The sequence below is a fragment of the Paroedura picta genome, chromosome 2 (assembly GCF_049243985.1).
Source record: "Paroedura picta isolate Pp20150507F chromosome 2, Ppicta_v3.0, whole genome shotgun sequence".
Taxonomy (NCBI): Eukaryota; Metazoa; Chordata; class Lepidosauria; order Squamata; family Gekkonidae; genus Paroedura; species Paroedura picta.
The window spans coordinates 45,071,982-45,144,070 of NC_135370.1; the positions used below are offsets into that span (position 1 = coordinate 45,071,982).

A 72,089-nucleotide genomic window follows, 5' to 3' on the forward strand; every position below is an offset into this window, starting at 1 on the left:
TGGCCGTCGTCATTTTCAGGCTCATTCTCTACAACATCTGGAACTGATGAGCACTCTCAAGCCCGATTGACTTCTTTGGGAATTGAATGCACTTATTCCCAGAAACTGATGAGTACCTTGAGAGGTCCCATTGCTGCACTGACACTGTCAGCATCATGCCACACAACCTGTTCATTGACATGCTGAACTTGGTCCACCAGCCATGTATGGTGGTCCTTCTAGGACTTAATAAACCTCACCCTTTTGCTGCCTGACAGAGAAGTTAGAAATTGAAAGAGGGGGTACATGTGGGAAGCTTTAATACATGGCTGGTACACCCTGATGTAGCAGTTTGGGGGTCAACTAGAATCAGGGTTCAATTCCCCGCTCTGCCGTGATGCATGCTGGGTGATCTTGGTCCAATGGCTCACTGTCAGCCTAAGCTGTCTCCCAGGGTGGATGTGAGAATAAAACGAAGGAGGAGAGAATGATGTATACCTTGAATGATGGTGAGTTTCTTGGAATAAGGGTGGGATTAAAATGTACTAAACAAATAAATAAATGCATTAAACAAACAAAGGTTCTACAGGGCCTGTAAGACAGAGCTCTTCTGCCAGCTGTTTGGTTGAGGCCAGGATAGCAACAAATGCCATATAGGTCCTTGATGCCTCATACCGTCAGATGATCTCAGCTGGAACTAATTGTGATTAACATTTTATTTTAATCCTGTATGATGATGCTGTTGGGCTCTTTTATGGGCTGTTTTAATATTAAGGTTAAGGTATAGACAGACAGACAGATAGAGGGGTGGATTGCAGTTGTGCTGGATGATTTTGTACCTATTTTGTAGCATCGCATGTTTTCTTTCACATGGTGGGATACCAGTGTTTTGTGTTTTTTTCTCTTGGCTATTCCCAAATGATGTGTCTTATCCTTTTGTCTCCTTTTTAATTAGAGGAACTGCCAATGATTCCAAAAGAGGCATGAATGAACTTCCTGCATTCTGCAAAGCCTGACTTCCTACGAGGCAAACGGGCCGATAGTGGAGTATGTTGTTTCAGGATTGCGTCAGAGAGGCAATATTTGTGAAAAGTATTTTAGATTACATTTCGCCCAGAAGCTTCTATAGATGATTTTTATGCAGCTTCACACATCCCGCGGAAATACACCATTTCATGAGATGCGTAATCCTTAACTGTGTATTTAATGAGTTTCATACAATGAACACTTAATATTATTTTAGTTTTGTGTCAACACCAAGCACATTGGCTTGTTTTCACAGGATATAAAATCTTACAGTCCTTCCATATCAGATCTTCCTGCAAGATAATTGACCACAATGTGAGTTACAGTCAGAATCCTAAAATCAACGTTGAGGGCAAATAATGAAAAGAAATGTCAAATATTTCACAATAGTCCTCTCATATAGCAGGAATGCTCATAAAAGGCCCAAGCCTGTTGAATTATTAGGATCTTCTGTGCTGACTTCAGTGAGCTTTTTTGTTGGCCTCAAGAAGGAAAATGAGTTATGTTAGCTCAGCTACTCGTCTTGGCCAGAATCCAAACGAGTCTAAAGAGGTAGCACAGGCCCAGCCATTAGGCATTTCCCCCCACTTTGTTTTCATTTCTGCTATCCTTTATGGCAAAATACAAGCCATTTTTTAGCAGGCCGCTTCAGCCGACTAGCCCTTTTAGTAGTTCAGTCAAGAAGGTGATCCAAATGTGTGGACCAAAGAGAGAGGAGAGCAAAGGGGTTGGATCCAATGGAAGGCTTATGTAGATGGAAAGAGGGCAGTATATGCCCCTCCTGTGGCTGTTCTCAAACTCCTCCCTCCTTGGGGAGCAGTATGGGAAAGATGGGACGATGGAAGTGTTGCTCTACAGATCTCCATCTCTGGAGATTACCCAAATGAATTTTGTTCATTGTTGTCGATGAATAAATTCTCAGTTCACGACTAGCATTAGCATACTTGCCATTATTTATTTATGTATTTTATTTTGATTTTGATAGCGCCCTTCCGTACGGCTCTGGGAGGTTTGCAGAAAACATTGTAGAACGTTTACACAGAACATGTAACAATACAACAGATAACAATCATGATATAACATGCCAACCAGAACAGCATTTTAACAGAACAATAAGATTGACAATCCCTGGGTAGGTTCGACCTCTCAGTCTGACGGGTGGAGGCAGGATCTGTAGATGTTCTGAGTCGGTCAGCCTCAAGCAAATGGCTGGTGGAGGAGCTCCCTTTTGCAGGCCCTGTGGAATTCTGGAAGTTCAGGGAAGGCCCTGATCTCTTCAGGGAACTTGTTCCACCAGGTGGGGTCCAGGACCGAAAAGGCTTGCACAGTATACAGATTTTATCTCCTTGGCATAATGGTGTAATGAAAATTTTCTGTAACCATGTATCAAGGCCAAATAATGTATGGCCAGGTTGGCAGGGGCTCATGGGAATTGTAGTCTATGGACTTCTGGAGAGCCACTGTTCAGCCACCCCTTCTATCCAGCAATCATGATGGTTAATGCTCCACCAAATTTACACTAGGGAAATTGGCTAGGTTCCTATGCTACCCTAAAGCAATGTGAAAAGGGACAGTCATAGCAATAGACAACAGAGTAATAACAAGACCCATTCCCACAGCATCCCTGGCATCTTTGCCCCTTCACAGATGACACTGACTAATAAACCAGGGGTTGCTAGGAGGGGCTAGGGTTAGGGAGTTACAGAACTCCTGCAGTCTGGGTTGATCCAGGAGAACTGGGAACCCAATCTGCCTTATTTGGACTTCATATTCTCACCTGGTATAATGTCTGTAATTTCTGGTCATCAGCAACACCTAGTGGCCTTCCCAGGAATCCGTATTTTCATATTTCAACCCTTTGCTTGACTTGTCGCAAGGAAGCACTTGCTATGTTATTGAGTTAGGTCAAGGATCAAACTGAGCAATTATGGGATCCGAGGAAGGTTTTAGTTCCCTAAAGCAGGGGTAGTCAACCTGTGGTCCTCCAGATGTCCATGGACTATAATTCCCATGAGCCCCTGCCAGCATTTGCATTTGTAGTCCATGGACATCTGGAGGACCACAGGTTGACTACCCCTGCCCTAAAGGATTCCATCCCCCCACTTAGTTGTGTGTAGGGACAAAGGGGATCTTCTTCCCATGGTAGGATCTATGTGGCCCCTAGTAACTCTGATTTCCTCCACATTCCTTGTATATAGAAGGCATCCGTGAATCCTCAGTACTGGTAAGAACACCAAGAAAATGGCATGTAAACCACCCCACACTATTTCTCCTACACAGTATAAAATTGACTTGACTCAGTCAGGACCCTGGCTCTCCTGGCAGTTCATGTAGAGCTAGAAGTTGGCAAGACTCCCTTTTGCCAGGCCCACTGCACCTTTACTCACAAAGACAGCCAATGCTATGGCTCCTGGCTAGACATGAGAGAGCTGATAGGGAACAGACTCCCTCTTCCTCCTGCTGCTGCTGCTCTGGAGAATCGATTGTCCTCCTGCTGTACTTAGTATTCTACACACAAGAGAGACATGGGGCCAGTGATGAATAATGCAAGAGTCATAATCTGTGAGAAGATGCTAATTGAAAATGAGGGCTTGAGAAAGACTGCCTCCACCTCTGTGTTTTTCGGCTGTACGTGTCTTAGCCAGGCTCCATGCCCTCCAAGTGAGTGTGCAGTTCCCTCATAACCCACTGCATTGGAGGACTCTCTTCCCTGGGGGGGGGGGGGATGATGCTAACAGGAAGACAATATGCTCCTGTTCAACTTGGCCATTGTACTTAAATACTCATCCTGTAAGAACTACTTTGTGACAATTTGGATAGCACTAGCAATGAGTAGAGTGGACTGCTTGACATTTATTGGCTTGCCCAGTGCATGATGGGAGCACAGAGGTGGGGCTCTTCCTGCACAGTGTCTGTTGAGAGAGATACTACAGCTACTTGATGTTTTCTCATATTGTGGGGGTTGGAGGGGATGGGCCTATGTGTATTCTTTACACCTGCATTATTTCTTAGTGGTAATGCATGGGAGGTCTTCAGGAAGAAGAAGAAGACGAAGAAGAAGATGACAACAAGTTGGTTCTTATATGCCGCTTTTCTCTACCCGAAGGAGTCTCAAAGCGGCTTACAATTGCCTTCCTTTTCCTCTCCCCACAACAGACACCCTGTGAGGTGGGTGAGGCTGAGAGAGCCCTGATATTACTGCTCGGTGAGAGCAGTTTTATCAGTGCCATGGCGACCCCAAGGTCACCCAGCTGGCTGCATGTGGGGAGCGCAGATTCAAACCCGCTCACCAGATTAGAAGTCCGCACTCCTAACCACTACACCAAACTGGCTCTCAGAGTCCTGCTCTGAGGTGTACACTTCCCTTTTGGTACTTACATACTTATGAGAGGGGGGGGGATATTCTTGTACTGGAATGGGATTGATGGTTCAGATTATGCCTGGATTAATTATTGCCACAGTACCTGTAAAGGATCTGCGAGGATGACTGTGATTCATTTGTTCTTCCCACTTTGCAGCTAGCCACAGTTGGTTGTGATTTGTGAAAAATGTTCTTTCATCAAAAATCCCCAGGATCAAAGTGTGTCCACTTTTAATGCCTTCTGTTCTCTCCACAAGAGGGTTTTGTTGATATTGATAACATGAGCAGTGATCCTTTGCTGAAGTTCTTAGGGTCTTCAGGGTGAGGCCTGACTGGCTATGAAGTAATTAGTCCAAGAGTGATTCAGGTGGGTCTGAAGCAGCAGAACAAAGTTTGAATCCAGTGACTCTTCTAAGACCAAAACAATTTTATTTGTGTGCATACTTATACCTTGAATAAAACCAGTTTGTTCTTAAATTGCCACGGGATTCAAATTTTGCCCAAGAGTAGATAGGGTGACAGATGAAGAAGTTTATGAATGACCCATTATTTTGGAATTACCACTGATGCCAGTGGGCATGCATTAAGCTTTGCTGATGATTAGTCCTGGGGTAAGAATAGGATCCTCCACCTCTCCTCCAATATGCCCCTAATATAATGAATAAATAAAGTTACAGTGGCACAATGACATTGCTAGACCGTTATACGCTGGAGCTGATGGGACTCCATGCCCAACTCTACATGCAAGGGCTCATTCTTATACTCTGCATGTTATACCATTAAGTCCAAGTATGCTGCAGCCAGGACTTACCCCGATGCCACCTTTCCAGGGATGGGGGATTGTCAAGCAGAAACCCTGCGGCTGAAGGCTGGCTGCATGGCCCACTGTGGGGTGGGGTCCTGTAGCGGCAGTTGGTGGCTCCTTGCATCCAAGTGCTGACATCAGGTTTGGCAGGTAGTTCCACAGGCTTGGCCAACCCTCCCTGTATTGCCACCAGAACCTCATCATTGATTTTTTTTTTTTCAGCTTTCCCTCCCATCTTCACTGTGTTTTGCTCGTTACAGGCTTTGTTCCAATCTCTTTCTTACTTTCATTGTCACAGCTTTAGGCAGTTTGGGCACTGAGATGATTCCTTTTGGCTAGGGAGGCAGTGCCTTCATGCCCACAGTCCGAGTTCCAGGGACTTCTGTAAGAGGCACTGTGGTGGTCCATTCCGCACAACTTAGATATAGCAGAAGTCTTACCTTTGGTAAACGCTACAAATTCAAGGTTCTGCATGATGTCGCACATAATCTGCAACACTCCTGCAACACTCCCGCAAAAAGCGCTTTGTTGTAGCGCTTAAAGGGAAATCGGGAAAAGTGGATTCCCCCTGAAAAAACCGCTACACTTCTGCGCATAAGCTGCAACAAACCAGCGAAAGACATGTGCATTCTCAATGTAGTGGTAGAAAGAAAGTCCCTCCCCCGCTCTTGCCCCAAGAGAAGCGAAGGCCATTTTTTTCCCCTTAGACCTGCAAAAGCAACGAATGAGCGAGGCTTCTCTGGCTAAAGTCCCTCCACAGAAGTGATTTAAAGTCAAACAAAGCTCCCTAAGTTCCCAAGCACGACACAGCCCCCTGTTCAGTACTGCCTGTAATTTTGGCCACAAATCACGCCCGTGGGGGGGGGGATTTTTTTTTCTACTTGAGGAGTGTGTAAATGATTAAGCAGTCAGTTTCCGCAGAATTCTATGTACTTTTTTGTTATACTGTTCATGTACATTGCCCCGAGATGTCACAGTGAGGGGCGGTATATAAATTAAATTAATAAATGTATTAATAAATAAGATAATCCTTCTCCAACGACTTTTTAAAAAATTATGTTAAAAATTAATGTTCAAAGATGCACAAGTTTCAAAAGTGTGCATAAAATGTGCATTATAAGAGAATTTCAGTTTAGAATATAACACACATTGTTTAAATAGTGGCAGTTCATGTTAAATAAATTAACTTAAATTTGCAGAATCAGTATTCCTGTGAGATAGCCATCTCACAGAAATGCTGATTCTATAAATGTAGGCAGATTGTGAGTGGGTGGGCCGGAAGGGTTGTATTAGTGCTTGAATCTTGTGTCCCTTTCTTGCATGCCCAGGGAAATGCCAATCACCACTTTGGGGTCGGGAGGCGAATTTCCTCCAGGCCAGACTGGCCAGGGATTCTGGTTTTTGGGGGGAGGGAGAATCATCTGGGCATGGAATTGGGGTCACTATGGGTGGGCAGATAATTGTAAATTTCTTGCATTCTGCAGAGGTTGGATTAGATGACCCTGGAGGTACCTTCCAACTCTCTGGTTCTGTGATTCTATGAAATTCATGGGATATGCATTCTGATCCGTTTACCCATCTAAAATAGCACCTCTTTCATTCAACCTTTGTAACACTTGGAATGTATTGAACATACTGTTCACTGTTTGGATGCAAAAGGCTGAAATTATACGGATTGGGCTTCCGGTGATGTGGTAAGACCAAAACAGAAATGTCACAAGTTGGAAAAGGAAACAGTCCTTGAGTCTCGTTCGCACGCACCATGCAGATTCAAAGAGGAGACATTTGTTTGGTAAATAAACAGAAACTCCTTGGTGGAATCCCAATGCTGAGTTCTTCCTTCAAACCGGTGCTTGGGCGGCATTCGTTTTGTCATACGCATTAATTCAGTCGGCACATTACAATGTTAAACTAAATGACATTATTACAAAGCTGTGCTAAGAAGTGTTGACAGGTCCATATGGTAATTTTACAATGTATAATGAACACAGACTCCTTTCTTGCAGAAATTTATAGTTCAAATCTATACCCAGGATATCCAGTTTTATTTCCAGAAACTTAAATTGACTTATTACTATGTAGTGAATGTATAAATTAGTTCCAGTAGTTAAACTGAAACATTTCCCTACAGACTCAATTAGATTCATTAATCTACTGTGTAGACCTGTAAACGGTCCATTGTTCTTTCCCCCTCCCCAAAATGTCAAAAACTATTTCCCCAAGTATAAAATATTTTCTACAAAAAATTATTTTAAATGGGAAGAATTAAGAAATACTTTAAAACCACCGATCCTCAATTGTTTTAATTGCATAACAGTTTTCAGCGAGGGGAGAAAAAAAACAGGGGTTAGCTCTTGCCTGCTAAATGAGTGGGATTGCTGGCTTGTTTCAGTATTCTGTTCAATGGGAGATGTGCTGAAATTAAAAAAAAAACGATCATTTTCGGCATGCGCTGTGAGAAATAAATCAGCTGAGAAAGACTCCCCCTGTGTTTTTGTAATCAACAGCAGATATTGTTCCAAAATATTGGTATCAAATTGAATTCAGGCAATAGAAAGGGGGGGGGGAGGAATAGTCAATTGCAATTCTGGGCAGAATCTGAGGAAGCTAGTTAATACATTTTTAAAATAAATAAATATATTTTATTTCTGTATTATCCTTTCATGGTGGGCTCAGGGCAATTGACAACAAAGTTTAAAACAACCATGATAAAACATTTTTACACCAAAGACAAAATTTAAAAAAAAAGTATCCTTATAAGGTGTGTGCAGAGCTTGTAGGGGGTTGTCTAACTGGGGGTGGCTTTCTGGCAGGGGGGTCCAGCTATTATTCTTCTGGTCTCAGCCATAGGTCTGGTGGAACAGTTCCATTTTGCAAGCCCTCTGGAATTGTTTAAGGGCCCTGAGGGCTCTGAGCTCTTCAGGTAAAGGTAAAGGTAAAGGTATCCCCTGTGCAAGCACCGGGTCATGTCTGACCCTTGAGATGACACCCTCTAGCGTTTTCATGGCAGACTCAATACGGGGTGGTTTGCCAGTGCCTTCCCCAGTCATGACCGTTTACCCCCCAGCAAGCTGGGTACTCATTTTACCGACCTTGGAAGGATGAGTCAACCTTGAGCCGGCTGCTGGGATTGAACTCCCAGCCTCATGGGCAGACAGCTTCAGACAGCATTTCTGCTGCCTTACCACCCTGCGCCACAAGAGGCTCTTCATGTGGCATGTTCTAATCTACCACGCTGGGGACAGACTGAATAGGCCTTTGGACCTGGTCGAAGTCATTTTTATCTCCTTGGGGCAATGGGCTTTGACAAGATTTAGGCTAAATATTAATGCACTTTGGGAGGTATGGGGGGGGGGAGCTTTTGAAAGCTTTTCACTTCAAAAAATATAGGCAGAAAGAGAAAGAGCTTTTCCCCAAAAAAAATATTTAGTAGCAAGATAGGTGAGAACTGTTTTTTTCCCCCTTCCACAACAACTCAGGCTTAGTTTTTAACTACTAGTGGTGACTAGTTACCCAGACTTTCTCCATGCCTAGAATAAAGTATTTTAGAAATCACTTTGTACTTTGTTTACTACATTCATTGGTAATTAAGGAGTAGGGTAACCGGATGCCCTCTTTTTAGACTTGTCTTTTTTTTTTTTTTTTTTGATGTCTACCTTCTTTTAGGCTCTTTAAAAAATGATTAAAACGTCCTTTTTAAAAATTAGGAGGATGAGACTATTTTGCCCTTCAGTCCTCCAGTGGAGAGAAGCTCCAGTTTTGCTACCAGCACTACTTCCTAGTATGCATTTTAAGGAGAACTTCCTGTTTTATTGTTGTATATCAGGCTTTTCTTATATCTCTGGACCACTTAGCTCCAAGTCCTTCTTCTTCTTTCTTTTTATCTTTTAGCTAGCAATTGGTGGAGCAGGTTGTCCTCTCAGCCAATATGCTGCTGTAGGTGCTGCTGGATTGTTTGCCTTGTTTATAATATATTTCCACTCTCAGTAATTGGTGGCAGTAGTTTTGGCCATATGGATTGTCAATCACTGGTTTCTAAGTTCTTCCTCAACCTCTTTAAGCCATGTTTTCTTTGGCTTTGATCTTCCATTCAGTTGGTCATTCTCGCCAGAGGAATTTATGAGGCAGTCTGCCGGCGTTCATTCTGCAGACATGACCAAACCATTGCAGTCTGTGATTTTGAATTTGTTCTTTAATTTGTGGCTGATTGTCACATTTTGTCCAATTATCTCATTTAAATCATGATCACATAGAGAGATACTCAGAATCTGCGACAGGCATCACATTTGGAAGGTCTTGAGTTTGTTTATGTCAGGCTTTAGTAAAGTCCATGTTTCTGATCCATATAGGTGGATTGGCAGGATCAGTGTCTGGAAGAGACAAACTTTGGCCTTGAGAGAGATGTTTGTCATCTTCCAGAAGCACTATTTGAGTGTGGCAAATGCTGATGTTGTTTGGCCAATCCTATTGTGGGCTTCACTTACTTTTCTTGCACCAATGACCCTAAGTATTTAAATTTGTTGACTTACTCAATTTGGGCTCCATTGTCGGTAATCCATCTATGGTTATGACTTTGGTTTTGTCCACATCTATTTTTAAGCTGTAAGATTGGGTGATGCAGGTGACGTTAGTAGCCTCTGCGCCTGTGTCGGCAAATATGGCACTATCATCTGCAAACGTTAGATCTGTCAAAAAGTTGTTTTGGCCATATTAAACTCCACACTTATTCTTGAACACTTTTCTCATAATGGTATCAACTAGAATGTTAAAAATTAGGGGAGAGGCCACATCTCCTTGGCCTCTAGTCTGGATGGTGAACTCCTCTGATACCTCATTTCGAATTTGCACTTGGCTTGTTGAACCATCATATGCTGTTTGGAGGAGTGTGACTATTTGGGGCACATTTTCAATTTCTAGTACCTTCCAAAGGCCAGTGGACACAGTCAAAAGCGGATTTGAAGTCAATAAAGACGATGACAATTATCTTTCAACACCTAATTCTTTCCTCTGCTGGTTGATGGATGGTGAACATTTGATCAGTACAGCCCCAGTGTGGTCTAAATCCTGCGTGCTCTTCTCTACTAATTTGTTTACTATGTTCCCATAGCCTTGACTGTATAATCTTCATGAACACTTTGCTAATAACTGACAACAGGCTGATGCCATGGTTATCTTTGTATTCTCGGTTGTCACTTTTTAGGATTGGCACTATTATGGCTTTCTTCCATGTTGATGGAATACATTCTGAGCGCCATATGAGTGTTAAGAGGGTGTGGAGGTGCTATAGCAAAATGTCTCCCCCAGTTTTAATCATTTCAACAGTAACTTGGTCTGCTCCAGGTGCCTTTCCATTCTTTAATAATTTTATTATGTTTTTAGTTAATTGATGAATATATTTTCTAGCAAGTCAATAAGTGGTGTGTCAGGAATTAGGCTGAGCCCAGCCTGCAGAGTCCGTGATAAAGACACATCTGAGATCCAACAGCCAGTTGAAGATCCAAAGAGAGCTTTATTAGACAGAGTTCACAGAACGCTAAGGCAAACCAAGATCTTCCTAAGCAAAGATCTTGATAATAACAAAGTACAAAGGGACACGCAGGGCAGATATATAGCCCACCACATAAGGGAGGGGGGGTACATAGGCATTTTGGCAGGAGAGTGAGAGGGCAGCAAAGGTGGGTTGATTCCCAGGTGACCAGATGACCCGGAATCTTATCTAAGCCGTTGGCACTTTGTTGAGACTTTGAGTTGTCTCCGCAAGGACACTTACAGTAAGATTGATACATCAGCAGCGGAGCCTCTCCCGCTGGGAAAAGGAAGGGAGGCTGGGAGTTAGCTGACAGGTTTATTGCTGTATGGCCTTGGCTGGGGCCAGCTGGTGAGAGACCAAAAGGTATGTGAGAAAGCAAAACTTAGATGGCATGAATCGGGGTTCATGACATGGTGGTTCTGATGGTGGTCCATGAGGTACATCATGATTGTTTAGCTGGTTAAAGAATTATTTCCATCGCTGCAGGTGTTTGGTAGTAGATCTCACAAAAATACCATCTTCTTTCTTAATATTAACTTCTGTTGATTTACTTTTACCACTTAGTCATCTGAGGGTCTGATATAGGATCCACTGTCATTTATCTTCCCATTACCAAATTTGCCCATTATTTCCTCCCAGCTTGACCTGTCAATACCAATATGGGCATTGAAATCTCCAGCCAGGATAGTCAGATCTGTCTGTGGTATTGAATCTAGCACATCTTGGAGCTGGATGTAAAAGTTGTCCTTAGCTGCATCTGTGCACTAGGAGCATAGTTGGGCAGGAAGCAGATCTTGAGAGAGCCTTTTGTCATACATAGGAATTGTCATGAACCCCTAGTTCCTCACCTGCGTTTTTCGTCTTCTTTGAGGTTGCTTTATTTAAATAAATAAAAATAAATTCTGGTAAGACCTCACTTGGAGTACTGTGTTCAACTGAAGAAAGGTATAGAGAATTTGGAACATGTCCAGAGGAGGGCTACCAAGATGGTGAAGGATTTGGAGACCAAGTCATATGAGGAAAGGTTGAGGGAGCTTGGTCTGTTTCACCAGGAGAGAAGATGACTAAAAGGTGATATGATAACCATATTCAAATACTTGAAGGGAGAGTGAACCATATACATATCATCACAGGATTAAGTCTATAAGAATTCATTTTAAGAGGATTGATAGATAAAAAAGAGTATCTTATATCACTGATGAAGATACCAAAAACGAAAAATACACAGGAGTTCGTTTTGATGATTTGGAAGTTTGAGAAATTTTTTTACAGTGGAATAAACTGTTATTTGCCATTATCAGCTTGAAAATCACTATTTTGATTTTATTAACTTATGCAATAGTGAGTGGGCGGGCTGGAAGAGATGTGTCAGTGTTTGCCTCTTGTGGCCCATCCTTGCATACCCAGGGAATTGCTGATCATCACTGTGAATTTCCTCCTGGCCAGGCTGGATTCTGGAGGGTTTTTTTTTGGGGGGGGGGGATCATTTGGGCATGATCTTGGTGTCACTGAGGGTATGCAGGTAGTTGTGAGTTCCAGCATTGTGCAGGGGGTTGGACTAGATGACCCTGGAGGTACCTTCCAACTCTATGATTCTATTCTATGATTCTATGATCCTGAGTTAATGAAAACCTAGATCACCCACTTTGCCACTTCTTGCAACGTATTACAGGAACCCCAAGATGTTTAGCTGGAGTAGCTTTAAGACTAGAACTGGGGCATGGTTCTGTTGAAGCTAAAGCATGGTTACAAGCATATAAACACAAGCTAAAGGTAATATTTTCCACAAGAAAGGATGGACAGCTATATGAGCTTGACCATGATCAATCATATTCCTGCTGCATGCAAGAAATGGACAAGAAACTATCTTGTCTTGACATAGCATTGAACAATGTATTGAGAACTGGGGAAAGCAAATCCTTACTAATGATCAAGAATCGCATAAGGGACCTAAATTACCTCAGCTCACTTATACAAGCTCGGAGAGTATGTTACACCCAGTTTTTGCAGCCTTTGATCTCCAACCATCCCAGCCTATTCCAAATACCTGAAAGTCCCTTATTATTACTATGGAGCATTCATTTGAACTCAGCCCCATCAGTAATCTACATGGCAAATATTGTAATTTACCTTATTCAGAATGCCCTTATTACAATGTTTACAGTGAATTATGGATTGCTCCTATTTTGACTAAACTACCTGCTACTGTAATAAAAGACAACAAAATCCCCTATGCTGGTATCTCTGCACCATATTTTTCTTAAAGAAATAATGACTCCTTACTTGTTGCTGAAGATCACTGGATCAAAGGAGCTTAAAATGTAAAAGGAATGTTAATGTTCCATACAAGAAAAACAGAAAATAGAAAGTGGGGGAGATTCAGTTTTGGAATATTGATAGGAATTCTTTTAATAAATTTGACTGTTTTCATTGGATGACTTTAACAGATACTCTTTCATTTTATTATGTTCTATATACCATTAAATTACTGAGAGATCAGTACATGATAGTGAAGAAAATAAAATGTTCAGTTCTGTAACCTAAAGACTTTTGTGGAAAGCACTCCGAATAGAAGAAGAAGAAGAGTTGGTTCTTATATGCCGCTTTTCTCTACCCAAAGGAGTCTCATAATGGCTTACACTTGCCTTCCCTTTCCTCTCCCCACAACAGACACCCTGTGAGGTGGGTGAGGCTGAGAGAGCCCTGATATTACTGCTCAGTCAGATCAGCTTTATCAGTGCTGTGGCGAGCCCAAAGTCACCCAGCTGGCTGCATGTGGGGGAGCGCATAATAGAGCCTGGCTCGCCAGATTAGAAGTCCGTGTTCCTAACCAATACACCAAACTGGCTCTCTGAAGACTTGAAAAGTGCACCAGTTAGTGACAAGTGGGTTAAATATTTTCAGCCTTGCTACAACACAGACTGCCATTCCGAGTTGCCTGAAATAGCATGATTTTTCTTCTGCATTCTAGGACATATTTCAAAAAACACGTCTGTTTTTCTTTCTTTATCTTTTTGAGTTCTACTGAACTACCCTGTCTCCTAAAAGGTGAGTACTCTTTCCTTGTACTACCACTTCCTCCCTTCCTAGATGAGCCAGTATCCCACTGCCTACTTAGTGTGAAGCCCTTTATCACACACAAAAATCTGATGAAATACCCACACCAGATTTCCCCTTTCAAACTAGGCGGGAATCCTCCTTCTCCCCCTAGAAGAATTCCCCTTCCAATTTGTCCTGATTTAGGAGTTAACACCGTACTCCCCAAATTACCACTGTCAGATATCTGCCCTAGATGTCCACACATTGTGTGGAGTAGTGGTTCATTAATAAACTCAGTTCTCTAACTAGAGTTTCTCCTCAGAGTAGATCATCAGTTAATGTTTTGTTGCAGCCAGAATGAATCTTTCTCCTGTGCACAGCCATATGACAGTTCCCTCTCAGCTGTTGCTTAGTGAGGATTTTTAATCTTTTGCTCTCTTGTTACGTTTACTTCACTTGGAACATATTTTAGTGGTCTCCATCACAGGGGATGTATACAGGGTGAATAGCAAATGCTAGATAGAGAAGTTTCAGAGAAAGAAGAATTATATTTGTTGAGAAAGGGGAGTTGTGGGCCAAAGAAGGGGGTAGATTGAACTTCAATGCAATCCTAAACACAGTTACACCCTTCTCTATTTTCTTTTTCTTTTAACTTTGAAGAGTATATCTCTCCTTAGGATTGCACTGTGGGACTGAGAGTCCAGACCATGATTATTTTAGTTAATTATTAATTTAAGTACATATTTCCAGCCTTTTAAAACTGTTCAAACTGCCAATAAAATTCCTCATTACTAATAGAAGAAGAAGAAGAGTTGGTTCTTATATGCCGCTTTTCCCTACCCGAAGGAGGCTCAAAGCGGCTTACAGTCGCCTTCCCATTCCTCTCCCCACCACAGACACCCTGTGAGGTGGGTGAGGCTGAGAGAGCCCTGATATCACTGCTCGGTCAGAACAGCTTTATCAGTGCCGTGGCAAGCCCAAGGTCACCCAGCTGGCTGCATGTGGGGGAGTGCAGAATCGAACCCGGCATGCCAGATTAGAAGTCCGCACTCCTAACCACTACACCAAGCTGGCTCTCAGTAATACTGAGATGGCTGAGCTTTGAGTTTTCTGGATAACTTTAAAGTACCTTTGCATCTGCTTATCCTGTTTTATCTGTGCAAAAGCACAACCTATAATAGGCAGCAATGGAAGAATCTGGATATCACAGCAGTTCAATTAGATTTAGAAAGAGGCAGCATATAATAAAACACTTTGCTCTACAACAGCAGCCTCCCTCCAGAACTGAGTATGTACAGTTCTGCTGCTTTAAAATGTACATATGTGTGGAGTATATGAAAAAAATCAAAGCAGATTTTTGAACAAAGCAATTTCTTTATCTTGAATGCAACTTAAGGTGCTTAGAATTTTCACTTTGGCAACTACAAGCAGAATCTCCAGTAGGATCAAACTGCATCAAATTCCATGTCTGGTTGTTTTATGCCTATAAGTGGGGCAGGTATCAGAAGAACAAATTCATTTTCACTTTGAGCTAAGCTGGGATTTGAATCGTACTAATTTTCTATGTATCGCTGTATTGTTTCTTCCCTTCCCAAAGCTCTCACCCTGAATATAAACTACTGCTAAGCAATCACACTCCGATTCATCTCATTAACCTACATTTTATTAAATTTGAGATGCAGAATTCATATTACTCTTTCTCAAGATTTTGTGCTCCGTGGTGGTCACTCAGAGAATTCACCGAGCTTTTCTGGCCCCGTTGGCATTTTCTCACGACTTACTTTATGTCGCCATTAAGTGAGATGATTAGCAAGATCTCTGTGGCAGGACCTTCATTGCTGCCCTGTTTTGTACCACATTTTCCTGTTACGTAACCATGCGTTAGTACTGAGAGAGCAACAGCAGTAGTAAAGTAGTAACAGCAGCATGAGTAACTGTGGGGACCACCAATCTTCTACTATTTAATGTGGCTAAATAAAGACATTCTCTTAGCTACCCAACAATTTCTAAGGCACAAGAACCTTCATTCTGTGCATTTTGACTAGCGTTATCATCATCGTCCTACCTCCAACAGAATCTCTTCCTTTTTATTCTTAAAATGTAGTTCTGGCTGCAGCCACTAGGGGTGCAAGGAAGTCTGAGCTTAGTAAAAACCTCTCGGTTCGGCTAAGCTTCCTGTTTCTCCAAGAGTCAAGCAAACGAAGTAAAAAAAAGTAAGGGGGAAGGTTGTGCGTTAAAAAAAATCACCTACCCTGTGCACCAAATAGGCTAGGTACACCACTGGACTTGCAGGAATTGAGTCACAGTCTCAGTAATATCAGAGCTCTGTCAGCCTCTGCTACTTCACAGGGTGCCTGTTGAGGGGAGAGGAAAGGGAAGCCATTGTAAGTAGCTTTGAGACTCCTTCGGGTAGTGAAAAGTGGGGTTCCAAAAGCCAGCTCTTCTCACGCTTCTCTTCTATTGGCACCTTTTTTCAGAGCTCTGCCAAGTCCTGATCCTTGTGTGCAGGCCTTCCCCACACAGCCGGAGAAAGAGAGCATGGATCCTCATGAACAGCCTGGTGCAGATCCGCAGAGGGAGTGGTGGAAATCAGCACCATGTGATATAATACCATTGGCACTTAAAAACAATAACAACACTGGTTATTGTCAATATTACATTTTGTCCAGGTCACATGATTCTCCATCGTAATTATCTCAGGTCATGTGATACAAAATGAATCAATCTACCCTTGAGATTCACAGATTTGTGAAATGCCTAACTGTACAGTGTGCTTGACCTATAAAGAACACCACCTCCCCCCTTTTTTTACTATCATTAATTTTTTTGATTATTGCAGTAATATGATAGATTTACTTTCCCGTAATCTGATGGTAGGAATTTGTCCCTTCTGTTCACATGTCCCCCTCCAACAACCACCTCATCTATCTGTGCCAATGATACTTAGTGATGTTTCTGGTATTTCCCCCTCACATCCTCCCTCTGACATTATTTCTTTCAATTGAAAGTTCGAACCCCCTTACAGCCAAGGGAAGCAATGTCTTTGCCAGCGTCTCTTCTGTGTTAGCCAACTGATCAAATACTCCTAATATCTGTCATAAAGACATTCTGTGTGGTCATGATCACATTTGCGATAGTATATTTGATACAGTTGTAAAGTCTGAAAGAAGAAGACATTTCCCCCTCACCTTAGCGTTTATACACATTACAGTCATGAGTATAAATCACTTGTCAGTCTATGGCGAATGTAACACTGTTATAATCTGAGTTGGGGGGGGGGAGAGAAAAGAAATAAAGTACAGATAATCTTTTTGGCCATATTCCTGGTACCATCATACATTGGAGACTGACAGGTCCTTCAGATGAGTGACAGGTGTCCTTTGAAATGCCTGTGAATCTGTATCTGTACAGACTGTTGAAATGCATATTTCCATCCTTATCATAAAAGAATGGATGGGCAAGATAGGTGCTGTTAACATTGCAAATAGCGCCAGAATTATTCATTGTCAGCTCCGGGCAAAGAATAGGGGGGAAAGTTTTATTATTCACCACGCACAATAGCAGGATGCTTAATGATTCTCAGTTACCCTGGCAGAATTGTCTGTCGACTTCAGGCACTAGCAATGGGTGACACAGGTCTGGCCAAGTGTTAGAGCAAGATCATACGTTCTGGTCCCATTTTAATTTCTAATACATTAATCTTTCCCTCACAGATGCACAATGAATATTCCACAGTCTCTTGTTTGTCAGAAGCTGTCTGGCTTTCATCTATTCAGGTGGTTTCATTGACTGTGAAAGCTTGCTTAAAAGGCCTGATCAGTCAATGACAACTGTCTCACAATAGCAGTGCGTAATGCTTCCCTTTTTTCTTTTCAGGCATCTGATAGACAACTTTGACACCTGATCTCTGGGGACCTCGCGGAGTCACTCAGAGTTCTTAAGAGACTTCCCTTACTTTATCATTCCGGAAAGAATTGTCACAGGTGAATGTATCGCACTTTCTCAGGAGCTGAACTTGACCCCCTCCCCAAATCTCTTTCATTGGCACCGGTAGGTTCCCCCCCCCCCCTCTCTGCTGAATTAAAATGGATTAAGTGGGCTTAATGCTGTTTTACAAGCCAGCTGCAAGCACCACACTATTCATTTCTAATTTTAATCCTTTGTCTTAGTCTGTTAATTGCAATTGTTTTAAGTCCATTATCCCAAGGTGCACATTGTTGCTAGCTGGATCCAAATGCTTGTAAGCGTTGTTCTTACTTTTGATGATAGTGACCCTTGAATTGTTCACTTAGCATAACACCAGACTTGGGTGATTTCACACTTTAAATTTTTATTCTTCTCGTGTCTAATTAAGTAATAACTGGGGGAGGGGGGAGTATGGCAGTACTCAAATACCTCGAGTAGCCTTTGGAAGAGGTGTTGTGGCAATGCAGTTGGAAACATGAATGTGTTTTGGTTTATCTGGCGCTACTTGGGTGGATTCTGTAACAGCGTAAGCTTTTTAAAAAAAACTTTATTGGAAACAGATTCTTGTATCTCCTGCCTGGAAGCGTCTTCCTTTCATTCCCATTTTCGCACACTTTAGTTAGAAACCAGCTTGCCATATCTGAGCGGAGCACAAAACAACAGGCGCCCAGAGGGAAATAGGGAAACTGACAAATCCCCTTTTGTTTGAGGAGAGATGCTTCCTTCAGGTTCCATTCAGTGACAAATGCAATGCTCCCTCCTGCCACAACAAGTTGTACGGTGGTTTTTTTTCATCCACATCCTAGGAAGTCTTGAGCAAGTCCCACTGACTGGATTTAAGTTTATGGTTTTAAGTTTTTGTTTTTTTTAAATCAGCATGGTTAAGCAAATGGGTGGTCAAAAAACAATTTTTTCCCTGTACGTCCAGCCAAATGTTCTCTGGCTGAATTTAGTGGCAATGCTTACCAGTATTTAGAATCTTGAATGTCTAACAGAGTTGATCAAATTGTCAGAGGGTGTAATGAAGATGGAGTCCTTGTGTGGCACAAAACTCTACTCCCTCTCCTGCCTCTTCATTTCCTTGACTTCCCTTTCCCCCTTGTGCTTGCCTTTTTGCTTCTTGACATTGCCCAGAAGCAGCCGTGCTAAAATGCAAGGGTGTTCCTTTGGCATTTCCGGCTTGACTGGAAGCAGGAAGTACTGAATCTCAAGAAAGGAAATCAATGCTTGTGAGATTGCTAGCTCAGTTTTGCAGACCCAAGAGGATTGGATCGTTCTAATAAGGGTCCGATAATCCTTTCGCTGAAAGAGGCCGTGAACCTTTCACTAATTAGTGTAGCTATTAATATGATATCATGGCATGGAGCTATAGAACTGAAGCTCTGGGGCGCTGATTGGTTGATATGTATGTAACAGAACACTGCTGTATTCCCCAAAGAGTTCTATTCTAGACTTTGCTGGATACAGTATAGACTGCCATCCGAGCCATGAGAACAGTGTGTCCATCCAAGCCCTGATATTTGACTTGGACAAGCCATCTTTCCACTTCTGTCCCTCTCCGTATCCATCAGTATCGAGAAAATACCGCAAGAAGAGAATAGATGGCATCGTTTGATGGCACTCCAAGAATATTTTATTTGAGAAGGCTCTGTTCCACCCGTATTTAAGGTCTACAAAACACAAATCAAGCAGCTTGTTCAGTATAGAGGTACAGATTAGACCTCCTTTGGTGGTGATTGTTCCTAATTGCCATTATATTTCTACTTTTGTTATCATGTGTAATAACAGTCCATAACTCTGGGTTAATTTTTTGTCATATTAATCTATTGAACAGTCTTCACTACTGATGAAAAGATTTTTTTAAAGCGATTGTTATCCGGACGGCATTTTGGTGAAGACTACAAATACATCAGAAATAAGAAGAGTTGGTTTTTATACTCTGCTTTTCACTACCCAAAGGAATCACAAAACGGCTGACAATTACCGACCCTTCTTCTCCCCACAAGAGGAGGGTGAGTCTGAGAGAGCTACTGACAGCACTATCAGGGCTGTGATGAGCCCAAGGTTACCCAGCTGGCTGCCTGTGGAGGAGCGGGGAATCCAACCTAGCTCATCAGATTAGAAGCCGCCACTCTTAACCACTGTGCCACATTACACCACCAAACAGACAATAATCCTCTTTTTATACTTATTAACTGTTTATATTGATTGTACTCTTTTCAGCCTTTGTACAGAATTCTGTGATTTCCATAAGGTCTGGCAAGACTGCCATACTTGTGGTTAGAGATCACATTTTCCCTTTGGGTCATATTGGCCTTTCGGTTTCTCATTTAATATATGGTTTGCTCCCCTGTCCTGGCTCATTTGGTGCTCTGCTAACACAGAGATTCCTATACTATTGTTTGTTCTCTGTATATTGCATATAATCCTCTGAATTGTATGGCTAGAAAACATATAATCAAAGGAACTGAACAATGAGTTGGCTCCTGACAACCTTTTCACACAAACTCACTGAGAGGCAAGAACCTACTCTATCACCTTCTCCAGGAGGTATTCTGCATGGAGCCAAATAAAACAGTTTAAAAAACAACCAGTTTAGACTGCTTTATTATATTACAATCGTTGTTCTGCATTGAATATAGTCTGTTGAAAAACTGTGTTGCAATGCTCTCTGCATGAAACAATTCATAGCCCTGCCCTCTGTAGTTTTGCCAACTCCGCTTTGTTCTCTAATGCAGTCACTAATCTGCATAACTAAAGATCTTCTCTGCATGGCTAATAGATCATCTTAGGCAGGCAGGAGAGAAATTAATAGGTGAAAAGCATATTTCAGAAACAACGCTTAAAAGACGCTTAAAGCATGGAAGAGGCAGTTCACCATGCAGAGCAAAATCAGTTTTGTGGAGTAAATTAACTATTCTGTGCAGAGATCAGAAAACCAACGACGTATTTAGTAAGTTTTCATCAGCTAATCCATCATGTAGAAGAGGCCTGGCTTGAAATTTTGTAACAGCAGGGCACAGGGACTTTAAAAAGCAGGTCTAATTACTGCCCCCTTGAGCATGAGCTGCATAACTCCATCTTTCAAAGGAAGCACTTACCATTCCCCTTATCCATTCAGCCAGTTCCTGTCTAGCTGCTTTTATCCACCAAGAAGGGAAAGAGTTGATAACACGGGTAGTAGGTCTCACCAATGCAAGGTCCTTGTCCACAGCCTTGGGATCTACAAGCCAGAAAGTATCCATATAAATTGAACAGGCAGATGCCAAAAGTCCATTGTCTGGACATGCATCCACATTTACAACTAACCCAGGGTGGATCTGAGCAATTTTACCTGCAGTAAACATCAAATGGATCACATGGGCTGTGGCATAGTCCAAGTCCAAATCCTAGGAGCTATGATAAAGTCCTCAAAGTAGATGAAAACCTCAGCTGCACAATAACATGCCAACATAATAGTGGTGGAGAAATCTTTTCATCATAATCACTGCCACATTATAGGCTCTACTATGGGTTTTATCCCACTTGCTCAATCTGTCTTGCTCCAAGTTTTCTGCCAGAAGTGCTCTGGCTGTTATCCCTCCCATTTCATCACCATCATCCCCCCAATGAATCAGATTCTAGAGGGAAAGGGAGCTTAGGAGCAATTGTTTCAATAGGCCAGGCCTCAGCAACCAAGTTGGGAAATCCCCAGTTGCCAACAGGAACCCCTCAGGATTCATCAGACACCTTGAGCAGACCATCTTCATGGGTCTAGCACCCCTGTGGAGGAAAGAGGAATGAGTAAATCTGAACTCTATGACTGATTATGCACACGCCAGGCCACCACTGGTTTCCTGCAACAGGGCAGCATGCCCCTTCTCTTCCCATATACTAACGGGGGAAGAAATCCCCTGGCACACCCGGTGACAGCGTGGGGGGCATGGAGGCAGGGGCAATTTCACTGCACGAAGGAGGGATAGTGTCACAATGCTATCCCACCATCGTGGGAGTAGAAAACGCCCCGTTCGGCTCCGCAGTGCCACAAAGTGCTGTGGAGCTGAACGGGCCATTTTGTATCCCTGCTGAGACACTGTAGGTGGGGGAAGGAGGCGGGCCTGAACAGCCCATCTCTTCCCTGTATGCACGGGCCTGGGCCTGGGCCTGGGCCTGCATAGCCGTCGAAAGTGCCCGCATTACAAAGTGGAATGATGAAAAATCAGTGTTCCCTTAACGTGGGGCATCAGAGGTCCTTAAAGCAAGCCAGGGCTGGGTGGGGGGCGGACCAGTGGCAACGCCATACATAAGCAGGGATTTGCCCTGCTGTCATGCAAGAGCCTGCCCGGCCTTTTCCCCCTGTACATAATCGATCTATCAGGTCCACATAAAAATGGAGCAAGGTTTACTTTCCTCACCTCCAAATCACCCTCCCCTTCAGTATATTGGACTTCTGTCTCTATTTTGCTCAGCTCCAGAGGTGCTAAAAAAAAAAGCTAGGTCAGAGATGACCCCTTGTCCATCTGTCAGTCTGTGGTAGAGTTAACAATGATAAAACTACTAATAGACATGGTTGTCCTGGGCAACTTGCTGAGTACAATCGTGGACACCCTTGATGATAACCAGTAGTCGTACTACAGAAGTGCAAGTATTTAGAAGCAGCATTCCATCATTTTCTGTGATTTTGTGTCAAATTTGGGGCTGTAATAATCCACAACAGTCAAGAGTACTTTCAAATATAAATCATTCCATTTTTAAATGCAGGTGAGGATAGTCTTCTGTGTCTCAGGATGTTAGCATCATTTTAGGATAACAACAGGACGTTGCAGCAGGACAAACGAAAGTTTGCCGGTTTCTGCCCCTCTTGCTAGGAAACACCACAGCTTTGAACTTGTTTCCAAAAATGGCTTGTGTGCTTTCAAACTAGTTTTAATAAGTCTCAAAGAGAATTTTATGTGGATAGGCCTGGAACTCTGCCAGGATATAAGTATGTTTGTATGTACTGATTTTTCCTTGTGGGAACAGTTCCTCAAATATAATGGAATGTCATTCCAGAAGATGTCTCAGCCTTCAAGGACAGGTTTGCAAAGAGAGTGAGGACCACTGAGGGAAGGGAGCACAAAAATCCCCAATGTTGTACATCATTGTACCACACACAACCCTTAAGGCTGCCTGTATGCAGAAGAATCATTTGTCCTGACTTAATCATTGGCCTACTTATATTCAATTAAATTTAGGCTCATCACAAACATCTGCATTTTTCCCCTTTTCTTTGGGCAAATATCTTTACCTCAGGAAATTAATTTAAGTTGTGAATAAGAAGCTTTTGTTTATGCCAAAGTTTAATAATGAGGACTTTGCAGGGATTTCATTGAGTCTCAACAGCGCTGTGTTCTATAAGCCATTTATATGCTGGTACACCTGCCAAATATTAGAAATTAGAAGCCGATTACAGACACCACCATCGCTACTCCATCTAAACCTGTGTGACTAATTCACTGTTTGCCATGATCAAGGTATTTCATGAACAAACTATTCCGTTTTCCTCATGTTGCTAGCGGTTCAAGCCTGAGCAGTTGTGTCACGAATTTAGAAGACTGTACTGTTTATCTGTAATGGTCAATTGATCATTCTCCTTCAAAATCCAGTACAAAAGGAGACAAACCATAGCTTCAAGACAGACAAAAGACTGATTTCACTTCCCATTAGTTTTGTTCGAAACCTATTTATCAAAGGCAAAAAGTAGTATCGGTATGTATGTCATGAATGGCTGCTAAACAAACCTCAGACTCACTGGAAATGCATGATTATTCGTCTTCTGTCTAATAGAGCACAGGTAAAAGGTCCTAGGTCTGGTCCTTCTAACGCCCAATTAAAGGATCTTGGGTTGCAGGACTAAGACCTTTGGCTGAATATCACTGCTAGTCAGAGCAGAAAAGATTGGTCCAGTAGTCAATAGACCATTGGTCTTCCTCAGCAGTGGTCCCCAACCTTTTTATCACTGAGGACCACTCAACGCCGGGGACCACTCAACGCCTTTTACTGAGGCCCGGTGGGGGGGGGGAGTAGTTTATTCCTCTACTCTCATCCACTGCCCTAATGTTCTCTGATCACTATGGTAATGTTTAAACATCCCTTCAAAATAAGATACAGACACGCCACAACAATGAAGGGTTGAGGGGGATGAAGTAAAGGTCCAGGGGGGGGGGGGGAGAAGGCATCCTTTGGGGCCCACCTCCAAGTAGTCGAAGGACCACATGTGGTCCGTGGCTCGCAGGTTGGGGATCATATTCCTCAGTACAAGGTATAGCCTTATGCATATCCTTTGTATACGATTGGCTCTTCTGACTTGCTTCTACTAAGCTAGATCCCGTTCCTGTCTTCTGTTAAGGCTTCTTTCAAAAGAGAAAGTCTTCCCCCAATAGAGCGTTCTTTTGGAGGATTCCCTAGTATGACTCCCAAATACACATGAAGCGGGGGGGGGGGGTATCTTTATGAAGTGCTCCTCCCCTGCTAGGTGCAGCTCTGAGCACTGCAAGAGGGAGAGAGAGAGAGGGCTTCAGGGTCCCCTTCTGTAATGTATCGTCCTAATAGAGCCTTTCTCCACGGTTTTACAGAACCCCCTGAAACATTCTTCAGGCTTTGAGAAACCCAGAAGTGAAGTGATCATGCAGAATATGGTTGGGAAACATAGCTGTATCCATACCCAACCGAGGGCTCTCCCCTTCCCAGCCCCTCCAGGCCCATCATTGGCCATTTGGGGGGAGGTGGATATGACCATATATGACATGACCATATATGGCAGGGTTAGTCGAACTGCGGCCTGCCAGATGTCCATGGACTACAATTCCCCTGAGCCCCTGCCAGCATTCGCTGGCAGGGGCTCATGGGAATTGTAGTCCATGGACATCTGGAGGGCTGCAGTTTGACTACCCCTGATATATGGTCATGTCATTAGATAAATGTTTAACAGATTTTTAAAAAACATATTAACATTTAATTAACTCTCACCCATTCGGGAAACCCTTCCAGGACAGTCAAGAAACCCCAGGATTTCATGAAACCCTGGTTGAAAAAGCCTGTATCGTGCAAGTGGGGGACATCTTTGGCGAATGAAGCTATGCAAACCCACCATCCATATTATCTGGCACCAGGCTTAGAAGAACTGTTGCAGAATGCCCTTGTGCCCCCTGAAGAGACTTAGATCATGTTGCTCTTTTTACTATAAATACTAAATATGGGCATAATCTTAGAAAGTAAACCAAGCACTAGTTCTAATCCTTTAAAGAGCTCAGGTGCTGCAGGAGTCGGGCAGAAATCAATCGAAATAAATATGGGCTTGAAGCAAAATGTATTGCTGAGTACACTACAGAATTGATTCCTTTTATGTTTTGCAGCTCAAATGATTACCACATCTCAAAACTGAACTGAGGTGGCATTTCCATCTCTTCAGGCTGGTACTCTGGAAGTGCACAGCTCTTGGTTTTTATTCTCTCCTTTGGTTTTCAGAAGCACAGATTTTCCTCCTCACTGAAGAGTCAGAGCAGAGTCAAGAATCCCAGATTTGCTCTCTCCGTTTCTACCAAGAGGAGCTATACAGTTGTTCTCTTCCTGTTTCACTTTGAAGATAGAACAACAACAGCAGCATTAATATGGCGCAGCATTAATATATCTCTCGACATGGCACTTTACAAAACAGTAAGGAAAGGCAGGTGCTTACTCCGAGGATCTTACGATCTAAAATTCATTAAGTGAAAACTACAAAGAGAGTGGAGGAAGAGAAAGACAAGGGGAGGAATGTTTTCAGGTCAGCAGCACCAATTTAGTTTGGGAACTGGATGAAGATCAAAGCCGGTAGTTTCATGGCAACTGCATATTTTGAAAGGGGATTTAAAGAAAAGAAAAAAATCTGGCCAGTGGTTCTGGGAGAGAATTCCAGGTATAAGGAACAATGAGAAGGGAAGCGAAGAGACACTGAGTGGCCTGACATTCCATTCCAAAAAAGGATTACACCCTCCAATGTTTGTTGAAATCAGTGGCGTTGAAAGAGTGTAACTCTGTTTTGGCTTGCACTGTTATTGCACAACCCTGTTCAGAATTATTTCTGGACTTTACTGCATAGGATTGCACTGGCAGAGACGGGGGATTGAGTTGGAGGATTGAAGGTCATGGGCAGGAATATAGCCATAAGGCAGTGGTTCTTAACCTTCCTAAAGCCGCGACCTTTTAGTACAGTCCCTCCTGTTGTGGTGACCCCCAACCATAACATTATGCAAGTGTTCTTAAACCAAAACTGACCAATGGCGTGAAGATCCATTGTTCATGATTTTATATACGTTGGGTTTTTTTCAGGGTTCCTCAGTTCAGTTCTACCTCTTGTCCCACCATGCCCATCTTGCTCTTTTCCATTGCTCCAGATAGACAAACACCCCATCTCAGTCTACCCCGCAAGGCTGTTGTGTGGATGAAATGGAAGAGGAGCCATGTCAGCCACTTTGGGACCCCTTTAGAGAGAAGGGTGGGGTATGAACCGAGTAACGAAAACCAATGATTTGTAAGAACAAAAATTGAGTCCAGGGGCACCTGGAGAGGCTGGGCGCACAGCTGCAGGAGTTGCGCCGCCTGGAGCCCCAAGCTGTGCCACCACTTGGAGCAAATGGCAGGAGACTGCACCACACTGGAGGTACTGCTGGAGCGGCTGGTGGTCAAGCGCGGGGACCTGCAGGAGGAGCAGCAACAGTGGTGGCCTCCCCCCCAGCCAAGCTGCTTGACCTGCTGTGACCCCTATGAAAGGGTTGTTTGACCCCCCAAAGGGGTCCCGACCCCCAGGCTGAGAACTGCTGCTACAAGGGATGCTTGATAAGCCCCCCTAAAGGTCTCAAAGGATAGGACAAGGAGTTTGTACTGTATGAGGGTGGCGACAGGACACCAGCATAGGCATTTGAGGAGGAATATTGCAGGGTCTGAATGATGGAGGCTGAATTCTTTTTCTTTCTTTCTTTGTGTGTGTGTGTGTGTGTGCCAGGGGTCAGAATAGATGTAAGAGGACTGAAAATGTGCCAGTGGAATACTAGAGGAAATCAAACAGTCAAGGTGAGAGAAGAATCAGAGTTATGACCAAGGTGGGCAGAGATGAAAAGCTCATTTTTTGCAGTATTATATAGAAAGAAGATACATGACTTGGCAGCAGAATGAATATGAAGATTCAAGCAAAAAGACAAATCCAATCAGAGCAAGGCAAATATTTGTAGGATGGATGTTGACAGTGGCTTGGATCCTATGAGTGAGTTCTGTGTGTGCCACACATGTTTCCTTTTCCTCTAAAACTTCCATTTGTGCAAAATAGTGATTTTCAATGGGACCTTGAGCAAATGGAAGTCTTAAAGGAAGTAGTCCTGCAGCAGGGATTATCTGATACAGCCATCAACAATAGGTAAAGGTATCCCCTGTGTAAGCACCGGGTCATGTCTGACCCTTGGGGTGACATCCTCTAGCGTTTTCATGGCAGACTCAATACGGGGTGATTTGCCAGTGCCTTCCCCAGTCATTACTGTTTACCCCCCAGCAAGCTGGGTACTCATTTTACCAACCTCGGAAGGATGGAAGGCTGAGTCAACCTTGAGCTGGCTGCTGGGATTGAACTCCCAGCCTCATGGTCAGAGCTCCAGACTGCATGTCTGCTGCCTTACCACTCTGCGCCACAAGAGGCTCATGCCATCAACAATAGAATGGGATAAAATATGAAACCTGAGATGAATGCTGAGAACTTCATTCTTGGACATGTTGAGTTTGAGATGGTAAAGAAACTTTTATAAAGAATTATCAGCTGGAAATAGGAAACTGGGTGGAGAGGGGATGTTCTCAAGCAGAGAAGTAGACCAGAAAATTATTTGTATAAAGCCAGTGGAGTGTAATGAAATTTCCCAGGGACAGCATGTAGAGAGATCTTTAAGGAATCCAAAAGGGTCTTGGAGGAGTCTGAAGGGGGGGGGACATAGAGTAACCATAAGTTGTGTGAGGATAGAATCAAGGGTGGGGGTATGTGCAATGGTTGGCAAAGGACAATAGTATAGACAATTCATCAAATTACGTAAATAGAAGAAAAGGTAAAAATGTTAGGTTAGAAATGGAATGGTCAGGAAGGAGCAGGAAACTTCAGGAAGGGAAAGAGACACAGGAGCAGACATTTTTGATTCAATCAATGGAGACAAAATCTTAGGTGAAGGACAAGGAGAGAAGGAAGTGAAGGAGGAAGTTGTAGAGAAAAAGCATTGTGGATTCCTAAAGCTGGTGTGGATCAGTGCAACACTTGGGGCCATTCCGCACAGATTCTTTGTAGCAGGAGTGTGGCAAATGGAAATCGCTACAAAAATGCGATTATGTACAACGTTGTTGACAATCTGCCATACTCCTGAAAGCGATCCGCAAAAAGCGCTTCATTGTAGCGCTTTCAGGGAAATCCCAAAAAGTGGATTCACCCTCCGGAAAGTGCTACACTCTTGCAACCAATCTGCAACACTAGCGGGAAAGTTCTGTGCGTTACCATTGTTGCGGTTTCTGCAAAGTCCCTCCCCCTGGCTCTCTCCTCTGATCTTCTGGCGAAGCGATCGCCATTTTTTTTTTCTCGGAGCAAGCGGAGATCAACGCACCAGCGAGCCTTTGTTTACCCAGTGAGGCTTCCCCGGCTGCAGTCCCTCCCCAGAGGTGTTTTAAGTCACCAAGCACCAAGCACCACACAGCCCTGTTTGCTGGTTTATTTTCCCTTTATTTTTCCCTTTATTTTCGGACGAAAATCGCACCCGTGAGGGGGGGGGGTATTTTTTTTTCACTCGGGGGGAGCGTGGCAACGATGAAACGGCAGCTCAAACACCACCTGCTAGCTAGATTGGTCTCTCCGTTGCAACGAATCAACGCAGATTCGTTGCAACGTGTTTGTTTGTTTTTAAACCTGCCTTAAAGGAAAAGGGGCTTTTCGGGAGCATGATAACGGCCGCCCATTGGCTGCTCGTTTGATTGCTGGCCAGGGGCAGGACAAAGCTCGGCAATATCGCTTCCTGGCTAGCGATGTTTACCGAGACTGGAAACCTGTGGGAAACGATAGCAACGCAACTGGATTCCACTACAAAGGCAGGTATGCATAACGACGAATTCCACTATTTAAAATGGCGTTTTTTTGTTCCGCAACCAATTTGCAACATAGATCCTGGTGCGGAATGGCCCTTAGCCAATTCCTAAAGTTGATTTCTACAAGATGGAGATTACAAGGTGAAGACCTTGTACCCAACCTGTGAACTTCATCACATTTTTACACAATTTGTGCTCTCTTCCAATGCTTTTCTTTCTTTCTTTCTTTCTTTCTTTCTTTCTTTCTTTCTTTCTCTCTCTCTCTCTCTCTCTCTCTCTCTCTCTCTCTCTCTCTCTCTCTCTCTCTCTCTCTCTCTCTCTCTCTCTCTCTCTCTCTCTTTTTCTTTGGGCTGAGCAGCCCCTTTTTCCTTTCTCATCTGTTTTTTTCTGGCTATCCCACCCAGACATTTGAATGTATATTGTTCGATGATGACCAGCCCTGTGAACTGTGGAGAGGCTAAAATCCTTCTGGTTTGAAAATGATACACAAAAGGCTGATGTAGTTCAAGGATAACAAACTGCTTTATATAACATTGAGGGTAAATGTAAGGTGACCAGATTGTCCCACTTTTGGAGGGACATCTGGTGGTACCTGGCAAATTGTACTTATGTTGAAATTAAAAAATATATATTACAATACTATTTTTGCATTCTATGAAACATTTTGTTGCTCCATATAGACCAAATTTTTAATCAAGAAACCCCCACCCCACCCCAGTCAATGGTGTCCTGCTTTACCAGTGTTAAAATCTGGTCACCTTAGGTAAATGGTCAGGCTGGAATGAGGTGTAGGATTTATGAGATGAATAGACAACAGGAATGAGGGAGGTTTGTATACAAATAAATGCTAGTTAATTTATGACAAACTGAAGAAATCCATTTAAATCCCCTGTCACTCAAAGTTCTCAGACCAGGTTACAGCATTAACTATTTACTGTCCCCCGCAAATGCATATTCTTCTTGCTCCACATTGGACCATGGGGTGCACATGAAAAAGGAGCTTTAGCATTTTCCCTGTGCTGTTATCCCAAATTATTTTGAGGAAATCATCCCTCAGAAATCTTGAGCAGCATGAAAGCATTAACAGAGATGCCAAATGGAAATAAACCACTGCAGAAGGGCCATTGGTACACTTAGCTAGGAAATAAATCAAGTATGGGGATTAGATGGGTAAATAATGTGTAAGGGAAAGGAGCAAATGTTTTCCGAGTTGAGAGAAGGGATGAGTTAAATATGAGAACTGCAAAACAAAAGAACTTGACAGCAATGAGAGATCAAGGCTGAATCTACACTAGGCTTTTTATTCCCGGTGACCCTGAATTCTAAAAAGTCATCTACATGTTATTCAGTTTCCATTTTGATATGTAGTGCTTTAAATTTTCCCTCTGCAATGTCTATGATTGATCCACGGTGACACTACCTTTCCCCAACGATATCCAGGAACAGATGTAACTCGCTACATTTGACAAAGCCACTCTGAGAGCCTCAGTATTAAGTGTAGATGTCTACATTTTGCCGGATTAACTTCCTCCAATTCTGACATAGCGAAGCAGTCTGTCGCTGATTGGTCATGGTGTCAGTTCAAAGACTGCCTGGTTTCCATTTGCCCTTCCCTTGCAAGACTTATTTTTGCCCTCATTTTGGGATATGTTTTAGAATGACTGCACACCAAAAGCCCACACTACTATGAAGCAGACATTTGCTTCTTGGATTTACTTTCCCTTCTCTGTGAGGCTGCTACCTCCCCTCTCCTCCCCCACACCCCACTCTTACAGGAAAAGAAAGATAAACAAGCAGCCTCGTGCTCCACTTGCTCCTCCCCTGGCTTGCTCTGGCCATAGACTTGGGAGTCAAAATGCAGAAAATAAAGCACTCTCCAACCTTATGCTCCTTCAATGAGGGCTGGAGCTTCACCCGACCCCTGACCCCACAATCAAGCAGGAAGACTGTAGCTATAGGTTCAAATCGACCAGAATTTACAGTGGGAAAAAATGTGAGTGCAGATTCTATCCAGGGCACAATACTTTAAAGGAAGTACACATTAATTGACTGCAGACCACGGAAAGCATGGGAGACAAAGCCTGGGGAAGGTGTGTATGTGCAAAATCGAAGGAGGTGAAGTGATGATTGGACAGAGAGGATTCCGTGGAGCAGGGATCAGAGACATGATCAAATAAATGTCTACGGCTGTTGTGCAAATGGTGTTATGTAAAGGAGGAGGATAGTGAGAGAAAGAATGTCATTCGATAAGAGAATTTAAAATGAAGGCTGCAAACTCTGAGAAGCAGAATAGAAATATTGGAGTCAGCGAGGGAGTGGAGCATCTAAAATGTAGTTGAAGAGAGCCACAGAGCCACAGCACAGAGGAAACTGCACAAAACTAACTTCAAGGTTTGAATAAAGTTAGAAAAAAAGTTACAGAGCCAGTTTGGTGTAGTGGTTAGGAGTGCGGACTTCTAATCTGGCATGTCGGGTTCGATTCTGCACTCCCCGACATGCAGCCGGCTGGGTGACCTTGGGCTCACAGTGGTTAATAAAATAAAATGAAGCATGTCTAAAACAATAAAAGAACTTAACTCAGAGGTTACTTGCAGTGCGCGTCACTGCCGCGTCTGCCTCCTTCAGTCATCACTCCCCTCATTCCCTTGGGCTCACCATGGCGCTGATAAAGCTGTTCTGACCGAGCAGTGATATCAGGGCTCTCTCAGCCTCACCCACCCCACAGGGTGCCTGTTGTGGGGAGAGGAAAGGGAAGGCGAATGAGACTCCTTCGAGTATAGAAAAGTGGCATATAAGAACCAACTCTTCTTCTGCTTCTGAAAAATGGTAGGACGGGGAAGGACAGCACAGGACTGAAGCTAGCAGGATTTTGAAAAGAGAAGATCAACCTTCCCAGCGCGGCTATCAGAGTGAGATGCACCACTGCAGAAGGGCCATTGGTACACTTAGCTAGGAATAAGCCCCACCAACTTCACAGGCACTTGCTTCCAAACAAATGTTTGGGGTCACTTAGATATGTAAAATCCAAGAGTCCTTTTTTTCTATCCAAGGTTCTAATATTTCTATATATAGGACATGGAGAAATAAGTATTTTAACATCCGTTGCTGCTTATTTTCCTTGTGAGCGATAGTTGTGCTTAACTAGGCATGCGCATGCAAAAAAAAAAAAAAAGTGTGTGTGGGGGGGGGGAGGGGGGGAGAATAAGCAAAGGAAGAACATTGCACTGAAGTTGGCCTCTGCTCTCCATAAAAGCTCATTATGAAAAGATTATAGACATATAACAGTATGCTTTAAGTGGGTGGCAATGATCCATAAAATTGGTATGGCTAATTAGCAGATCAAATCTTTATGAGAACCAGATCACTCTGCGTATCCTCGGGTAGTTTAATTCTGTAGGTATTTTACTATCCACACATGTTTTGCAAAATTAAAATAACAGTATAAATGTTCAGTGGGATTAAAACAACACTGAAACGAAACCAAATACAACCGGTTGATTTCGCTAATAGATGAACGGAGAATCCCAGTGTTGATATAACATTACACAAAAACCTAGAGCAAACACAGTCTGAATCCCAGTCTCATTTCACATGTAATTAACCTTTCTCAATCAAGCTAAGCATCCCTCATACCTCCCCCCATCTCCTCAACAGCCCTGTACCGACACCATTGCTCATATATACCTAAAAGACAAGCCTCCATTAACAAGAGTAGTTCTGTAACACTATTTAAGCTTGGCATTTCCTTGCCTATAGACACAGCTTGCTACAGGTGACCCTCCTGGTGCCCATGGTCCTCAGAGGTGAACTGGGTAGCAGGCTTCTTCTCCAGTCACTATAAATGGCCCCAAATCCCAGATTTTTGAGTCTGTCTGTGGATACCAAAATACACACCTTGCCCTTTTCATACCTAATGGCAATTGCATGTATTGAAAGGCTTGTACATCATATGCTGGAATAACTGCCAAGAGCTTGAACGCAGGGATGCCAGTCTGTCTCTAGACAAGCACTTACGCCTAACTTGGGGACTTCGTCTGGGAACAGGGGAAGGGAAGAAAATCAGTGGGAGCGTAATATGGCTGTCAGAGTTTTGTTTCTTGGTATACCATTGAGTTGGCCCTCCAAAACTGCCATTTCCTCCTGTGGAACGGTTCTCTGTAGTCTGGAGATTCGCTGTAATTCTGGAAGGACTCCAAGCCTCGCTTAAAAATTGGTAGCTGTACAAGTATAATTTTTCTAACTTTATTCGATTACCCCACCCCACCCCTATGCACATATCCAAGCCATCATTGTTCATATGATCTCATTAACACAGGTTGTTGAGGTTTTTAAAAGTTATTCTCCCCCCCCCCCCAGTATTATTGGCTAGCACTTATACCTCCAGTATGTTAGATATAATATGAGAGTGTGTCCCCTAGAGACCAGCAAAGCTGAGTTTGGGGACTGTGAAATGGCTAGATTTTGCCTCCCTTTTCGCTTCCCAGTCCTCCTTCAAAGATACCAGTGCCGTAGTCAGCTCACAAGCAATAGACAGAAGAGTAGTGCTGCAACCCGATTAGATAACTACTACTGTTCTCAAATACCTTTTCTTAAAAAAAATTAGACTTAGGTGCCCTCCAGCATTTGGAAAGACTGAACAGATGAGACTCTGGAAGCTTTGTAATGGGAGTTGAGCTTCCAGCTCTTTTTTTTTTTATATGCTATTATCAAGAAAGCAAGAGCTTCGTTCTGATCAGAAGGAGGGGATCTCTGTTTATGGGGGATCCTATGCCAGCAGTGCCATTCTGGGTTGCCACCGGTCCAGTGCTGCAGGGCTGCATGCTCAGCGGCATACAGAGTCCCAACGACTCTGCAGCAGCCATCTTGGAATTCCCCCTTGCCATAGTACACCTGATGGGCTCTCCAGGTACACTGGTTGGGACCCCCCATTCTAGACAATATCTTTATTTATTTATTTTGTGATTTATTTCCCGTCACTCCCCGAAGGCTCGTGGCGGGTTACAAGTGTCAGATAAAATATTTTAAAAACCCATTAAACCCCCTGACATAAAAACCATAAAATACAACATCAACAGTATAGAATAAAGATACGGCGGAAACATCGTCCCATCCCTAACATCCCCAGCAATACCTCTGGGGGGAAGGAGAAGGGTGAGGAGGGGACAGATGTAACTCGCAAGCTGCCGCTCCTATTTATTTATTTAGATTTATATACCACCCTCCCCGAAGGCTCAGGGCGGTTTACATTAGAACTAATCAACGATACATGAAACAGGGTATAGAACCCTATAGGGTTAGGGTTAGGCCATGATTGTCCTTGCTGCCCAGCCTCAACCATAGACCTGGCAGAAGAGCTCCGTTTTGCAGGCCCTGCGGAATGTTGAAAGCTCCCGCACGGCCCGCAGCCCCTCTGGGAGCTCATTCCACCAGGTCGGGGCCAGGACTGAAAAGGCCCTGGTCGAGGCTAGGCGTGCTTCCCTGGCGCCAGGAATGACCAATAGGTTAGAACAGTGGTCCCCAACCTTTTTATCACCGGGGACCGATCTATGCTAGACAATTTTTCTGAGGCCCGGTGGAGGGGGTAGTCTTTTGCCGAGGGACATCGCTGCCACCACCTGAGCCCCTGCTCCACTTGCTTTCCCGCTGGCGCCCCTGACTTCCCATCGCCCACTGGGGGCTCTTGCCAGCAGCAGCTGCGCAGTGCCATGCTGAGGGGGAAGCCCCAGCCATGGCGGCCGCTGGAGAGCATCAAATGTGAGCAGCAGCTGGGGAGGATGAGGAGGAGCCGCGGCCCGGTACCAACTGATCTACGGACCAGCACCGGTCTGCGGACCGGGGGTTGGGTATCACTGGGTTAGAACCCGCAGAGCGCAAGGCCCTGCGGGGGGCATAGGCAGGAGCTGGGAAAAGAGCTGAATTCAATCAACAACCATATATTACAATTTGGCCGCCAAATTTCCTCCTAGAAGGATGATGACTCGATGCAAGAAACCAACCAATCTTGAGTTCTAAAGAATTCATACTTGAATCATGTAAGAAATTAGAAAGCGGGGGGGGGGATTCCCAGGGGCCATCTCACCAAGGGCTGTATTAAACGGCTGTCTCTTTCTCTCTCTCTCACCTCTCTAGCAAAATTGTTTGACACGAGGAGAATACCCCAGGCCTTGCCTGGTGATGGGCTGCCATAGCCAAGTGTGAAGGAGAAGATGTTGCTGAAGGTCTTTGATGCAAAAGCGAGGAGCTATGGTGGAAAGAGGCATCGTGCACATTGCATTCAAAGGTCGTTTCAAGAAGGTGACCCCTTACCGGGGAGTCCTAAGCATCCTATGCCAATCTAAATCCGATCGATTTCCATCTGCCAATCACTAGTAAGGCTTATTAGATGATTAGAAATATAACCCTTAGAACAGGAGAATCATTGGCTCCCCCTTCCCCCAAGCCTTCCTTGCAGTATTTTATACTGAAGCCAATTTCTACCCTAGAAAATGTTCAGGATGAGTATTTCTAATTTTGCAAAGAGAGACGATGTCCCTGTCGAGGCAGTTGTGGCCTGAGGACTGACACAAACAAGAGCTGAGTCTTCTGGAACATGAAAATGAGGAGATGCTAACTAGGATGGACGGTAATAAAGAGGCAGCGCTACTGAAGTACATGACAATTCGGGGAAGCAGCAATGGAGGGTGCCAGAGGAATCTTGGTTCGGTGACGAAATGGCAATTCTTCTCCCACCGCATTGTTCGTATGTTTAAGTAATAACGACATTCATTGCCTGACCGTTTTAATAGATTTGTCTTGTTATGTCCAGAGGAATCTGGCAGGAGAATAAGATTAAAGCTATATCTTGCAGATTAAACGTCTGTCCCTAAAACCGAGGTCTTGACAATGCAATGCAAAGACAAGTAGTGCTTGCTTACTTAAGATCTTACTTAAGATATCCTACTCAAGTAAGATATCTGTATCAATACAGTGCAAAGGCAAGTAGTACTTGCTTTCTCAATATCTGTATCTTCAGTAAGCAAGTGCCACTTTTCTTTGCACTGTTTCAAGGATCCGAAGAAGAACGGGTCTTTTACACTCTGCTTTTTATAACGCAAAGAAGTCCCAAAGCGGTTTACAAGCACATTTCCCTTCCTTTTCCCACAACAGACCCACTGTGAGGTGGGTAGGGCTAAGAGAGCTCCAAGAGAACTGATCTGCAAGAACTATGACTGGCCCAAGGTCACCCAGCTGGCTGCCTGTGGAGAAGCGGGGAATCAAACTCAGTTCTCCAGATTAGAGTCTGCTGCTTTTAACCACTACACTACACTGTCTTGTCAGATTCATAACACTGACCATTTTCTAACAGAATACCTTTTGGAATCTGCATGAAAACCCCCAGGAGACTTTTTAATTTGTTTTTGTATCTGCATTTGATTGGTTTATACTGAATGGATGCAGGCATGTGCACACCAGGCAGTTTACCTCAGTTTACCTCCCTTGGCTTCTCTTCTGCTGATGAGCCTTTTGGAAACTGATTTTGCAAACGTAGGAAGATTGTAAGTGGGTGGGCAGAAGGGACTGTGTCAGTGCAAAAGCTCCTGCAGGGCCCTCAGCTCTTCCGGGAGCCCAACTGGCAGCCAATGCAGCTGCCTCAGCACCAGCTGGATATGGGCCCTCCAAGGTGTTCCTGTGAAGACCCTAGTGGCTGCATTTTGTAATAGCTGCAATTTCCGGGTCAAGGACAAGGGAAGGCCCATGTTGAGTGAGTTACAGAAATCAGTTCTGGAGGTGACCATCACATGGATCACTGTGGCCAAGTACCTTTGCCTGGTGACAATGGAAAAACACCACGTGTGCCAGTCTTGTGACCTACACCTCCATAGTAAGAGAGGCATCAAGGATCATTCCCAGATTCCTGGCACAGGGTGAGATGTTAAAATGCACCCCAGTCAGGTCGGGCAATCACGCTTCCTGGTCTTCCCCCTTTCCTTCCCAGCCATGGGACCTCCATCTTTGAGGGGTTGAGTTTCAGGCGACTCTGCTCCAACCACCCAGCTACGGTTTCCAAACATCTGGCAAATGTATCAGGGGGGAATATGTACTGATGACACATGGGAGTCGATAGGGGCATGACATCTCTTCTCCCACTACAACCCTCTGCCCTCTGGTTCTGTAGGAAGGAGAACAGCTACTGAAGGGCACTCCCACAAATCCTGGTCCCGGTGAAGTGGTGGGCCAAGAGCTCATGGTCAACCACATCAAAGCAGCTGACAGAGCTAACATTATGAAAATGGCTGAACCACCCCTGTCCAGCAGGCGCTGGATCATCCAACAAGGTAACTAATACTGTCTCCACCCCATGACCAGGATGGAAGCTATGGTTTCTTAGGAAGGACTGCACCACTGCCTCCTTCAGCCTCAGGGAACTCCCTGGTTGACAGGGAGAGAATGATCACATCCTTGAGAGGGCCTCCTATCCGCTGGTCGCCCCCATGGAGCAACCAATACAGCTAGGTATCCAGGGGACAGGTAGTCGCCCTTACCAAGCCCAACAACTTGTCCACTTCAGTTAATGAGAGCCTCCTGAATCCATCAAACACCACCCCATGTGGCAGCCAATGTGCCTCCAGTTCACTTTCTGTATCAATTGTAGCAGGAAGGTTCCAGTGGAGCGACAAGACTCTATCTGCAAAAAAGCTCGCTAGTGCCTCACAGCCAAAGTCCAAGTGACTAAAATTGTGATGCCCTTCCTTGAGGGTGGTAAGAGATGGAACTATCCTAAACATTGGTGCTGGGTGAGAGCCCGCAGGCATGACAGAGGCAGCATAAAACTCTCGTTTAGCCGTCTTCATCGCTGGGATGTTCTTGCAGCTTTGTTGTGATACTTCCTCCACACCCGATTTAGTCATCTCACTTCCCTCTTCCTCTCCTGAAGCTCCCTGGTATACCAAGGAGCCTGTTTGAGGTGAGGGCGGAGAGGACATCTAGGGACAATCTCGTCAATGGCAGCAACCAGGTGGGACTGCCAGTCCCCCACTAGCATCGCCAACGAGTTGCCAGGATCTGAAATGCTTGAAAAGTGGCCTAGACACTTCACAAAACAACAAAAACAAATTTCTGATAAGTGTCAAGCCCTCCCTCATTAAAATCTAGGGTCTGGGTTGGTAAAAACTGGAGACTTTGGGGGTGGAGCTGGGAGTAGGTGGGATTTGGGGCAGGGAGTGACCTCAATGGAGTATAAAACTATGGAGTCCATCTTTCAAGGCAGCCATTTTGTTCAAGGGAACTGATCTTTGTCCCTGGGAGATGAGCTGTAAAACCGGGACCTTATGTTTCTCTTCAGGCTTTTGCCGTGCTGAAAGCACCTCCCGCTAACAGAATTTTGGAATAGTGCAACTAGTGGCTTTGTAGGTATTTTTCATGACACCACTTTTGAGAGATATTTGATTACTTTCTGAATTTTTCTTCAGGGTCTATTAGACAAAGGTAATTGGTGAAAACATTTTTGAAAGCAGTTGGTGCTTGGTGAAGACTGTAAATAAATAAGAACTAAAAAAATAGACAAGAATCATCTTTTTATACTGGTTAGCTGTTCATATTAATTGTACTCTATTCAGCCTTTGTGGGATTTCTGTATCCATACTGGTTTCCCTCCTCCCTACTTGGAGAGTGCAATCCCTACAAAAACCTATTTCACAAATGGCACCCTGTTTGATAAATATTATGCTTCATCTAGTCAAGGTTTAATACCCGAGGAGGAAGATTTACATGTGCCCCTAAGAGCCATGCTAGATTTGGGACAGGGGGCCTGCAGTCACTCATAACCCTAGGGAAGTAAAGTTCCCAAGAGCACCAGGGCCTGATTAAGCTCAAGAGCATGGTGCAGGGTGAGGAGGGGCTTCAGCCTTTCCTCCTGCACTGTTTCCTGAGCCAAAATGGCCATCAGGAATCCTGTTTGCCACACTTTGGGACACTACATGCTGGTGTCAGTACTCCTGAAAGCACAAAGCAAGAAAAACAGTGTCCCCTTCCCAATCCAATGCTCTGGAGCCAAACTGGCCCAAGAGGGCATTGGAATGTAAATTCTCCAGTGTTATGACCGACTGTAAGTTGGGTCAGGAGACCCCTGTGCCAAATCCCACCACACATATCCTCTAGTTTGGCCTTAACTCTTCTGCTGTAAATATATTACTTGGGCTATAAATATATTACAGCCTCTGTTTTTACTGATACCTTAGGCTGCTTTCTAACAAAAGTTCTGAGACAATAAATATCTATAAAATACACATCCAGTGGGATTTTTTTCAACTGGCAAATATCAAGAAGATTATCCACTCACCTTGAAGTGTTTCACCCTTCCGTCTCTCTTTCAATTACTAAGAGCAAAGGATACATCGCTTTGAAGGCTAGAGCTAAGCGTGGTGTAGTGGCAGACTTTAATCTGGAGTACTGGGTTTCATTCCTCACTCTTCCTCCACATGCAGCCAGCTGAGTGACCTTGGGCCAGTTACAGTTCTCTCAGAGCTCTCTCAGCCCCGCCTACCTCACAGGGTGTCTGTTGTGGTGAGAAGAAAAAATGGTGGTGATTGTAAGCCACTTTGAGACTCCTTCAGATAATGAAAACAGGGTATAAAAGCCAACTCTTCTTCTTCATCTTCAGATTGGTTCGTATATCATCTCTCTGACAGGTTCTTTCTTAACTAATTCTCTGATGGGTTTTTTTCCTAAGTAATTCATCCAACAAAGTCCCAATTGTTTCAGTGAATGTTTAATTACTGCTCCCATTGCAATCCAAAACAGTTGTGCAGACTTATGTTTATGGTTTCTGATGAGATAACTCACATTTTGAATGTGAATATTGCATTGTCTTGATGTCTAAAGTAAAGGGATGGCTAAAGACACAATCATCCTTATGAGCGGCAAGCATAGAGCCAGGACAATTACAGAGATCCACAAAGCTTAATCCAAGTTTTCTGCCACGGCTGATTTTTAGATTTCAACCAGAATGGACGACAGGGATACATGGAGAGAAAAGAACCCTGGAATAATCAGCTCTAAATGGGGGTCTCTTTGAAGCCCCCTTTAAAATGTATCATTCTTAATCACTAAACCAAAGAAACCCACAAGCGCCAAAAATTCAACAGCACTCTTTTGGATTGAATTAGATAACATTACTAAAAGCAGGCACAATTCTTGCGGGAATGAATGTGTGAAAATACAGTTTTGCATAACAATGTCAAAAAACCATAACTCTGAAAAGAGCCTGCTTCGTTAGAATAAAACTGAAGTGGAGTATTGAGGCAGCTATCTTTGAAGACTTCACTGAGGCTTTGGCTATTGTGCCTTGTATAATATCTCTGACAAGATGGGGGGGGGGGGGAGGAAGTGCCCCATTAAATACTCAGGCATGCATGCTGGATCCCACAGCTGCTTCTCAGGACTCATGTTTGTTTTAGGTAAAGGTCACCAACAAATGGCCCTTAGAGACATCTGATATTAGAAAAAACATAAAAGAGCACTAGCATGAGGACCTTTGGGAGCGTCACTTTGATAAGAATCCATAAATATGGGATTAGGAAGGGATTTCCCCATATATTAAGGCTATATGTTAAGGCTGCTGTGTGGCTGCAGTTCCCAGAAGCAGCCCCACCACCTCCTTTTCATTCTCCCCAAATGTTTAGGGTGGAAAACTGCGAGTTGTGTCCTTGCATTGTAAGATTCCCCAACACTGCCCCCCCCCGGGTCATACCCAATGAAATGCGGCATCCTGAAATCCCATCAGAGGTTTTACGTTACAAAACGGTAGCCGAGAGGAAAGTCGGAGGTGGCACAAGGCTGCCTCTTTCAGCGGCAAACATGCGTCACTTTTCCCATTCCGTTCCAGCCTAAACAGAACAACGTTCCTATTTTTCACAGCCACTGCACTTAATTGAAAAATGTAAGATCCATCATGTCAGTGTTTATGCCACTCAATCCCATATTGTGTTTGTATTGGTTTTTTTTTTTAAATAAACCCTACCCATTTTTATTTACCCAAATACTCCTGCATTACATATTTTTTAAACGGCTCTGTTTATTGATATGGTTTTTATTCTTGTTTCTCTGCTACTAGACACCCCTATTTGGGATGCTGTTTATCAAGAAACACCATGCGAAAGATAATAATAACATAATTTAGAGCAATAATTACATTTTTATTCAATAGCTTTGGGAAAACACTGAGTTGAATAATGAGATAAAAATGAGTGTCTTGGTTCTAACAGGACATTAATCAACATATTAACTGTGTAGGCAAACTGATTTGAGGCTGTTATGGCTTAATTTGTCTCAAAATCATTATTTTTAATGTATTGCATAATGTACTTTAAAATATGTGTTGAAGTGATTCTACGTGTGCATTAGTTTGCCACAGAATAGATTTTACTCTTTATCCTGCCATGAATGATAGCTTTTTATGGTATACAGTATAAAATCGATATTCCTGGAACTCTGACATTTCAGTCAGGTTAAAATAAAAGCAAAATTAATCCTAAAACATATTTCCCTAAACCTTGATTCAACTACAGAGGCCACTGGAGTTTTTCTTCTGTTGTTCATATCTCGCATGCAGAACGGTCAAGAGCCACCACAGGTCTCTGGAAAAATATTCCCTCACCACACAGAAATATTTAAAGGACAGGCAGACAAACAGATGCAAGGGAATTCACTATGAAGGGAAAGATTCCCAAGGAATTCATCATTGTTTGCTTCACGATTTGCTTAAGGGACAAAAATAGCAAGTGAACTCATGGTACAGATGTGTAAAGATTTCAAGTCCAGCAAAGGGTTAAAATAAGCAATTGTGAATTCCTAGAGAGGACACCGCTACCATCAAAGTTCTCACCAAAAGTAATGTTGAATGTCAAATGATAAAGGTAGATCATGAGTAAAATTAGCCACAAAGGCAGAGCAAGGATTTGGGGACCAGAGGACATGGCATATTGGCCCTACCAAGTTCTTCCAGCCATCCTTTGGGTACAAAGCAATGCATTATTACAAAAACATGCCCATGGTTATCTGCATTACCAAAACCTTAACCCTTCCCTTCCTCCTCTGCTTCACCCACTTTTTTGGGAAGAATAACGGTATGCAGACACAGTGCACAACTGTGAGTTCAACAAATGCTATCCATGATGAGCCATATTAGGGGCCACTCCGCACCAGGATCTATGTGGCAAATTGGTTGCGGGACAAAAAAACGCCATTTTAAATAGTGGAATTCGTCGTTATGCATACCTGGCTTTGTAGGAGAATCCAGTTGCGTTTCTATCATTTCCCACAGGTTTCCGGTCTCTGCAAAAATCGCTAGCCAGGAAGCGATATTGCCGAGCTAGTCCCGCCCCTGGCCGTCAAGCAGCCAATGGGCGGCCGTTATCATGATCCCAAAAAGCCCCTTTCCCTTTAAGGAAGTTTAAAAAAAAAAACATATTGCAACGAATCTGCGTTGATTTGTTGCAACGGAGAGACCCATCTAGATAGCAGGTGGTGTTTGAGCTGCCGTTTCATCGTTGCCATGCTCCCCCCGAGTGAAAAAAATAATAACCCCCCCCCCCGGCACGGGCGCGATTTTCGGCCGAAAATACAGTAAAAAATAAAGGGAAAATAAACCAGCAAACGGGGCTGTGTGTTGTTTCGCGTTTAGTGACTTAAAACAGCTCTGCAGCCAGGGAAGCCTCGCTGGGTAAACGAAGGCTCGCCGGTGCATTTATCTCCACTCACTTGGAGAAAAAAAAATGGCGATCGCTTCTCCGGAAGATCAGAGGAGAGAGCTAGGGAGCAGGACTTTGCAGAAACCGCAACAATGGTAACGCACAGAACTTTTTCGCTAGCGTTGCTGATTGGTTGCAAGAGTGTAGCACTTTCCGGAGGGTGAATCCACTTTTTGGGATTTCCCTGAAAGCGCTACAACGAAGCGCTTTTTGTGGATCGGTTTCAGGAGTGTTGCAGATTGTCAACGACGTTGTGCATAATGGAAAAACTGTAGCGATTTCAATGAGTAACCATTGTGCTATTTTGGACGAGTGCGGAATGGCCATAGATTTTTTTTTAGTATATAATAATTGCATTTGGGCTAGCTTTTCTGTAGGACCCAATTCCCGAAAGATTTTCTCAAAGTAGCAGTTTTGTTACAAGGAGATCACATTTTCCAAGCAATGAGTACTTCTGCGATGAAATCTGGGGGTTCAGTGGGTGGTAATGAGAAGAGGAATCAGTGAAAACCATTGCCCTTTTAAGAAAACACACATTGCCTCAAACGGTACCATTATGCATGTGTTCGTGCATGTATGCTTGTGTAAAACCTGACTCATGGTGACCCCTCACTGGGTTTCCAATGCAAGAGAAAAACAAAGGTGGTTTGCCTGCCTCTACATTACAACCCAGGACTTCATTGGATCCAAAGGCTAACCAGGGCTGACCCAGCTTAGCTACCACAATCTGACAACATCAAGCTCACTTTGGCCATCCAGGTCATGGTTGCATATAGGTCACTACGTCTCAATTTGGAAAATTCGAATGATTCTACTATAGCCTATTTCTCTAAAGAGCAGCCTTAGTGTGGGTCAGTTTAAGGTTCCCTCTAACTCAATATTATCTACCCTGGCCAAGAGCAGTTCTCCAGGACTTTCCCAGCCTGCTAGGAGAGATGACTGGATCTAAGCAGTGATCCTTCTGTAAGATGCCACTGTCTTAGGTCTTTTTGCAGCCACAGACCAAGGTGGCTGTTCTTCTGGCTGTTCTCTTTTCCAGAAAGTTGCTTTTCTTTCTTTTCTCCTTCTCCCTCCCTCTCCCCCCGCAATCAGCTCAGTGCTGAACGAATGAATGACGTGGGGGCACAATATCCAAATTGGTAAGCGCTTGGCAATTTGATACTTAGCAATGCTAATGTCAGATGCCAGACAAACTGGATGTCAAACAAAGACCAGCTCGGTTTAAGCGCTCTGTATAATGTGCCGAGCTGGCTGCAGTGAAGCATTTTTGAAGACAATAGGATAATATATGCTGAAAAGCTGGTCAGGCCACTTCATGTACAACAAGAAGCGGCAAAGAGAAGTCATAAGTGATGTTTTTTGATGGCAAAGACAGAGAGGGAAGACAAACACACTTAGATCAATGGCTGTGCTTTCCCTCTTGGCTCTTCCCAGCTAATTAACTAGAGCGCTGCATTCTATTGGAAAATACTCTTTTTGATTTCTGGAGAATACACACAAATACATACACGACTTCCATATGAAATGCAAATAAATAGGGGAATCACTGCAGTGAGCACATTTTTTCTTTTCTGCAGTCGCTCCCCGGTCCGTTCTACTGTGCAGCTATTGCCGGAAATTTAAACAGAAGCAATGTGGGCACGCTGATACCCAAAAGAACAAGAAGATACCCTTATCTGCTGTAGAATCAACAACTCAGAGGTCCCAGCAGAAGCCAACGTGTTCGGACACCGTTCCTCTTGTAAACCAGGGACATTGGAAAACAGCAAACACATTTTAAAGCATTTGTAGGCCGTGGGATTGGCATCTGAAAGAATCAATGAAAGAATCAAAATGGCATCTGAAAGAATCAATGCAACCCAAAGTGCAGACATGGTCTAAAAATCACAGCTCTTCAGATATGTTAATTCCCATGACCACAGTGAGTTTACACCCTTCATTGAAGTCAATGGGCTTTAGAAGGGTGTAAATCTGTTTAGGATTGCATGGATAGACCAATTCTGCAGGGAAGGGCAGGCTGGCGCATGCATGACAGCAGGGCTAATCCCCACTTATGCATGACGCCGTCGGCATCTGGGCCCCCTCCTGGCCCTGTCCCACTTTAGGGCCTATGATATATTGCTAATATATTTTAAAATTTGTTAAACATTTATTGGGTGATAGGACCATATATGGTTTTGTCAACCTGTTTCCCCCCACCCCCAAAAAAGTAGCCAGTGATGGGCTTGCAGGAGGTGGGAAGGGGAGGGGTCCCAGGTGGGTGTGCAAACTGCTATGCTGCCCAATCCTATTGTGCATGACCGCACCACTCCTGGGGTTTCTCGAAGTCTCAGAAATTTTCTCAAGGGTAATAAAGTTGAGAAAGGCTGGCTTAAGGTAAGGTGGCTCATAGTAAAGAAGGAAAGCTGGCTGACATGTAGGATCAGTCTATGGTTAAAGTGACATTTCTGGCCTTCATTTTTACTACAGGGAATGGGGGATCTACTTGGCCAGTTCTGGTGTTCAGCTGCAGGACCCCAATGAGGAGCTCACCTGACTTCTTCTAAGTTCTCCACTCATTCCATTTCACTCTGCCGCCATCAGCTAGTCTTTGAAAGAACAGCAATGTGACAACTGGCTGTCAAGTTCTCGGCAAGAAATAAAATCCTGTCCTTTATCTTCAACTAATGCGGAAGTAGAGAGACATTTCTTAACATCTCAGTCATTGAGAGATGTTCTCAATCGAGCAGGAACTCTCTGCTTCTCTCTTATATTCTGGTCGAGCAGGAACTCTCTGCTTCTCTCTTATATTCTGGGAAGGAAGAGGAGAGCAGGCTTTCGATCCTATCTTTTCACAGCCGGAAGGAATCCCAAAGCGTCTTGCAAACACCTATCCATTCCTCATCCCACAAGGGACGTTCAGGTAGGTGGGTCTGAGGGAGCTCTGACAAAACTGCTCTGCAAGAACAGCCCTAAGAAAACTAACTGGCCCAACATCCCCCGGATGGCTGCATGCAGAGGACTGGGGAATGAAACCCAGGGTGTTTCTGCACAAGGACCAATGTTGCCAATTGGTTCCACAAAGCGGAAACGCTATTTTTAAAAGTGCAATCTCGGCATTCCGCACACCTGCCTTTGTAGTGGAATCCAGTAGTTTTTCATTCGTTTCCCACAGGTTTCCAGTCTCGCAAAAATCGCTAGAAAGGAAGCAATTTTTTCTGTGCTTGGTCCCGCCCCTGGCCGTCAATCAATCCAACAGCCAATGTGCGGTTGTTTTCATGCTCCGGAAAAGCCCCTTTCCCTTTAAGAACAAGTTTTTTTTAAAAAAAGAAAAACACGTTGCAACGAATATGCGTTGATTTGTTGCAATGGAAAGACCCATCTTGCTGGGGTGTGAGCTGGCGAGTCATCGTTACAATGCTCCCCAAAGTGAAAAAAAAATACCCCCCCCCTGCACGGGCGCGATTTTCGGCCGAAAATAAAGGGAACTTGCAAACGGGGCTGTGTTGTGCTTGGGGACTTAGGAGAGCTTTAAAGCTGTGGAGGGACTGTAGCCGGAGAAGCCTCGCTGGGTGAATGAAGCCTCACTGGTTAGTTGCTTTCCGCTCGCTCCGAGAAAAAAAAATGGCGATCGCTTCGCTGGAAGTTCGGAGGAGAGCCAGGGGGAGGGACTTTGTTGGAACCGCAACAATGGGAACGCACAGGTCTTTTTCACTAGTGTTGCAGATTGTTTGCAAGAGTGTAGCGCTTTTTGGAGGGTGAATCCACTTTTCCTGATTTCCCTTGAGGCGCTACAACGAATTGCTTTTCGAGGGACTGTTTCAGGAGTGTTGCAGATTGTGTGCGACGTATTGCGGAACTGCAAATTAGTAGCGTTTACAATTTGCTAGCCTTCAGCTACATTAAAGTCATGCGGAATGGACCCCAGATTAGAGTCAAATCTATTTATTGCCGATAGCCAGACACCACTGCAATCTTCACACAGGAGACACAGATAGTTTTCAAGTTTCGGAGATCATACAAAATTTAAAAGAACGAAAACTGAGCGAACCTCAAAATTTAGAATTAAAAGAACAATAACATTTTAATTTCTTCCCCATAAAGCTAGTTAAGCCCCAAGGAGTCTGAGCAATTTGGCCAGCCAGATCTTTAGCTCAGAGTTTCTTATTCTCCAATGCAGACAGAGAAAGAGACTGTGTTAGTTACACAGGGGTCTGTATCAGATAAAGCATACATTGCTTTCTCCACCACGGAGCTTGTGTTTAAACCCATCAAAATAGCTTTGAGAAATGTGTTATCTGTCTTCAGAGGAAAGATGGCAAAACAGGAGATAACATGGAGGATCCTCTACCTCTTACATTCCACTGAAAAGTGAACATTGAGCCCCCTGTCTGATCCAGCAGAGGACCTCTTGCATGTGAGGCAGAATGGGCACTGTATTAAAGGGATGGATACCTTGAAGTAAAGAGCAACAGGGGACAGATTCTGACAACAGAGGAGCTGATGTTTGGTCAAATGCACAAGTGAAGATTTGCTACCCAGTTGAGCATGGGAGAAACCATATCTCCCAAGTTTTGCATGGCATTCAGCAAGGAGTTCCTTGAATGAATGCAGAGGTTTGCTGGGTGATCTTGGGTCAGTGGCACATCTCAGCCTAATCTACTTCACAGGGTTGTTACAGGCAGGTAGCCGTTTTGGTCTGACGCAGCAGAATAAATTTTGAGTCCAGTAGCACCTTTAAGACCAACAAAGTTTTATCCAAGCCCTTTGCATTCAGTGATACAATGAATGCTAGATTGGGGGTGTGGAGGGGGGGGGTGGAAAGGAAGAACTCTGTGGATGGCTTCCCCCTCTCCCCAGGACGTGGAAAGGCTGTAGGCAGCTGTTGTGGAACTCACCGGCAGGGGCAGCTCTCACACAGCTGGGATCTGCAGCCTCAGAGGGAAGTGGAAGGAGAAGAGGGTGGTCAGAGGTAGGGGACGGAAGGTAATTGGCTGACTGATGGACAGACAGACAAGCCAGTTGGAGGAGGAGGCAGCCAGGGGTGGGACAGCCCCCCTGAGTGGTCATTTAGCGCTGAGTGGCACTTAAGCCATGAGACACGCTCCTCCTCCAAGGCCTCACCAGAAATATATAGTGGAACAGATATGAGCTTTCATTTGCACACAAAAGCTCATATCTTGAACAAAACTTTGTTGGTCTAAAAGGTGCTACTAGACTCAAATTCTGTTCCACAGGGTTGCTGTGAGGATAAAGATAGAGGAGAGGACAATGATAGAAGCCATTTTGGGTCCTCAGCAGGGATAAAGGGAAGGCATGCATTGAGCAGGGGGTTGGACTAGATGGCCTATATGATGACCCCTTTCAACTGTATGATTCTATACACAAAGTAAATAAGTAAACTGCTTTGGAATCCCCAAAGTTTAAACATAAAAGCCATGTCTTTCAATTAGCAAAAGAAAGTGGTCATCTGTAGCGGGACAATTAGGACATTTCCTTAGGGCAAAGCACTCAGGAAGAACCAAACAGAAGACATAACGGACAGATTGGTTTTAACTAGTCTCCCAGTCATTTTTGTTTCCCAACATCAATACTGTGTTTAGCAAAAATTCCGAAAAGGGAGACCTTAATAATTATGGGAAAGCGAAATAAAAATACAGCATTGTCTCCCGTCCAGTCGTAAGGTGGCTATTTAACTGTGGCACACATGAATGAATCTAAATCAGAAGGAACCCCTCCCTTTTTATCCCTAGTGAGATAAACATGGTTTGTCACATTGAGAGAATATGCTAGAGCATAGGAATAATCAGAACACATTGTTGGCTCCAATTTTCCATCACTTCATTTTTCAACATCAAACAAAAGTCAAGCCAGCCACACAATTGAATCACAGGTAGAAGGAGAATTAGCGGCATAATACGAGCCGCTTTGGGGCAGCAAGAGACGAAAGGGGAGCGCGGCTTGCATTAAACCGTATTGTCTGCCGGGCTTACCAATGCTATAGAAATCACTTTGATTTTCATTGTTGTGCGCTTTGCATGTTGCTTGTATTAAGCAAATATGCAGCTTGTCTCGCCCCGTTCTTTTCCCCCTGCCGCTGATCCACGCGGCCTTTTGAAAGGAAGCCGAACTCACCCGGACAAAGACGGATGCTTCATCCATCTGACATGTCATGCCAACAAATGGTGTTTTGTGCGCTCTGTCAGTGTCTTAATCAGAGTGTCACACCAGCCCCTCAGTACCTTCCCGCACTGAAAGCTCTTCCAGTACTTAATCCTTCAACTTGTATATGTTGTACAGACATTCAGATGAGGCCTGATAATACCCGTGATTTACATGTTTTCTGTCATCCCTCAGATTTGTCACACATCATGGAATCGCCCACCCTCCCACACGGCCATTCGAATTTTTTTCCTCCCGCGTCTGCAAGAAAAACTCACATTGTAGTTTCGAGGTTTGTTCGGGGCTTCTTTTTCCTGCTGCTTCTGGATAGGAAGCCCTGTTTGTATCCCGAAACAAAATAAAGTCCAGGGGAATTTATTTCCAACATGTTTGCGAGGCACAGCTCACTTCATCAGATGCAAGGGTTTGTTGTTGTTGTTGTCTTATCAAGTGAAACTCCTTAATGAATCGATTTGGCCTTTGAGATGGGCTAGGGCTTCAAGTTGGACACGGCAGCGATGGAAAGCCACAAATATACAGAACTAATAATGTGAAATGCCACAGAAAGGCGCCTGGCCCCAAATATCTGTAATATTGTTGACAGCCGTTCTCCTTTGTATCAGTTACTAATAACGATGTTCTCGATGTCTACCAGGCGCAAGGCACCAGCAGCTTACTAGGCATAAATGTTTCAAGCTCTGAATGGTACGATGAGAATTCAGGGTCTGATCCTGCTGAGGGATAATCCAGAAATCTAGCCTGCCCTGCTCTCATTCTGCTTTCCAACCTGAAAGGATATCTTTTTAACCTGTGGACACCTTCAAGCAGAGAAGAGCCCACTTGGCTGCCTAAATATTGAGATCTCTAACACCGAGATCATGGTTAGATCTATTGTATTGGTGCCACCCTCTTCTGAACATTATGCTCTCCACCAGGCTGAACTAAGATCAGAATTGTGACCACCGCCGCTATATGTTATGTGATATGTTATATGTAACTTTTAATTGGGGTTTTTATGGGGATTTTATTGTGTTTTAACTATTTATGTTGTAAACCGCCCTGAGACCTATTGGGAGAAGGGCGGTCTAGAAATTTAATAATAATAATAATAATAATAATAATAATAATAAAGTGGAACAAGGCAGGAAGAATGATATCATCTGATGTTTCTAGACATGAAGCTCAGCTCTAATGGAGTTGCAGCTACCAGGGAGAACAGTTTGGGCACTAGCCTGCAATTTTTAAAATGAGTGGAACTAATGTCATTATCCTGCTCAAATGTGGACCCCACAATATAGAGATAGTGAATTATTCCCAATTTGGACCATTCAAAAGCAGCCCTTACAGAGCTGCATGAGCATTTCATATGCAAATCCATTCCGAACTGCATTTCTCACAATAACATTCTATTTATATTAGTTATATGAGGTTTCTCGTCTCACCTGGTTGTAATAAGAAGGAGGAGATCCCTGTAGAGAAGATTCCACCCCTAAAGCATTAGTAAGAGTTTTAGATATTAGAAAACCTTAAACTCCTGATTCCAAAGAAAACTACAGCCCAAATAATTTGTGCTCCTGAAGGTCGATAAGCATATTTGCACAAAAGGCATATATGACTATAGGGAACTACCTCTTCTTTAGCATAATAAGAGTTTGCATATTGCTGTCAGGAGGAATTTGCACAAGGACATATTCTCTGGCAGGTAATAGTAAGCAAATTCCTTAGGATCAAAAGGGGAATCAAATGAAAATAATGTTTAGGGGAATAAAACAGCTATGGAAGTAGTCGAGAGGGTGGCTGTGTTTGTACCAATGATAGACTCAGCACCATGGACTATGGAACCTGTTAAGCCGTCTGATGTCCCTGCTGATTAATTGGATTCCTTCTTTGAAAGCCAGGCTTGCTCACGCAGCTCACTGTAGAGCTATCTCTCACCGTAGCTATGCAGCATTCCCAAATATTCCCTAGATATGATCAAGAGAGTCAGCTTGGTGTTGTGGTTAGGAGTGCTGACTTCTAATCTGGCGAGCCGGGTTTGATTCCCCGCTCTTCCTCCACATGGAGCCAGCTGGGTGACCTTGGGCTCGCCCCAACACTGATAAAGCTGTTCTGCCTGAGCAGTAATATCAGGGCTCCCTCAGCCTCGCCCACCTCACAGGGTGTCTGTTGTGGGGAGAAGAAAGGGAAGGTGATTGTAAGCTGCTTTGAAGCTCTTTCGGGTAGAGAAAAGCGGCATATAAGCACCAACTCTTCTTCTTCTTCAAAATGTTTATTGTGACAGTGAGCTGAGGCAGGTAGGCCCTTTCCTTATCCAATTGTCTGCCAACCAAGTTATTTACTGTTTTTGGAAGAAGGAGGAGTGCTGAACAGGATGCAGCCTCTCATCTCAACAAAATGTGACCCAGGAATTCAGGAAGAGGTTTTTCTGGCATGTCTCTGTCCCTGGAAGATACATTACACCAAGGTTCCAGCAGTCACTCACTCACAGGGCATCTAAGAGAGAATTCTGGGAACCCAGTTTGGTGAGGGAAGGGTGATGCACAACAGGGGAGCGGAAATGCCCAACGCTAATGAGAATAGCTAGGGAGCAACTATAGTTGGGTATTGGGTGGGAAGCAAAATAAGTAGAGAATGGGGGACAAAAGTAGAGAATGGATAAGTAGAGAATGGGGGGACAAAAAAGTAACAGGACAGGGCACATCTGTAACCATTTATCATGTACTGTGGTCATGCATTTTGATGTGCTGTGGTAAATCTCCAAATAGGCAAACTCAGAGCTGTGTCAAAAACTTAGTAGTTTATTTCAGAAGAAAACTAATGGCACCACAGGACTCCTGCAATGCTGAAGACATCAACAATAGGTATCAAAAGGCAATTATAGAGGTAAATCCCTTCTATGCCTGTAGATTCACACAAGACAGTTCTTACCACCCAAGGATAGTATTGTTTACAGCCAAGAGAATAGTGAAACCATCTGAAAGCGTGATAGAGAGGCATCTGGCACAAAGCATGGGAACAGAAAGGCAGGGGGAAGAGTGGAGCTCTTCTACACAGAGAGTTCTGGGACTCTGGTCAAGTGATTCGTGGCAGGAGGTGTTGGCTACCTTACACATCTGGTCATTTTTCTAAGAGGCTTCCCAGTATGGGGATGAGTCATGCTGCGGGGCCACCAGACAGAGTTACGATGAGTTTCAGTCCAAAACAAAAGAATAACCATTGACTCCGGCCAATAGTCCACGTAGGCCAGCACCTTTGTTCTAACAGTAGTGAGTAAAATGCCACAGGGAAGCCTATGGCATTTTACTCATGAACGGTAGCCCTAGTCTCCAATGTCAATTCAGGCCTTGTACCTTGAACTTACAGTTCTCATTCACCTATCACCACTAATATCCAATGACAGATAATGTCCCGCATAAGTCTGTTCATCCTCCTTTTAAATCCAACAAAGCCTTCACTACATACAACGTCTCCCACAAGTGCATTTATCCACGGATCTGTCTTGAATCTACTGCTCATCCGTTTCACAAGGTGACACCCAAGTTCTGGCTTAATGGGAGAGAGAAAAAAAGGTAAGAATTATACGAGGGAAGTCACTGAGAACCTAATTAACACAGCTGTTCGGGCCACCTATTCATCCACAGTATAGTCTGGTCTTGGATTCTGTCTCCTGGGAACATGAGTGTGACTAAAAGGCCCAGGACACAGGGCCTAGATTTTATAGACAAATTGACAGTGGTTTGACAATGTGGAAAAGACAGAGGTCTTTTTTAGCAAGCAGCAGTCCTGCTATTAGAAAGGGCAGCTGGCAGCCCTTTCTGAGAGCCAGTGTGTATTTAATGGTCTTTTAGCAGCTTTTATCAACTTTTTTTACCGTTGAGAAACCCTTGAAACATTCATTATTTGAGAAACCCCAGAAGTGGCACAATCATGCAGATAGCTGTGTACAGGCCCACCCAGAACCTCTGTCCTTCCCACCCCCTCCAGGGTGTAAACTGCACGGAGCTTTTATTCCAACCCCAGATCGATTCAGTCCCTGCCCTCTACACAGAATGCGATTTCCGTTTGGATTTTGGGCGATTTAAATTTTCCTTCTGCAGCAAGAAGGATTGATCCGGAGTGACCCTACCTTTATTGTCGGATATCTCAGCCTGCTGCTAATCCTGAATATATTCAGAAAATCGCATTGTTTTCAATCTGGGTTCACCTCTGTGGTAGAGGACCCGTGATTGGCTACAGGTGGTCATGTGACAAGCCTGCCTCAAAGGAGAAGCCCCTAATTTCTCTTAACTTCTGTCAGCCTTGGATTTTTTTTTGTGCCTTCTTCGTCCCCCCCCCTTCAAGAAAAGAAAGGATTTTTTCCTCCCTCCTCTGACTTCTTGGATCCTCCCCCCCCTTCCAGAAAACAGAGAAAGAGTCTCCATTTGCCTCCCCCCCTCTTCTGAGCCTCCCTAACCACATGCAAAAGACTTTCCTGTTTCAATGGGGAGGGGGGGGGGAAGAGGAAGACCCGAGTTCAAAGCAATCTGAATTCAACAGGATTGACAATGGAATAAAAAAAGTAAGTGCAGACTCTGCCCAGGCCCATCACTGGCCATTTTAGGAGGGAGATGGGGGAGTCGACATGACCATATATGCTCATAACACCTGACAAATGTTCAACAAAATTTAAAAAAACATATTAAAAATCAGCTCCCATCCATTTGGAAAACTATTCCAGGCCAATCAAGAAACCCCAGGGTTTCACAAAACCCTGGGTTATAGAATCTTGGAGACCCTTATTCAGATTCCCACTCTGCCATGGAAGCTTGTGGAGGGACTTTGGGCCAGTCACGCACTCTTAGCCAAAGCTACCTACCAGGGTTGTTGTGAGGATAAAATGGAGGAAAGTTATGGTCTCCACTGACGAGAAATGTGGAGTGTAAATGAAGTCAATAAAATAAGCCACATTGGGTCCTGGTTCAGTAGAGGAGTGGGTTATCATAATCAATAACAAATAAAAAAGGGGGGGCGTGTCATGCAAAGCAGCTGTATTCTGTTTCACACAGAAACCGTTCTTGTTTGCCAAGAAATTTAAGAAATAAATACATTTCATAAATTTAAGTAATAAATAATAAATAAATTCTGTTATATTCTTTGAGCCTATATGTCTCTTTCTGATGGAGGACGCTGTGCAAGTTCTGTGTACTTTTTATGCATCCACAGAAGTAACGTGCATTCTGAAGAAAGGATTATCTATGACAGTTTGGTTTTATTTCAGATATATGCTATTTCATAGAGTCATAGAATCATAGAGTTGGAAGGAGCCATAAAGGACATCTAGTCCAACCCCCTGCTCAAGGCAGGATCAGCCCAAAGCATCCTAAAGCATCCAAGAAAAGTGTGTATCCAACCTTTGCTTGAAGACTGCCAGTGAGGGGGAGCTCACCACCTCCTTAGGCAGCCTATTCCACTGCTGAACTACTCTGACTGTGAATTTTTCCCCCTGATATCTAGCCTATTTCTATGGATAGTTATTGATATCAGAAGCAGGAAGGGATATTCTGAGGGTTTTGTTTTGTTTGATTTTTAAAACACCCACCATTTTGTTGGAAGAACAATTGAGAGCTCATTCTGCACATTAATCACATTATTTTCAAACAATTTGTACTATTGTACAAATTGCAAGGTTGCATTGTGCAGGGGGAACTCGATTCCAAGTCTGCTTTATTGTACCATGCAGCAAATTGAAACAGAGGGGACTTCCACTGCACCAGTTTTGGATTTTATGTAAATTTTCTTCTGCTGATACACACAGCATCATTTTGCACTCATTTGTCTTGCTTTCGCATGAGATTACATGGGTTGGGGGTTTTTTCTGATTCAGATGCATGAAAGAAAATAATATCTTTCCTTTTTTTTTTTTTTTTTACTCTAGAGAAGTGAAAACAAATTATGTGGGTTACCCCCCTTCCCCCTTCTGCTCACTTTGAAAGCTTCACCCTGTGTCTTAACATCAGTATCAAGTGTATGGCGGGGGGGGGGGAACTCAGTGGCTTTTCAGAACTGCCAGGGAAGGGAAGGTAGATAATATTCCAGCTGATGTGCAGTGACTGATAAAAATGTGCAGTACCATCAGTAAAGAAAAATCTTTACAAGAGAGCTAGGCTGCTTATGGAATGTGCTACGAAATGATCACCATTAAAAAAAATCTAAAGCAGGGAATATGCTAATGCGTTAAAATGTGATTAAAACACCAACTCTTTAACCATCTTTCGATCGTGAGGTCTCTTCCGTATAGTTGACAAGGGAAAAAAATGCACTGCCAATTATTTTGTTGCTGTTGCTTCTTCTGGTTTGGGAATCATCATCATAGTAAATGAAATATAACTGCTGGCTGCCATCTTCTGCCCAAAGCCTGATTGCCGCATGACCATTTCCCCCCAGAGGCTAGCAGACACCCAGTTCTCACAAGCATGTTGCATGCTTCTTTTGAATCCAGTCTGGCTTCAGGAATAAGACGTGGGGAGCGGAATGGTTGTCTGAAGATCCTAACATTAACCCAACTCTTGATATGCTCTTGTCTATGATGGGGCGCTAAATCTGGAGTTCTCTGATGACTGCCCCATGGAGTGGGCAGATAAATCCTGCTCCCAGCAGAAAAGGGGCTATACCAGCCCTGAAGAAACCATCAAGGTTAATAGAAAGATTATGTTGTGGTGCTTTCCAATCTTCTGATACAATAATTTGAGGGTAAACATCACCGGAGATTCAAGGTGCTCAGAAGAAAGTTGGGCAAATCAGTATTTAAACAAATAAGGTTCACCACTATGGTTGCCAATGCCGGTCCACCTGCAGGGAATCTACTGCCCTTCTGTCTCATTTTTAAAAAAAGTAGTGTCAGGCTGACAAGCAAAATGTCACTTCCAGGGAAAATCCAGAAAGGACTTCAGTTGTCTCTAGGCTTCGCTGGCAATTCTATGGTTCCACCAAAATAAGCTATAATAAAATGGTCCTAACGTATGTAGCGATCTACCATGGAAAATCATCAAAGGTTTCTGATTGTACACTTTAACTGATGACTGGAACATAGAAGAACCAGAAATAGAACTGCCATGTTACCTCAGATCACCTGAAATGCAGTGCTTTTAAAAGGAGTGGGTCCATTCAAATGATGCACATGACTAAAATGTTTAGATAATGAAAAGATTTGTGATGACACAGAAATGACTTAGAATGATTTGGAATGAGATCCTTCAAGCCACTCCTTAGAGCAGGCTTTCTCTACCAGGGTTTTGTGAAACCCCAAGGGTTTTTTTTGACAGTTCTGGAAGGGTTTCCTGAATGGGTGGGATTGAATTAATTTTTGATATTTTTTAAAATTTCTTAAACATTTATAATGTGATATGACTGTATATGGTCATGTCAACCTACCCAACTCCTCTCAAAATGCACAATGATGGGCCTGGAGGGGTAGGAAGGGGAGGGGCCTGGTTGGGTGTGTACACAACTATGCTTCCTAGCCGTATTCTGCATGATCACACCACTTCTGGGGGTGAAGAAGGTTTCAGGGGTTTCTTAATGGTAAAAAGGCTGAGACAGACTGCCTTAGAGTGTGGTGTCACCAATATGTAGGTGACACCCAGCTCCATTTCTGCTTACCAAGTAAGCCAAGTGAGTCTGCTGAAGTCCTGAACAGGTGCCTGCAGAAGGTCATAGGATGGATGAGGGTCCATAAGCTAAAGCTCAGTTCTGACAAGACTGGGGTACTTCTGGTCAGTGGAAAAGCTGGTCGGGGACTACGGAGTCAGTCTGTCCTGAAGCCGATTGCACCCCCTCTGAGGGAGCAGGTTAGTAGATTGGGTGGGGGGGCAAAAAAAGACAGGATTTCCTGTCATGGCACCTCCTCCTTGGAATACCATCCCTTTAAGGCTTGTCTGGTGCCTATTTCACTTCACTTCACTTCACTTTTCATTAGGCGGATTTGTTATAACCTTTTTATCGGCCTGTTTTTTTATTTAATGGGTAGGATTTTATTAATGCTGCATATGTTCAAATGATTGTTTTTAAATACTTTGCTGGTTTTAATTGTAAGCCGTTTCAAACAAGACTCTGAAGAGGCAGCATGGAAATATCCTAATAAAAAATTCCCTCCCCTCCTAGAGTTATTGCCACTGCTCTGTGTCTCTAGTAGCTTTCCTTGCAGGAGCGTTGAAACATGTTATCTGAATTTTTGGCAAGGATTTGGGGAGAGGGGGGGGGGTTGTTGAAGAAGAAAAATCCATATATTTGCTTCATACAGCATCTGCTAAGTGGAATGGGAGAAATGCTCTCCCTCTCTTAAAAGAGCCTGACAAACAACTGCAATTTATCCTAATAAAACTTCGGTACACCATTTGGGATAGTGAAGTCTGGAAGTAAAATGCCTCCTAGTTCTTCCTGCCAGGGGGAATGGAAAATCCCACGCTGTCCCCCAATCGAAACCAAACACTTGTTACAGACAGTGCCAAAATACAGGCGAAGGACTGCAGACTCCATCTTCACGGAAAGGTCATCAAAAGAATCCAGTGTCCCAGCACAAGAGCCTGTGCAAAAGATCTAATCTCCAAAGTGGAAATAATACATTATGAGGAAAGGATGCTCTCTCTCTCTCTCTCTCTCATTCTCTCCCCCCCCCCCCCGGCAATATGGAGGGGACAGCACAGCCCATGAATATCTCTTCGTTTCTTTTCCTCTGTGTGTGTTTCCACCGAACTTCCCACTTGTAGTGTGATTCAAGAGCTTGGCTGGAAAATCCTTCTCTTGCATTTTCCCATGGCAATTTGCAAACGGTGAGGTATTGTTTGCGAGCGCAGCACTGAGGTTCCTTCTGTGCGCCTGTCTTCTGATACAAGAAACCAACCCAGCAGACGCCACTTGATTCACCGTAGCAAAGCGAAGAGCGCAGGCGGCCTATCAGTGGAGCATCACTCCTTATTCCGCACATTTGTGAGTCCTGAAGCGCAACACAGAATCTTCCGTGTCTTTTTCTTTTCTTTACAAGAATCTATCTCCATTTCTATTCTGTGCAGCTTGCTTTCTGTTATACCTCCCGAACTGCAAGGGGTGGGTGGGTGGTGGTGGTGGAGGATCCTTCAAATTCTTGGAAGGAGTAAACACTCCGTATTCTGTTTAGCCAAAAGAGGGCAATGTTGCTGTTCCAAATCCAATTCCACTGCAAACCGTACCTGTGTTTCCTTCCGAGCTGGTAAGTAATAGCTGCTGTCTCTTTCTCTCGCTATGTACAAGTTTTCACTTGTCTCCGTATTCTGTAGTTAATCAGGACTTTGTAACTATCTGTCCTGCCTATTAACTGCACCAACTTCTAAATTGTTTAAAGGTTAACACATTTCACTCCATGCATGAGTGGCACACACAAGCAGGGAATGCTTTGCTCACAAAGATTCTTCTTCCTCAGCAGCCAGAGGCGAGCGAAGGGGGGAAGAAAAAGACTCTCATCCACAAAATGGTTGCACAACCAGAGTCCTCAGGTAGCATCCGCTTCTCTCAATATTCAGGGATGCCATCATTTAAGAAGGCTTTAAAAATAAATTGCAGTACACAGACACTTTGGGTAAATTTTTAAAAGAAACCTCATTCAAATCCTGCTAACTTGTAGCCAGATCTTTATTTTTTTTTTAAAGACGGAACTGTTTGAACTACAGAAGTCTTATGGCAGAAGAGTCCGATTTTACTGTTCGGCCTGCTGTTTTTCTCTACCTCGGGATGAAGAGTGTTGTGTGACTCAGTTCTGTGCCAGACCCATTTCTCCCAGTGGCAGAAGGGAAAGAAAAAAGGGTGTTTAGGGAAAGGGCCAATACTAATGTCGATACACGAGAAGCAAATAAGCAGTATAATAACAATAACAGGCTAACACTAATATTCTCATCCTTTCCCCCTTCCCTTGCAAAGCGATTTCCCTTAACACAGCATCAAACTGCTTCCTTGATTCCTTAAAAACACTGATAAATTGTTTGTCCACTGAGAAATGGGTTCAGCATGGCTGGTTCGTGTGTGCATGCAAAAACAGTAAAGGCTGCTGTCTCACGACGAGTGTTCTCCGTGTCTGCCGAGGCGTCTCCTGTTCTACCCGGGATTCAGCTGCAACATTTACCCGTAGAAGTCACGGATGGCTTTCATGCCATGCCTGGACTACATTGATGCTCAGCCAGGGGGCAGTGAGGTGCAATCCGGCCCCATCGGTTAGTTGGGTGGCTCTTTCTTATAATTTACTACCCGGACATCGGCATTTCACAGCATACCAAGGTATGTTGGCTCTGGCCCCCCTTCCTCCTCATCAGCTTGCTTAATGAGAGCCTGTCTCTCACTGCCAGCGAGGACCGCCAATAAGGAAGCCAGGAGGTCGAGCTTGACGTTGAGCACTGGAACCATCTATTCCCTCAGAGAAACGGGAGTTCTTAAACAGGAACTGGGGGGTAACGCTCCTGCTCTATCTGCAGCATTTTCCTGTGTATGCAGTACCTAAAACTACTTTTCTTCAGATCAAACATTAAATGAAAAATCTGTCACCCAGGCCTTCTTGGCTGCCAAAGCAACTCGAGTGGGCTAAGGGATGAGGGGGGATACCCACAGCATGTTTACCAAAATTGTGATTTCCAATATTACCCACAGGGACATAAATATAAGCCCATGTCATATTGAACAAATATATCTGTTACAGATCTGTGCAGAAAATGATATACACTATCACATTTTTAACTTTGACCTCTGAGCCTTGAGGCTATGTTCAGAATCCACAGAAAATGGCATTGATTTTTTTTAAAATGATGTACCTGGTGGGCTTGAAGTCCACACACACACACACACACACACACACACACACAGACTTTCTGCAAAAGGCAACTAAAAGATTCTTGCATCAGTCACCACACATTTGTACAATTTCTTTAAAGCAGTAACTCTTTGGGGAAAATATATATATTGAAGTTGGAGTGCCACTTCTGGAACAGTTCATGATTTTCCTTCTGCTCCAATATCAAAATTTAAAATCCACTGATCTGAAACTTGTGTATTTAGGACTGAGACACATTTCTATAATATTTCATGATCTGTATTTAATTAATCCTGAATGACTTTAATAGAATCTTCTCGTCTACAAATACCTCTAAAACACACAGGATAGAAACTCTACACCTTTCAGAGGGCAAATCTTGGAAAATCTTATTTGACATTCACTTAGCTGTCTACAAACTCTGCTTTTCATTTTTTTCCCCCTCCCCAAACCTTGCCTCTCAAGCTATCCATCTCATTTCTACTGCCTTCTGTAACAATTGTCAGTAAATGTACAGGAGAAACTCTGTTATTAAAAGAATAATAATCATATTGCAGGTTTCTGAAGCCAAAATTATATTTTTCTTTCTCAAATATTCATTAAAAAAGTATAGACTGTATTTTATTGAAGAGGAGGTCTTTAATGAATGGTATTCTTGTTTGCGTACATGAAGCAGCTTCCAGTGCAATTCTCTGACAGTAATTGTGGTCTGAATGCAGCCCGCACAATAACCGAGTGTGCTTAATGGCTACCCTGTGGATTGAGTGCTCCAATTTTGTTATTATCAGGCTACTTTTTTAAAACGCAGGAATTAGCCAGGCCAGTAAAGAGTTAATTATGTTCCTGTGGCAAGAAACTCTTCAAGAGTGTAAATTGAGAGGACATCTTTGTCTTTGGCTTATTACTCATGGGTGTTTTCCCTCGCTTTTGCCGTGCATGTCCATCTTTTTCATCTTGCATTGACCCCCCCCCCCTTCAGCACTCAGTTCACTTTTTGATCACTGTTTCCCCAGTTTTTTTAAGAGTGTTTTTGTGCCAATTTCCTCTTGTTTTGGTTGTGAGCCAAAGGTAATTCATAAGCGTACATATGCCCTCGGATTCCCCCTTCCCACCCCTGTGTTGCCTCCCCCACCCACATCGAGGTCATTCCACTCACTCCACTCCACCTGATGGTCACTTGGTGTGCAATCTCCATTGATTACTTTCCCCCTTGTCATTGTACTTTTTTTTTTTTACAAGTAGCACAAGTCTAGCATTATTAGACTATCAATAGTCTCGGATCACTGGAAAAAAAGAAATGACAAGGGGAAACGTGCTTCTCTTGGCAGCTTTCTGAGAAGTCTCTTCTCAAACACTGAAAAGGGAGTAGAGAAAGACTGGCATCAAGCTGCGTGCCACCAGTCAAGCCCAAACGTGAGCACCATGGCTACTGCCAATGCTCAGCTGGTGACCATGGGAGAAATGAAAGGAAATGTTTGACCCAGCCTGCTGAGTATCCCAAAACACCCAGCAAGCCTCCTGAGTGCTTGGTCATGAGCTCGCTCTTTTCATTCTCACAGCAAAACTGGATTTGCAGAATATGGATCCATCAAGTGGGGAAATGCCTCTGAGCTCTTTTTTAGAAATCAGCTGGGATGTCATTCTGGAGGGTTTCTCTCTCCTCCACCACCCCATTCATCTCTCCTTTTCTCGGGTCTCTTTCTCTTGTCTCCTGCCACGAATGCACGTAGATCTGTCACAGGTGGCAATGATAGAGGAAGATGGCAGAGGGGGGTGACTCTTTCCCCTTTTACACAGTGGCCAGTAACACAACAGAGAATCCACAAGAGCTTGGCAGTAGGAAGAGGCCGCTCTAGTCAGTGTCAAAAAATAGTTGATCAGTTTCAGGATTTTTTAAATCCTGATTTTTTAAATCAGTTTCAGGATTTTTTAAAACTTTGCCTGAGTTCCTTTGTGTTCCCACTCATTCAACAAACTGAATCATGAGGATTTAAATGGAAGGCACTTACCTGACACTACTGTGCAGCTGTGATAGGGCAATTTCATATACATACATACACACATACACACATACACACACACATACACACATACATACACACACACATACATACATACATACATACATACACATATACATACACATATATATATATATATATAACTTTTGGTGCCATCCTCCACACACATGTCACAAGTGACGTTCCCATCCCAACTGAGAAAATACTGCATCTTTTGGCTGTATAAATAAATAATAAATAATCCGGAGAAATAAAAAATGGTGCATAAGGCAAGCACAGAATCCGAAGTGAAGCTTAAAGGCTTGACTGCTCGGATTCTCAAGCCGTGCATGTGTAATAGGCCTTTAATGCAAAGCAGAAATGTCAAAGGCTCTGACAGAGGCTATCGTGTACACAGTAACTGAGAAGAATCCTTTAAAAAAGATATGAGGGGAAGCCCTTCTTGCAGGCATGCCCATGACATCAAAGACATCTGGACTAAATCCTGCAGCATCAATTTATCTCCCTGATGCTAAAGGGGAAAGCAGGTGCCAAACTAGTTGACTCGCATTCCTTCCCTTTCTCTCTCTCACTTCTAGCCTTTAACACTCTCAGATTCCGGCTGATGCAAACGTACTGATTAGATACACAAAAATTGGGGGATGTTTCGTATGTACTTGCTCCGGCCCCTGACGGATAGAAATTAATTTGTTTAAAGATTAAGCTGGACATATAAATAGCTAAATCCTCTAGCTTCTGGCTCAGGACATGTCAGACGTTCTATACATTTCCCCCACCATGCCCCCTGTATTGAAGGAGACCCACCCTGTACATTCCATCCCTCAGAAATGGAGTTGCTATTGCTGGGACAAGAATACAAGGCACGCCTCCTGCCACCCCTCCACATAATCAGTCATGTTAAATCAAGTCCAATCTGATGGACTCAATAAGAATTGCATTAGCACACTTTTTAAAACCTCCTGACCTGAGCTTGCCTGATCTTACGGGATCTTGAAGTTAAGCAGGGTCAGCAGTGGCCTTCGCAGAGATACTCAGCACTAGAAATATTGTGGGATACAACCTCTGCACTCACTTTCCTCTTCCTCTCCACTGCCAGTCAGCTACCTGTGGCAGCTTGGAGTAGAAAGCACATTGGTCACATGTGCTTTTCTCCAAGCTGATCTCAGTGGGAAGGCCCAGGGACCAGCAGAGGAGGAGGAAATGGGATGTCACCTCCCCAGCAAGTCCCTTGAAAGTCCTCTTCCTCTATCTTTATAACTATGAACCAACACAGTTACAATTGTCTGCAGTATACTGTGAACTAGCCATCAGAATATTTGATGTAGCATAATGACCTGGACCTTGTACATCCATCCCATATTTGCCATAAGCTTAACCACTTGTTGTAACCACTTAAGCTTAACCGCTTCTCATAGCCACAGTAAGTCAGCATGATAACTGTTCACAAAAAGTAAGTAAAAGAATATTCAAATATCCCATATATTACATAGCTACCCCCTTCCCTTTCCATTACACCATCCGACAGAGCTAAACCATCAACTCACAAGGTACCTGGTTTTGTGTTTCAGAGCATTTTAAGCAGCCGGTTGTAGGGTTGCCAGTTAACCTGAAGATAAATGTCCCATTCCTTTAATAGATGTTTAAGGAGCTATTGTTTAACAGCTTGGCCTTGTGGTTATGAGCAGCAACCTTTAATCTGGAATAGAATAATAGAATCATAGAGTTGGAAGGGACCTCCTGGGTCATCTAGTCCAACCCCCTGCACTATGCAGGACACTCACAACCCTATCACTCCCTTGCCACCCCCTTGAGCCTTCACAGAATTAGCTTCTCCGTCAGATGGCTATCCAGCCCCTGTTAAAAATTGGGTTTGATTTACCACTCGTCCACCAGCAGCCAGCTGGGTGACCTTGATAGTGCTGTTCTGACTGAGAAGTGCTGTCAGAGCTCTCTCAGCCTCACCTACCCCACAGGGTGCCTGTTGAGGAAGGGAAGGCGATTGTAAGCTGCTTTGAGACTCCTTTGGGTAGTGAAAAGCGGGGTACAAAAAAACAGCCCTTTTACCATTTGATGTTATTTATGACCATGCCATGAAAAGCTTCAGCTGTCTATTTCCACACGTTAAGCCTCTCTTAGAGGGACTGGACTTCCCTTGGCCTACTGCCAATCTTACTAAACAAGAAAGAAGTCATTGATAGCAATGGGGAAAAGGAGGATCTTCTTTGGATCTGTTTTCAAGACACTTGGATGAATAAAATCGATCTTCAAGAAACTGCACATATAACCTGTTAACCTCAATGACAAGTACTCAATGCTTGATTCCTTTTTTCTGTAAGAACAATAAGTAGATTTGTGCATCCCACCTGGGGCTAGGAGATCAACCATGGATGATTTTGCTTGTCCACCAGAGCAGCATTCAATCCACATTGTTCCTCATCAGCAACAGAAGGAGGCTTGACTGATTCTGTCATGAAGAAAATTTTATGCTTTTTTTTTATTAGAAGGAAAAAAATCATTTAATTTATTATTCCTTTAAAAAACGACGAGTTTGATGAAGTGAGCCCTTGTTTGAGCCCAGGCACCCATAACCATAAATGTTCATTCCCACCCCACCCATAAAGAAAACTTTATGGATGACTGAAGGGAATTTGCAGATCCCTCTAAACTTGGAATATGTGGATGCCTCATGAACTTAGTTACTGTACACACATATGTACAGCACAGAATAAGGATCATTGTGAAATAAAGAAGCTACAGAAATATAAATGTGTAAGGCTGAGAGGTCCAACAAGAGCACCTCTCAAAGTGATTAAATATCCAAAAAGAGCCCCTCTCACTGCACTATGGGGCTTAAAAGAATTTTCTTATTCAGGGCATTTGTTGCATAAAAATCTTATATTCTTCCTTTTGAGAGAGAGAGGGGGGGAGAGAGGGAGAGATTAGACATGGCTAGGAAATTGAAAACAAGAAAACTTTTTTTGGTCAAATTTCAGTAGAAGACTGAAGAAGAGTTAGGGCATTTCCACACATCAGAAAAAAATTGCGTTATGCCAGCAGAATAGCGTAGTGCTAAATTTTATCACGCCTCCAAGCCCCTCCTCACCTTTTTGCTGTCTTGCTTTTGTCTGCCGCCTTTTCACGCTTCTCACTCTCCAGAAGGGCTGCTAGAAATGGCAGAAGACAGCAATGTGCTTTATACGCGACTCTCTTCCACCTGTCAATCAATCCAGGCGATGTTGACGATGCCTTATGGAGGGGCCAAAATATAACGACTCTGTAAGGTATGCATTTCACTACATTTAAAGGGTGCGGGAATGCTCTTGGTTTTTATACCCCGCTTTTCACTACCCGAAGGAGTCTCAAAGCAGCTTACAATCGCCTTCCCTTCCTCTCCCCACAACAGACACCCTATGAGGTAGGTGAGGCTGAGAGAGCTCAGCAAGAACTGTGATTGGCCCAAGGTCACCCAGTTGGCTGCATGTGGAGGAATGGGGGACCAAACCCAGTGCTCCAGATTAGAGGCAATCTAATTCTTGTGTTCAGTTAAAGCAATTTTTTCAACCCACAATTGGGAAATAACTACAAATGAAGCAAGAAGAAATAAGAATGATGTCTTAGCACCCTGAGGTGATAGTAGGGATGCTAGTTTTCAGGTGGGACCTCAGAATTACAGCTCATCTCTAGGTTACAGAGATCAGTTCCCCTGGAGAAAACAAATGCTTTGGAGGAAGGACTCATAGCATTATGCCCTACATCAAATACTCCTTAATAACATTTTGATCCATTTAAGTGGAATAGTCTACACTTAACTGGGTTTCCTTGGACCTCTTTTTAAAAAGCAACGTGATGTTGGCTATTTCCAAGTATTCTGGCATGGAGGCTGGCTTTAATGAAAATTTACATATGCGTGTGCATTGACTAATTATTCCATGCGCTAAATGGATTTTTTTAACCTGGAGTTCAGAATGGAAAGCAACGTGTAAACAAATGTTTTGTTTCATTTTTAAATTACAAACCTCAAACAGAAAATAATTTTTAAAAAAATATGGCAGGAGGTGGTCATGTAGTAAGGGCACAGAGGGTCTATCACCTCTGACTGTCAATGAATCTCCAAGAGACAGGCAAATAGTTTAAAAGTTCATAGGCATCAGTGAATAGTCTAATGCAAAATCAATATGAGCAATTGCTTCCTCCCAAAATATTGAATAACTGAACCTACCTTATGTTTCTATTTCTAGACCGCTCCTCTCAGACTAGTAATTTTGGGGTGATATATAGCCAGATCTGACATTGATTACAAGATAAAAACAGTAAAATTAATATACAATTTTAAATTAACAAGAATTAAAATACCAAAACATCAGCACCAATAGTTATTAAGTTCTGGCCTACCAGTGATACAAAGTGTAAAGACGACATAGGAGTGGGGGGGGGGAGGCCTGATCAACTGTTTTGATGTACTTTCTGCTGACCTCCATAGGTTTGTTGGAAGAGCTCCATTTTGCAGGCCCTGTGGAACTTAGTAAGCTCCTGATTTCTACCAGGAGCTCATTCCACCAGGTGGGAGCCAGGGCTGAAGAGGCCCTGGCTCTTGTTGAAGCAAAATGCACTTCATTGGGGCCAGGGACCCTCAGTAAGTTGGTACTGACAGACCAAAGCACTCTCTGGGGGATGTATTCAGAAAGGCATTCATAGAATCATAGAATCATAAGGGACCTCCAGTTCCTCATATATGCAGGGCCCGGACTTCATAAGACCTTAAAGGTTGGCACCAAGATATTGAACCAGGTCTGAAATTCAACTGGAAGCTAGTGCAGCTGCTACAGGACTCATCTTATGTGGGCCCCAGGTGTCTATTTCTGATTGGGACCATTGTACCATGGGGGGGGGGGGGAGAAGGGGATATTACCTTTCTCCACCACATTGTCTGACCTGAAACAGAGCTATGGGGGCATGTCAGCAAATAAACCCACCTGGACATAATTGGGACCTTGCAACACTATTGAAAGGTGTTCTCTGGTTATAATTCACTATTCAATATGCCAGCATATTCCTGATGTAAACTCAGGAATGCCATTTCATCCAAGTAGACCTTCAGCCATGAAGTTCACTGAGACTGTTTCCACACTGGGAACCCCGCTGTCCCAGCTCCTGTGCAGGGGCACAAATCTGGGGTGGATGAGGTACATCGGGCCAAATGTTCTCTAATGCAGAAGCAGGAAGAGTTGGGGCAACCTGCCCCAGCTCAAACTCCAGCCTGGAGCCCGGCACAAAGCCTCCAATGCGGAAACGGTCTGAGTGATCTTAAACCAGATACAGTTTCATGTTATTTGCTGTTCTAAGGATGAAACAGGAGGGGAAGACCATGTAAACCACTCTGGAGAAAGGATAAAAATATCAGCACAGTCTTTATATTCTCTGGGTTGTTATATCACACAGCAATGGAAATGAACTGGCACCTGAAATAAAGTTTGTCACAAACTTTGGCCAGTTCATGGTCCATGAAGCAATGTTCATGGAAGGGTGCCCAGCACAAACATTCCATGATCTTTGGTGCTCTTCATAGTAGTTTGTAGCAGCAAAGGAATGGATACATTTCCAGACAGACTGTCCCCACTCTAAACCGTATATTTTCGAAAATGACAGGTCACTCACTACCTGAATGGCCCTCAGCCAGGAATGGCCCTCCCCTGTAGCTTAGCCCCTATCAGGAGGGAGCCCGCAGCCAGGAAGGGCTGATAAGGGTCAGGTCTCCACCCCCTACTTCTTGCCACCCTACGAAACTTGCTGGGTGGAAGCAGACCCAGCCCCAGTGAGTAGCCCACCCTGGTGAGTAGCTACTGGCATGGAAATTGAGCACACACCGTTATGTGCCACCTTGTGAGGAGGGTGAGGGAAAGGGATGCAGGGCCTCAGGGTGGAAGAGGAAGAGAGGAGCTAGGGCCAGGGCATTGAGCACCTGCCATTATGTGCTGCCTTGCAAGGATTATGCAGTATCCCTGGAGAACATATCTGTTTTTTGGGGGGCTATTAGGCATTGCACCATCTTGAGGCCCCACCCCAAACTGTAAAAGGGGGGGTTGAGAAAGCAGCCACATCTGCAGCAAGGGTGTGAGGGGTCATGCATTGGGAGACACCCATCTTGTCCTTCTCCACTACCACTTTCAAGATCCCCTCTACTCCACTACATCCAGAAATATCTCCACATTCCCACTTTTTCTCTCCACCCCCCCTCCCCCACTGAAGTAAAAACTCTTCACACCTGGGGATTCAGTAACATTCCCACAGTGAACTTTTTCTGAGGGTTTCATTCTTGTAGCTCTGGTCAGAAAGCCACAAAGAAGAGGTAAAAAAGCAGCAGGAATGGTGTTGGTGGGTGAGCATGCAGAGCGAGGGAAGATGGGCATCCCCAAAGACACTGGGTTTCCACAGGGAAGGGAGAAAGGGAGAAGTGTGATGTGTAGGACAGATGGAAGAGTGAGGTGGCTTGATGGTGGAGGTGAAGGGAAAGGAAGGAAGGTAAAAAGGAAGGAGGCTGGCATCCCTAAACCTCCCTCGGGAAGAGTGCCACAGTCCCCCTCCCTCCCAAGCAGCCCCTTTCTCCAGGGAAATTCATCTCTATAGTCTGCAGATCAACTCCATTTCCAGAAGGTTTCCAGGCTGCACATGGAAGTTAGAGACCAATGAGTTAGGAATGTTCCTTTAGGTTTGGAGGTGGGGCCTCAAGAGTCTGGGGGGAGGGCAGACATAGGAGTAAAGGCCAACCACCAGCCCCATGGACCCAGAGCGGTCTCTGCTCTCCCCCGATCTCCCCTCCCTCCCAGCTGTTTTCTCAGAAGAACTGGGGTCTGGAGATCAGTTGTTATTCCTGAAAGTATCCAGGCCCCCACCTGGAGGTTGGTGACCCAGCTGGCTGCACATGGAAGGGGAGTGGGGGAACTCAAACCCAGCTTTTGAGATTAGAGTCTGGTACTCTTTAATCACTGCAGCATGCTGGATCTCAAGATCAAGTGGGGAGCAGGAGGAGGAGGGTCAGCATCCAGGAAAGCCACTGTGGAGGCATGCATCCTAGCACCTGTGGCATTCCTGGGTACAACGGGCTTTGCCCCTCGTTTAAAATATTTACAAAACTCCAAGGCAAGGGGGGGATGGAATTCTCCAGCCCTAGAAACAAACAAGCATCTCCAAACGAAATATTGTACAGTTCCATCCTAAGCAGAATTACACCATTCTAAGCCGGCTGACATCGAGAAGGGCTTACTCTGCAGACCAAATATGGGACTATGTGCAGAAGCTCCTCCCTCTTTCCTCCCATTCCATTCCTAACTTGGGTCCTATGAACCAACCTCTCACTTTAAAGAGCGGGAAAAATACTTATGCAAAAATTCAACCCATTTCTTGCACAATATACCTGCATTTCCTACGTGCAGAGAAGGGGACTTTAACACACTGGTTGCTCTGTCCGACCTAAACAAACTTTGATTCTCTTGTGATTTACTGACCTGGTAAGATTCCAGTTGCACGACTGTTCCTTTCTGCAGGCTCTCTAGCAAACCTAGCAAACTGCTCACTAGAGAAAAGTTGTCACATCTCCTGATTCATCAACACTTTCCCACTGCCGTCTCGCTACCTATGCCATCTGTGTTTAGCACTTACAAAGAAACCTCTTTGCAACTGCCATACAAATCAGGGGCACGCTGAAGGTCACACTGAAGGGAATTTCAGGACATGGAGAAGATGTTCAGCTGCACGGCGGTAAGCAATAACAGCATCCCGACACAAGTTCTCTAAAATCCCAAGCTGGTCTTCCCCAGCCTGGAGCTGCTGAGGGTCCACTGGGAAATGTGTATTATGCCTGGGTTAATTTACTGATTAATCTCTAGTCAGTGGTTTGTGCTTTCCCCAGATGGCCAATTAAAATTTACAACTGGCAGAACAGTGCCCTGTTGGCAGACTGCTGTGGGGCCAAAGCTAGAGGCGGTGACAGAAGGCATGGGCCTGGTTTTTGCCTTCCGAGAGAGGGGGGGAAATATTAAGCTACCAGCTTTTATCAGAAGGAGCATAGAGGAGCCAGGTTGAGGCAGGCAATGCGGGACGTTCGCCGGAGCCAGCCACTCGGCTGCTATTTACTCTCCGACACTCCCAGGGCTGCTCCATCCTTCTCGGCATCATTGGTTTCACCAACAGCAAATATAGCTGACAAAATCAGCCAGGGGGCACAACTGATTTAACAGCTTTTGAAATGTAATAGCCTTCCGCCTCCCCTCCCTTCCCCTGATTTGCGGTCCCGGTGGATTGATAGTCTAATATCATTCGCTTCCTCACAAATATATAAAACGTTCACCGTTGTTTGCGTAAATCAAAGACAAAGTGCTGCATGAGAAGCTGATAATAAGTAACGCTGTGATATGTATAAAAAGATAACATACTTTTATAGCAATAGTCAGGGCGGGGGGGGGGGGATGCGGTTTCGTCACCGTGCCTTCGTTGGTTCCCGAATTGCGGCGGCACACGAATCTGAATCAAAGACAATGGCAAACCACAGCAGGTCAATTTTAACACGAGCGTCCTTTTATCCAGGCTGTTATTTTTTTACAGGATAGTTTTTCCAAACATGGCCCAATTATTTGACATGGAAAATCCAGGTTTGTTTGTGTGTTTTAAAATCTGGATTAGATAATTTCTTGAAAATTACAAATAATAGACCACATAGTGATGTGTGTGATTATTTGGGATTTCGGGGTCTCCCGAGTACTGAAGCGACAACCCATCTAACCGGGATAACATACTCAAACTGGTCTCACTATCTTTTGTGCAATGAAGGGGCTATACACATGGAAGAGGCAACACCATTTGTCACATCTTTTTTATTGTTTGTAAGTTGGCTTCATGAATATTGATGGTAAACTTGATAACGACCAATCCCGGGAGTATAGTGAACTACTGCTGCACGATAGACAAAATGCCTATTAATGCTGAAGGAATCAGAAGCAGAGACTAGAAATCAGCAACCACATATACCACACAGCCAAAACCTGTCACTCTCAGAAATATGTCCCTTTGGCTGAGGAACGTTTCAGTCGGAGCCTGCTTCCAACTTAAGGGGTCTTGCTCCAGCACAAAAGCAACTTAAGTAGGTGGAAAGCTCCTTAGGCTGGAGGAAAATTTCTTAGACTGGAAGAACTTCCTTCCGTCTAGCTAGAATATCACTCCTTTTAAGACTTGGGATCGTCACAGGAGTATAATTTTAAATACGTAGTGAATTGAACTATTCCAAACACTGCCATAGTGCCACACCCTGGCGTATGATGATGCTTCAGAATATGAACTTCTAAAGCAACCTTTTCCAACCTTTTAACCATAAGGGGGTCTTTGAAATATTTTTCAGGCTTCAAGGAGTTCTGGAGCCAGGCCAGAAGTAATGTCAGCTGTCCACACCTCCCTGCCACACCCAAGTAGGATGGGGGGGAGAAAGGAGGTGTCTTGAGGTAGGAGTAGGCAGGCATCCAGGCTCCAACCCTTTTCCCAGCCACCGTAACCACACAAGAACACCACCTCCAGGTCAATGGAAGCGGCCAGTTCCCTGCTTTCACTGCAATGCCAAGAATACCTTGTGGCCGAGTCCATTACGGCAGGATACAGGGGAAGGTTTGGGGAGCCCCCGGGGAGCTCTCACGGAATCCTGGAGACTGGAACAATCATCGTCTCGCATTTCTACCAGGCAATCCCAATTGGACGATTGAGTCCTGGCTATCTTAGAACCGAAAAGGCATGAAGGACAGGAGGGTATGACTGGTATTATTCTTAGCTGTCCTTTCTTCCTCTAGCCTTTGTACCCACAAGAACAACAAAACAAAATCGGAGTCCAGTGGCACCTTTAAGAACAACACTTGAAAGCTCCCACCTTGAATAAATCTTTGTTGGTCTTAAAGATGCCACTGGATTCTGATTTTGTTTTGTTGTGCTGCTTCAGACCAGCACGGTTACCCTCATGAATCTATCCTACAATAAGAACACTTAGGCTGCGATTACTCTGGACGATCCTTCCTCCTTTTCCTCCCCAAGACCAGCAGCCTCCAAGCTTGTTATTCCGCACCCTTCTAATAAATTCATCTGTATTGTTGGGGCCGTGCGCTTTGAGGAAAATGGTGACAAGCTTTGTGGGGAAAGCTTATTATTTATCCTTCCTGCTCCTCCGAGTTTTGCAGAAGGGTAACGTAAAGACCCCCACTCCACCCCCCCCCCCAAAACGTGCCACGCAAATGCTGGAGACAGTATCTCGTACCTTCTGACTAGAAGCATAATGCCCTGTTCCATTTATCATATAGTTCTTATGTGGGAAATCTCTCCCAGGCTGTAGAGCATTCTAATTCTTACCTTTATCCAGAACATAACACACCTGACAAAGACAGAGTAGAAGAAAATGGTATGTATGAGACTTTCAGCCAAAAGGTCAGTCTGCATAATTTGAAGCTTTGCCGCCTGCCTTTGCCACAACTTACTTCCACTGTGGTTGCAGGAGTTAAACTACTTAATCTGCTACTGCCTAATTTTTTCCCCCTTAGCAGCCGGTGAAAAATAAAAGTG

General features: G+C 43.9%; 1 long non-coding RNA gene across 1 annotated transcript; it reads right to left on the minus strand.

Moving 5' to 3' along the window:
* Positions 1-25,063: 25,063 nt before the first annotated feature.
* Positions 25,064-49,067, minus strand: LOC143828647 (uncharacterized). Its single transcript, XR_013227791.1, has 3 exons — positions 48,953-49,067; positions 44,204-44,340; positions 25,064-25,301 (listed from the first exon to the last, which is right to left on the minus strand). It is a non-coding gene; the product is annotated as an uncharacterized LOC143828647 (long non-coding RNA).
* Between the last annotated feature and the right edge of the window lie 23,022 nt (positions 49,068-72,089).